This window comes from Bactrocera tryoni, chromosome 2 (genome assembly GCF_016617805.1).
Source record: "Bactrocera tryoni isolate S06 chromosome 2, CSIRO_BtryS06_freeze2, whole genome shotgun sequence".
Lineage (NCBI taxonomy): Eukaryota > Metazoa > Arthropoda > Insecta > Diptera > Tephritidae > Bactrocera > Bactrocera tryoni.
In genome coordinates, this window is record NC_052500.1 from 43,166,322 (window position 1) to 43,238,410 (window position 72,089).

A 72,089-nucleotide genomic window follows, 5' to 3' on the forward strand; every position below is an offset into this window, starting at 1 on the left:
TGGACCACCACCTCGTCGATCTACGGGGCTGAGCAGCATTGTGGCAACGCTGCAACAGCTGCAGCGCCTTCTAGGCTAAACAGTCGTTTAGGGGAGCCTGGATGGCTAAGTGAGCTTCTGAGCCCCCCTATTAATATAACACAGCTACACATCACACATACACACCATACCTTCAACCCACACTACACGCACCATACTCAACATATTGGCATCATGCGCATCATATTTTCCTCCCACACTACACACCCCATTCTCAACACATCGGCATGATGCCCACCGCATCATCATCTACACCATACCTTCATACCACACACGAGGACACCAGAACATAATCAACAAAAGGCACCGACGGACGGCGCCAGCCTCTCTTTTGTTTTCGATCCGAGCGCATATACGTTCATCCGCTTCAACTTTAATTTAAAAAAAAAGGTTCCTTTGAATTTCCAAGGTGATTGCCGGTAATGCTTATTTTAACGAAAAATAATCACGCATATGTGACTCAGAGAATGCTTTTTTACATCCTCTGTGTGACTTTGTATGTTTTTCTTTGAAGCATTTCTCTTTAAGCATTCAAGCATGAATTCAGTCGTTTTACATACATATATTTCTGCCATTGAACGTGCTCATTTCTGCTAAATAGCAGAAAGAATGGTGAATTCCTTACTACAATTCTATCAGCTCTGTTAGCCGCCCAATCGAACCATCATGCAGAATTCAATCTTGTTCAACCAGAGAACTTAAAGCATAGAGAAGGTGCATTTTCGACAGCGAACATTTGTTAGATTTGTAGTAAGGAATTCACCTCACTACCAAAGAATTCATGCTTTGAAATGTTAACATTTTTAACAGTTCTCCCCATACTCAAACAGAGAATATGAAGAGAAATAAATATATGTATTTTCGGCATATGATGATGTGGCATGTATGCCCAAGCAAAGAATATGAAGAGACATAAATATATATATGCATGCCCATGATTACACTCCCAACGAATGTAAAGAATTTCGTTTTGCTTGTTTAAATTTTTGCTTTCAACCCGGGAATCGCTTGTATGTGCAATGTATGTATGCATATACATAAGTATGTATGTATGTATGCTTTTACGTTTTGCCCTCAGCAATTCAATATTGACAAGTAAACATAATTATGATATGAGTTTAATTTTGTATGAATGCATGAATGCATTTCATACAAAATGATATGCATTTCTTGGAATATCACTAAGAAGATTCACTTCTTCCGCGCGTAGGTACTCCACGCACCAGTTTTTTTTTTTGAAATTTTTCGAAATGCCACGAATATCGGTCGGCGTTTTTTTGACCAAAGCATATGCACGAGTACTCACAGGATGCGATGACATATGTACGTGCGGAATTATAGACGGGCGGATTTGTTAGTTACATTCATTTGCAATGCAAAATGGCCATACTATAGATTACGAAATTATTGAACCGTGATCAACTATCAAAATTGTCGCGATGTGAGAGTACTTTTCAAACAACAGCTACAATGTTTGAAGGACTTCATCTTGAAACAATGTATTATATATGGTGCTATTAGATGCTGGATGTACTCTGTTGAGTGGCAAAACAGGGGTTTGCCGCACGCACACATTCTTCTTTGGATGGTGGATGGTGGTTACACCAGATCAAATTGATGAAATCATTTCTGCGGAAATTCCTGATCCAGAATTATACGAAGTGGTGAAAACCAATATAGACCTTGCATATCTGACAATAGATGCATGAAATATTATCTTCGTGCTTTTCTTTCGGAAACCCAAACTGAAAATAATGGATATCCACTATATCGGCGTCGCTCACCAGACGACAATGGCAGAACATTCAGCATTCAATTTATATATTTATATATTATACATTTTTATTATTATTATATTATATTTATATATTATTATATATTTTAGTACCCCAAGCGAACAAAGTAACTTATCTTGGTATTCACCTAGATAGAAAGCTCTCGTGGAGAAAACACATCTCTAGTAACATGTGTTAAGATAAGAGCTGCAAATTTAAATTGGATTTTAAATAAAAACTCCAAACTTAGCCTAGATATAAAGCGGATTTGGATGTATGGCATTCAACTGTGGGGTATGACCTGTGCAACTAATATTGATATAATACAAAGGTTCCAATCGAAAATGCTTCGAACAATCACGGGTTCACCATGGTACATGCGTAATGAAAATATCCATAAAGACCTTGGTATTTTTATGGTAAAGAAAGAAGTAGAAGATAGCAGAATTATATATCTAAACTCCGAGATCGCCCAAACCTTTGGCTAATGCGTTGGTACATTCCTGCTATCAAACACGCATTAAAAGAAGAGATATGCCTGCGTACTTAGGAGCAACGTATCACCAAAACAGCTCAATCACTTGCTTGAGCCTGTATAGTTTTTTTTATTTTTAAATAGATTTAAGATTTTATAACTTATTATTAGGCTTTAAAAAAACAGATCCTATAAATAAAATAATATTGAAAAAAAAAAATGTATAGGAGTGAATATCGAAGTTGACAACACATGGATCGTACCATATTCGCCATTATCCTCAACGTCACATTTAAAACTCATATCAATGTTGAGTATTGCAGTTTAGTGAAATCGATCAAATACGTTTGCAAGTACGTCACCAAAGAAAGCATAATGTCAGTTATTGGTCTTGAACGAGATGAAATCAGCAAATATCAAATGGGTCTATACGTGTACTGGCAATGAAGCGTTTTGTAAGATATTTACTTTTGCAATTCATGAACGTTTTCCGACTGTTGTGAATCTGGTAGTTCATTTGGAGAAGGCCAAAGAGTGTATTTCAACCCAGATAATACAGTACAGCCAGCGGAAACACATTCCTCTATTCGGAAATGCCTTGATATTATACATGGAATGTATCGTCGAAGAAATGGTTACGCAGAAAGCAAGGCCAAGTAGTAGATGAGCATCCAGGTGTGTTCTCAACTAATGCAATAGGACTAATTTATACAAACCCGAAAAACGCCGATTGCTTCTACCTTCGGTTGCTGATTAATGTACGTGGTTCAACTTCATTTGAGTCATTGCGTATTGTGAATGGTACTGTGTGTGCAACTTTTTGAGAAGCATGCCAGCAATTGCTATTGCTGGAACATGATAATCGCTGGAATCAAACGATGGACGATGCGATAGCTACTTCGTATGCCACTGAAGTTCGCACTTTTTTCGCGAAGATCATTTCGACATATCAGCCTTCAAATCCACGTCAATTATGGGATACGAGCAAAAATGACATTGCCGCGACTTTTACGCCAGGGTGGGGAAAGTAAATATCTTAGGCACAACGGTCGGTAAATTCAGACTCCATGATGAACCATACCCAAATGGGTTGAGGCTGATCGATTTGGCCGGGGACCGATATAAAGTTATTTGAATTACTAGATTCCCGTAAAGGAAAATTCATCAAGCTACCTGACTTTCTCGGGATCGAAACGTCACCAGCCAGATCGATCATGTTGTGATTGGCGTAAGAAGCGTCTCCAGTGTTTAAGATGTGCGTACGCTCCGAGGTCTTAACATTCCCACGACAGCCGGTTCTACGCACCGGAATTGACTCAGATTTCATCCGACCAAGGGCTGTTTTTTCGGCGATCTGACCCTGTTTGGATCGGTGAGTGTTAATTTGTGTTTGTCATCATTGGAGCAATGCTTTGCAGCAGGGTTGCTCCGTATCCTCCTGACTCGTGCTGGCATTGAGTCCAACCCAGGCCCGGAGGAATTTTTCTGCTGCGTTTGCGCAAAAAGGCTCCATCCAAACTCCACCTCAGTCAGGTGTAATACAGGCAATGGATGGAGCCATCTTAAGACCTGCTCAGGCTTTAAGACTCTCAGGGAGTGGACCACGAGTTACGTGGCCTCATGTTGCCTACGCAATACTGCGACACTAGCCTCTACGGCTGTGCAATCTGCACATAGTTCGCGCGCTGCGCCGCTACTCACCCCGAGCGGCCAACAAAGGACCTCCACGGTCCCCTGGAGCTCAAACAGGCAACATAGCTCCCACTCTGCCTTGTCCCCCTCCGAACTTTCATCCCTTCCTCGCACAGTCTGTTCCGTGTGTCAGACCGTCATACGTCGGAACGTTACATCAGTTAAGTGCAATTCCTGCACTGGCTAGTGTCACTTCCCGGCGTGTTCCGGCCTGTGCACCACACGTGAGTGGAGTGAGTCGTACGTTGCCCCATGTTGTAAATGTATAATAATATGTAATATGTAAAAATGAGTTCTACGAGAGGAAAAAAATGTATACGCCCGGTATTGGATCGACAAGGGTATTTTTTTGAAGCGCTGCCGAACGCCACCCACTTAAAAAGGAGTTCAACTCAAAAATAATTTGGTACACTCCGGTGTTTGTCCGAGCAGGGTTATTTTTTTTGAAGCGCGGCCGAACGCCGCCCATGCAAAAAGCGAGATCAACGCGAAAAAAATCTGATACACCCCGATGTTTGACCGACCAGGGTTATGGTTTTTATAGGATGTTGATTCTCGTATTTGGGGTATAATCTGTTTATTTTACTTCTTTTAAATATTTTACAAATGATGTCGATAAGGTAACACTGATTATTTGACAGTTTGTAATTCATTTGTTATTCTTAAATAATCAATTCAACAATGAGTTAAATGTATAATAAAAGCTATTTTTACACTATATTATATAAAATAAATACATATGTACAAATGAATTAGTGATGTGTTAGTGTATATAAAAGTGAAAAAATATAAGTACAAAACTATTTTTATATATAGAAAATATGCAATTAAAATATTGCTAATTTTAAACTTTAAACGCGAATATCTCGAAACTGTAAGCTTTCTGCGGCTATAACTATATATATTCTTGATCTGGAGAATCTGCTCTATCCGACCAAATCCATTTTATCCCCGAAATCCTGGGACGGTATACTAAATTTTTCCCCACAATAGACCGTAGGTCGCAGTGCAATATCGTAACCTTTAGTATATATCTATCTCATGGACGACATCTTCTGATGAGTCAGATTTAAACATGTTCGAGAAAAAGGTTTTGCGGAAGATTTATGATTCTTCGCGCATTGGCAACGGCGAATATTTCATTCGATGGAACGATGAGTATGAGATATACGACGACATTGATATAATTCAGCTAATTAAAAGACAGCGGCTACTTACAAAAGTACGCCAGTCGTTTCTTCTTTTCACAATTTGGCGCGAATTCGAGGTACCTAGCGGCGGGTACTGCGTTGAATACTTTCAGATCTGAAGCGTTCTAATCCATTCGGACGACATCACCTAGCCAGAGTAGCCGCTGTCTTTTAATTAGCTGAATTATATCAATGTCGTCGTATATCTCATACAGTTCATCATTCCACTGAATGCAATATTCGCCGTTGCCAATGCGCGAAGGATCATAAATCTTCCGAAAAATATTTTTCTCGAAAACTCGTAACGGCGACTCATCAGTTGTTGACATCGTCCAAGCCTCTGCATCATATAACAGGACGGGAATTGTGGGCGACTTATAGAGTTTGGCTTTTGTTCTTGGAGAGAGGACTTTACTTTTCAAATGCCTACTCAGTCGGAAGTAGCACCTGTTGGCAAGAGTTATCTTGCGTTGGATTTCCAGGCTGACATTGTTGGCAGTGTTGATGCTGGTTCCCAAATATACGAAACTATCTACAACTTCAAAGTTATGACTGTCAACAGTGACATAGACGTGCGTGCGTATCGTTGTGATATTTTTCAGAGTGTTTTTTCGATTTCCTTTTGTGCGGTTATTTGTTTACGCGATTAGTTGGCACCGTTATTGCCTGGCGCGTGTGCGTAGCGGTTCGGTGGAATTGTTGGTGCGATCGCGAGTAGTGAGGATCGGTGACCGCGAGTGTTTTTGTGCGGTTACACATTTTTGTGCAATTTTGTGCATTTTTGTGTGCCACATCGTCGCTATTCGGAGTAATACAGCGGTAAGTAATTTAATTATTACTACTGTACATACGAACAACGTGGTCATCCACGTTGTTGTTATTGGCGGAAGCTTCGCACGGTTTCAGTGTAGCTCCGTGTTGTTGGCACTCTTGCTGACTAGACTGCCTGTCAGTAGTTCTGTGCCGAGCATCTGGCGGTAGTTGGTTTGGTGTCAGAAGAGTCTGGACAGGATTGCCCAAAGGGTGCAAGCGTCTGTCCAGCGTTGGAGATTGCGACTCCTGTAAGGGCCAACGGTCGAAACAGCGTTACCTTTTAGCCCACGGTGCGATTCGGTACAGCGCCACATCGGTCGACTCCGGACCGTTACGGGGACTTGTCCGGCCGTCGGCCAATTGAGTGGCCTTAATCCGACTACTGGTTGGGGTTGTGGGCTGTGCCACCGCGAGCACGCCATAATCGACCGCTTGGGTGGTCGCTGTTATTGAGCGGGCCCTTGCGTGGGTTGCACTTTTCAGCGCGTTCAGACGCACGCACCTGGAGAGCAGCTGCTCCAGAGTCTTTCTGTCCGTGAACCTTCTACGCTAGTGGTACGCCAGCGGATCAGTCTGACTGAAGGGTAAGTTGGGAAGCGAGATGCCTCGAGAACGGAAGAGGAAGACGAAGGTCCTCGCTGGAAGCGGAGAATCTGCCGCTTCCACAGTCGTCGAGGTGGAAGCGACGGGAACGACGGTAAGGTCTCCACCGCGGAGTTAAGCGCGTTTGGGGACGCCGCGTCATGATGGCGGAAGCGAGGGAGGGAGCGGGAGTGCCAACGTGGCCTCCGCTGAGAAGGCGGTTACGCGTGCTGGGTCGCCGCGTAACGTACGGGGTATCGAGGGAGGGAGCGGGTGTTGTGGTGGGAGTGCCATCGTGGCCACCACCGAGAAAGTGATTGCGCGTATGGGGTCGTCACGCAATGACGGAGGGAGCGGTAGTGGGAGCGTGGCCCATCCGGCTAGTACTGTGGGCAAAAGAGGCGTCGCGAAGGAGGGCGCTATGAAAGCGGGCACTCGTGTCTCGAGTGGGAATAAAAAAGCAATGTGGGTTCTTTCTAGGGAGCTGTGGTTGTTGGGGGTGGGGCAGTCAGCCATGTTGCGGCTGCCAAGCTAATAACGGGGGAGCTTAACGATCTGGTATTCGATACCAGAAATTTCGATGCTGGGACCACTAAGGTGCTGATGGAGCTTGCCTCAAAGTATGAGGCGCTCCTCATGACGGTTATAACCGAGAATGTCCACCTTCGCGGTCAGGTAGATGCCGCAGCCTGTGGAGACCTGGTCGGTCGTGGTCAGGAGTAAGGGGCCCGCAACTTCCTCTAAGGAAGTTATTAATAAAGTGGTCAAGGAGGTGGGACCCTCACTTGGTGTGAGGATCCACGAAGTGCAACCAATCAAGGGTGGAGGGGCGGTTAGTCGCACTCCCTCTGTTCTTGAGAGAGAGAGAGTGGCGAGTAACAAAAAATTCGGAGAGATGGGGTTGGACGTCTCTGTCAACCGGAAATTGGGTCGTCGGGTGGTGGTCCAGGGGGTCCATACGGAGATCCCCCATGAGGAATTCATGGAGGAACTACTCCGGCTGAACCTCAAGGATTTCAGCCCTGCGTCCCAGAGGACTGACGTGAGGATGGTCAGTCGTCCATGGAAGGTGACCGCTGACGGTAGCACCAACGTCGTCCTGGTGGGTACGGACAAGTTGATGTCCGCCCTCTTGGAGAAAGGTCAGTGCTACATAAAAAGGTTCTTCTTCCCGGTGCGACCGGATAGCCCCGTCGCTGGCTGCTTCCGTTGCATGGGATTTGATCATCGGGATCATGATGATGTCAGCTGTCTGCCCTATATATTGTGGCATTATTGAGCGTGCCCTCGGCAGACACTGATGGGGGGGTTTATTCAGCTCAACTGTCAGGGCTCTTTTGCCGTAATGTGCGAGTTGGGGGGTTGCATGGTAGAGGGTGGGTGCAGTATTGCTCTACTCCAGGAGCCCCACGCCACCAATGGTGTGGTTCAGGGTCTTCCTGGGGGTTTTAAGGTCTTCACTGACCTTAGAGATAACGCTGCAATAGTTGTGAATAATCCACGCTACGATTGCGTAGTTGTGGATTCTTCACAACTGGGTATATGTGTAGCTGTAGAAGGGGAGTTCGGTAGGATGATTTTTGCTAGTACAAATTTATTGTAAATATAGCGAGCCCCTAGAGCCCTACCTGGGCTACATGGATAAGCTGCTACTACTTGCGAGTAGCAGTCCATTTATCCTAGGGCTGGATGCGAATGCCTCGTCCTCGATGTGGCTTAGTAAGGTATCCCGGCATTCGTCTGGATACCAAAGCCACAGTCGAGGCGAGGCATTAAGCGAATGGGTGGTGGCTAAAAGCCTCCACATTTTGAATGAGCCGAAAGAATGGTATACGTTCGATGGGCCTGAGGGTGTCATTGACGTGACGCTTATGAATGAGGCAGCAAGTAGGGCTTTTAGCGTTAGATGGGAGGTTAAGGGAGGGTGGGGATTGAGTGACCATAATTTGATTCAAATATGGTTACCCTTCAATCCCCTCCCTTGCCTTATGAGAGTCCATTGCGGCGATAGGGTACCACTGGTACTGACTGGAACCAATATGGACTCTCGGTTAGGGAAGCGGTATCCGGTATACCGCTTAGTGAATTTGAGGAGTTGGGGGTTGACGAGCAGATTGCTCGTCTCTATGAGGTTGTTTGGGGGGTTAATGATAGGGTTTTTCGAAGGTATGATTGTTCTAAAGTTAGTAAAATTAAATGGTGGACCCGTGAGCTAACCTTGAATGGGAGGACTGTCGGGCGATTGAGGCGAAAATTTCAACGCGCCCGACGGTCCAATTCTGATAGGCTGTCCCAGCTTAGGTACGAATTTAGTTGTGCGGATAGGGAATACAAAGAGATGTTGGTGAAAATCAAGGAAGAGGAGTGGAGGAGCTTTGTTAGGGAAAATAGAAACGACCCCCGGGGTCAGGTCTATAGGATCTGCCGGGGTCGTAGGAGGGAGGATGTCACCTCTATTCGCGTCGGTGACACCTTGTTATCGCCGTGGAGAGAGTGTGCGGGGGTTCTGCTAGGTGCGTTCTTTCCTAGGTCGGAGGTGCAGGTAGCTCAAGCATAAGAGGTGCCTGTCCCCCCATTAGATGATGGGGTGTTGGGGTACGCCTTTGGACTGGTTAGGTTCAAACGGTCCCCAGGTTTTGATGGGTTGAACGGAGAGGTATGTAAAAGCTTATGGAAGTTCATTCCGGAATACGTGGAGGCCATTTATGATAAGTGCGTCTGGGAGGGATACTTTCCACGCGAGTGGAAAAGTGCTAGGGTTGTTCCTTTCCTGAAGTTCCCTGATAAGGTCAGGAGCGATCCCCGATCTTATCGGGGCATCAGTCTCCTTCCAGTACTTGGAAAAGTGCTGGAAAGAGTCATGGTGGAACGGCTTCAGGAGCTAACGCGGGGTATGTGGTCGGATAGACAGTTTGGGTTCAGGAAAGGACGCAGTATAGAGGATGCGTGGTTCTATGTCCAGAATGTCGTTAGGGAGAATGTCAGCAAGTATGTCCTCGGCATATTTGTTTAATTCAAGGGGGCGTTTGACTACCTAAGCTGGGATCGAGTGGTGCAACGGCTGGAGGAGCTTGGCTGTCCGGAAATTACTCTTTGGCGGAGTTATTTTTCGGACAGAAAGGCCTCTCTTGTTGGCATGAATGGGAGTGTGGAGATTGGAGTGGTTCGTGGCTGCCCGCAGGGTTCCATCTGTGGTCCATACATTTGGAACCTTATGATGGACACTCTGCTTGGGCAGCTCGAGCCACTATGTAAGTGTTGTGCGTATGCGGACGACCTTCTTCTTATGGTTGAAAGTCGCTCGAGGTCTGAATTAGAGCGGGCGGGAGAAGATCTCTTAGAGATTGTTAATTCTTGGGGTTTAGGTGTGGGGGTGGACATATCGAGGGAAAAAAGGGTGACAATGCTGCTTAAGGGCAGATTGTCACCGATTGTCCATGTGAATGGGGTCAGCATCAGATATGTGACACAAGTCAAATATCTGGGACTGACCATGAGTGAAAGGATGTGTTTTACTCCACACTTGGCGAATGTGAAGGAGCGACTGCAGGCAACTGTAGGAAAAATATGACGGATTTTGAGGAGCGATTGGGGTCTCGGACGTCGTGCTGTCCGCACCATATATCGTGGGTTGTTTGTGGCCTGTGCCACTTATGGAGCCCCTGTATGGTGGGAGACAGCCACGACTGTCCGGCGGTCTCAAAAACTCCTCTCAATCCAGCGTTGCATGTTTGCCTGTATGTCGCACCGTCTCAACGAATGCGATGCAAGTCTTGTTAGGTGCTCCCCCTCTTGACCTGATTGTCATACAGCGTGCTGTTGCATTCAGGTTAAGAAGTGGCTTGAGTGTGTCATTGCTGCGGAATGACTGGATTTCCGACGATGATGTGGAGAGGGAGGGATATCTAGGGAGCAAGAGGCTCCTAGATGATAGGATCAGGTGTAGGTGGCAAAAACGTTGGGACAATAGTCCTAACGGCCGAGTGACGTACGAGTACATTCGGGACGTGGGGTTCGTTGAAGATAACCCAGATTTCAGATTATGTCTGAGTCTGGGTTTCCTGCTTACGGGGCATGGGCCTCTGAATGCATTTTTGCATCAGAGTCACCTTTCGGATACGTCGGGGTGTTTTTGTGGGGCAGGGTCGGAAAATTGGTCGCATTTGATTGCGGAGTGCCCGATGTACTCGGACATTAGGGATTTGGGTGGTATGGGGATTAGCTGGACTGATGGACAATTAGATGTTAGTGGTGTGATCTCAACTAGTCGGAATACCGAACAGTTAGGGTCGTTTGCGCGTGAACTATTTAAGCGGCGAAGGCGGTTAGCTGGAAGTTAGGGTTAGTTTCTGTATGATTGGTATGTGTAAGTGATTTGTGTATGGGGTCCAACCCCTGCCCACCAGTCCAGAGCCGTATGGAAGCTCAACTGGTAGTAGTTTCGGCTACGAGGTCTGACCGGAGACTTAATTCTGGTACCACGGGGAGCAAGAGCCCTTGGAGGTAACTCCAACCTGCTCATGCGGACTGGCCCCTCGGGGAATATCGTGGTGGTTGTGGTTAAAACCCAAATCGCGGGAAGAACTGACTTTGTCAGTTGAATGATGAGTTGCATTGCAACCGGGTGCCAGACCCAAAGCACGGCAGAGGTTTTAGATGGGCCTCGAACCCTACCAAGGTGGTTAGTGTGTCCATTCCACACTGCCAATTGGTACTGAAAATGCTTAGCATTCTCAGGGCGCTGATCAACGCATTGATTTGATCCGCTGTGCTTTTGAGCGCCGTGGAGTAAGGCTGTCGTCAGCAGGTGCCCACGTAAAACACTCCGGACGTTGTCAAAAGCGACGTGAGAACCAAGACGCGAGTGCGAAGACTCTTTGTTTGACGACAAGAGATATTTTTCTTGTCCTGGTTTACTGCCAGACCCATTAGCTTTGCTTCTTTGTCCAGTATGGAGAAAGCAGAACTAACGGCGCGGGTGTTGAGGCCGTTGACATCAATATCATCGGCATACGACAGCAGCTATACACTCTTATAAAAGATTGTACCTGCTCGATTCTGTTCTGCAGCTCGAATTATTTTCTCTAGCAGCAGGTTGAAGAAGTCGCACGATAGGGAGTCGCCCTGCCTGAAACCTCGTTTGGTATCGAACAGCTCGGAGAGGTCCTTCCCAATCCTGACGGAGCTTTTGATGTTGCTCAACGTCAGTTTACACAACCGTATTAGTTTTGCGGGGATACCAAATTCAGACATCGCGGCATAAAGGCAGCCCCTTATCGCGCTGTCGAAAGTAGCTTTGAAATCGACAAAGAGGTGATGTGTGTCTATTCTCTTTTAACGGGTCTTTTCCAAGATTTGGCGCATAGTGAGTATCTGGTCGGTTGTTGATTTGCCAGGTCTAAAGCCACACTGATAAAGGGCCATCCATAAATTATGTCACACGAATTTAAGGGCATAATTTCATAGTGACGGTACTTTGTAAGAACTAAATATCTATAAAGAATTTAGTCCATACAACCCATAAAGGCACACCCTATTGTTCACAATACAACGGGAAAACCACGCAACTTTTAGAAACACAAGAAGATTGAGAAACCAGACATGCAGATGAAGTGACACCCGTTACCATGACAGCAATTTCCTTGGGCGCCGACATTAGAACGCAAGAGAAAATTTTGTAAATTTAATTAAAATTATAATATAAAAAAAAAATAAAGTACGATTCGCAGAAGAGCCCCAATGTTTACAAATTTAATGTAACGAACCCTGGACACGACGAGTATACCTCAGCAACTTATACGTGTAAAAAGCAGGGGCAGTAAAAAGCTTCCTTACAACTTAAGTATTAAAAAACAAAAACGGGTTTTCCTTTTTGTGGATTGGGCAGAGCACACTTAAATTTCAATCGTTGGGCATGCTTTCGTCCGACCATATTTTACAAAGAAGCTGATGCATGATCTTTATCAGTTCTTCGCCGCCAAGTTTGATTTTAGTAATTAGCTTAAGTAAATATGATTTTAATGTAATATAAAAAATACTAAATTTTATTTAAAGGAATTGAATTTGTTAGAAGTAACAAATCGAGGTAGCAGATATGCTTATTACTGCTAACATGATTATACGTTAAAGGTAACAAACTGCTAACAATAACACTAACTAAAAAAAACCGTAACAAATCTTTATAATTTAAATAGAAATTGTAAATTCTATTTAAAATTTACCTTCCTCAACAATTTAACGTCAAAATATGTATATAAGTAAAATGACAGCTAGCACAGGGTTGCAATTATATTTTTACGTGTAATTGCACGGAAGTAAACATGGGTTTTGGTCTAACATATTTTATAGCCCTTGCAATAATATTCTGCGTGTGTTTGTTGTTGTGCCGTTGCATTAGGTGGAAAAAATCGGCAATTCCTGCATCGTGCAAGGGTTTTGCAAGAGCAAGTGAATCTTCCTATCCTGTTAGAACAAGACAGCATGCCGTATATGCCATTAGTTAGAGCGAGAAAATCATTTAACAACAAATGGCGATGTGTTTCTTTTTTCCCACTTTCTGACCAATACTAGCAAATAAGCGGATTTTCTTACTCGTGAAAGATTGCACGATGACACAAAATGCAAAGATCCTATACCGAAATATCCAAGACCAAGAGAGCACCCATTACAGAATCTAGTGATATATGAACGGACGAAGTTAAAAGAGTAAACCCATTGCAGAATCTAGTGATATATGAACGGCTGATTCGGTCAATTTATTGAGAAAGACGATTGTGAATTGGCGCACCTTCTGTATTCATTCTTAACAAAAAAATGTAACAAATCTATATAATTTAAGTAGAACAAGAGAATATAGTTCAACGTTTGCAAAAGTGAACAATAATAAGTCGCTTACCCGCTTGCTAACGGAAACCCTTATTGCTAGGTATGCTTTCACTTCAAATAGGCTCGTACATATATCGATTTCTGAAACATTGCATGTGGATAAATTGTCGATATATTTGATCGATATTCCATATAACATGTTAAACACTTTTGGTTTGTAGAAGTCACATTACGGCAAAGTTTCTAACACATAAATGAATATGAACGAAAGTATGAAGTTGTTTGAAGAAATAGTAGGAAGCAAGTTTCTTAATTTATTCGTGGATTCATTAGAAGAGTATTCTGACATTGACCTTAAGGTATTTAAGTATGTGTGTTAAAAGCGTTGTTAATCTGTGATTGTTATTTTGTTGATAGTATAAATTATACATTTTAACACTCTTAACAAAAGGCCAATAATGGTATGAAGCCAGTTTCATAATTTGTTTGTAGATTCATTGGAAAAATATTCCCACATCGATTTTAAAATATTTTAAGCAAATGTGTTGAAACAATGGTTAATCTTAGGTTACGTTGTATTTCATTGTTAAATGGGCAGCGACTTAGAATAGCACCCCCCGGGGTTAAAATGGGAATGGGAAGAATATATATATTTAGTATATAGTTGCCGCTGACTTATGGTTTTTGAGATATTTGTATTTAAAGTTCAAAAAATCAACTATTTAAAATGCGTCTTTCTCCGATTTATAATGCATTTTACACTTATATTGTTAACTTTAATATCCACTAGCACTTCACTAATTCGTTTCTAATCATTTATTTAATAATAAATAGTGCAAAAATAACTTTAATTCCTTATCAAACTTTAGCAAAAATCCATTTATTCATAAAATAAGAAAATTGTTGTAAACAATCAAAACATTAGTGTTACCATATGTTGTAACGGAATAAAGATAAGAAAAAAGAAAGATTCTGGGGTCATAACTAAATTCATTATCGTGTGATGAGTAATGTAAAACCTTTCAGAATTCTCATTATCTTTATAAATCCCGGTGCTGGATCGGCCAGGGTTATTTTTTTTTGAGGCGCGGCCGAAGGCTCCCCACCAAAAAAGGAGTTCAACGCAAAAGAACTGAGCAAGCCCAGGTGTTGGTCCGACCGAGGGTTATGTTTTTGAAGGGCGGCCGAAGGCCTCCAATGCTTAAAGGAATTGTATGCGGAAAACTAATGTGTTATATATTTCCTGTCATTGGGGTATTATTTGTATTCTTTATTTCATTTAGTTCTTCTCTAAAACATGAACGTAAGGTAGCACTGATTATTAGTTAGAATGCAACCCTATGTTATTGTGTGAACACAAATAATTGAACAAAAGTTAAATGTTGGATAAATGTTACTTTTGCACTATTTAATATAAAATAAATGTTTAGAAAGGAATTAGTGAAGTGTTAGTGGATATAAAAGTTAAAAATATAACTATAAAATTCATTGTAAATGGGAGAAACACGCATTTTAAATAGTTGAATTTTTGAACTTTGAATGCAAATATTTCAAAAGCATAAGTCAGCGGCAGCTATATGTATATATATTCGTAATCTGGAGGACCTCCTCTATCCGTAAGGATAGATCTAAAATTTACCCGTCAAATGTATTTTGTTAATAGTTTTGTCTGTTACCCAAAATGTGATATTTGTTCTTTATTTCTTTTGATTCGTTTGCAAAATATGTAGATATGGTATCACTGATTATTTGTGAGTATGCTACCTTTTGTTATTATCTGAGTAAATAGAATTGAACGGAAAGTTACCTCAAAATACATAAGTCAGTAGAAGTTTGATTTATATTCTTAATCTGGAGAACCTCCTCTATCAGTCCATACTCTTTGCTCTTCTAAAACGTACATACTCAATATTTTTAATCAGTTTTTGGCACAATTCCGATTTCTTTGGCGCCGCGATTTGAAGGTACCGTTGGAAAGAGGAAGTCCTCCTGATTAAAAAATATATAGGGTTATAGGTACCGCAAACGCTTAGTTTACGAGATATTCGACCTTAAAGTTCAAAAATTGCCAAAATTCGAACATTTCAACAAGCTATTTTACCACATTAAACACACTTTACTCACATTTTTCATTTCAAATTAATTAAATTAAACTATAAACTTTTAAATAAATCCACATTTTACACAGTCTTTTTACCCAAGAAATCTTTATTTTAAAAATTACATTTTACACTCGTAGTGAACATCATGTGTGTGCTAAAAATTACGACGAAAAATTACGCTGCCATGTGATAATAAGGAAATTCGCTGAAATGCCTTTTTTCCCAAATATTCCTCTATCCATTCATGTGGATGTGTTCTTTATTTAATTTAATAAAGAAATAAGTAATATTATATAGTAATATTATATAATAATATCATATAATAATATTATATGATAATATTATATAATAATATTATATGATAATATTATATATGTATATTGTCACCTAATATATAAAAAAAGTATTACAAAAATAAATGGAAAGCGCTGACAGATATAATAACCAAAATTTAACCATTTTATAACGAAACCTCAAATTTTGCTTCAATATCAGTGCAAGATAACCAAAAAATATAACCACTTTATAACGAAACTCAATATGTTTTTTTTATTTTAACGCATAAAGGAGTACTATGCGAAAATACTTCAGTCACCCCGGGTATTCGCTCGACCAGGGCTATTTTTTAAAGCGCGGCCGAAGGCCACCAACGCAGAAAGGAGTACCACGCGAAAGTATTTCAGTCACATAAATCACATATTACACATATACATATGTACAAAGAATTTTTTTATAGTTAATATAGAAAAAAGAATCACGCGAAAAAGCAAACAAAGAAAAATTGTTAAAAATCCTACATAGTTGCTGTTTAAGATGTGGCAAGGCTTGTTTTCCTCATAATTGTAAACAATCTAACCTTTTCAACGATGAGTGTGCTAAGTGATTTTTCAATTAATAAATTTAGGTAAAATATACCAAAATAAAAGTGAAATGTGAACTTATTTCAATGTTTAGAGTGTATATTTAAATATACAGAGTGAAAAACGTGAAAAAATTCAGTGAAACATAGAGAAATACCATGTGTTATTAGTGCAAATGTTTGAACTTTTAATCGTGAATATTTTAAAAAATAAAAGTTATTTTTATATTATTTTTGGATATTCCTCCTCTGGAGAAGCTCCCCTATCCGCACATACCCCATTTATACGGAAATTCGGTTTTTTACCCCTCCGCCAAAGTAATCGGGATCGTGCCCAGTTTTTTTTATATAAACTTCATAAATTCAGCAATTTTAATTATGAATAAGTCTTCAAAAAGATGTCCATTACTTTTTCAGTATACAGTTATGTGAAAAATAATAAGGACAGAGATGCATAAAAACGAGACAAGAATAAAATTGAAGTAGATCATTAAAATTTCCGTCAGTTAACGGCATTTTTTAACACTCCTTATTTATAAAAAAACAGATTCTGTTACACAAATACAAAGTGTTTGCACTCATTTCGTAAATAGCCATTTTGTTCTTAACAAACCTCGCAAGCAGTTGTGCGATTTAATAAGGACAGTGTGCTTTTTAAAAACAATAACGAAAATCGTTTTACTAAAACGTGTTTTCTGCAGAGAGAAGGCAAAAATAATTCTTTTAGTTTTAATATAAATCAATTAAAATCCTGTTTTTCTTTTGATTGCATCGATATGTGAAAGGATAAGTACTGCGATCCGAAAACTCGAGAACATATTAAATATTTATTGAAACAATGAAATTTGTACAGAAAAGTAGCGAATTTACTGAATGCTTCCAAAACACTGGTTGGACAAGCAGTAAAATGGGTTCCCCAGATTGAAACACGCGGCAGGAAGTCAAAATTAGCATTGTTTGTCAAAAAAATATAGAGTGTTGTGTTAAGAAAAATCCATTTATTTCGTCAAAGCTTATAAAATATGATCATCAGCTAACCGCAAAGTACTTATAAAGGAAAATCTGAAGAGCCGAAGCACGAGAAAAGGGCCTATGTTGACCGTACAACAAAGGCTTAAGTGTGCTGAAGGATATGTCCTTTGGCCTAAATAACAAACGTAACATTTTCGGGCTTGAGGAAACAAAAGTCAACTTATTTAATTCTGATTGAGGCATTCATTATGTAAAAATACCGAATAATGCAGCCCATAACCCTATGTATACGATAAAGACCGTTAAACATGTTGGCGGAAACATTATGGTTTGGGGATCGTTTTCATACAATTGTCTGGGCTAACTGCATAGGATAAAGGGAACTATGAAGGCAACCGATTGTGTGGCAATACTATAAGAATTTATGCTATAGAACGCTGAAGATAATATGCCACTTAGGTGGATATTTATGCAGGACAACGAGAAAAAAACACGGCTAAGTATACAAAAGATTGGTTTAGGGTCAATAAAGGAGTGGCCACTCTAGTCCACCGATCTAATATCCATTAAAAATTTGTTGAATACAGTGAAAGAGTCGTTCAGAAAAAAGTGCCCAAGTAATAATGAAGAGCTTTTTCAACTTTTCAAAATTCTTCGAATGCAATTTCGGGTTTCGTCTGCCTAAATCTGGTTGATTTTATGCCGAAGCGGTGTCGATAAGTTCTAAACAACCATCGATTTTCAACAAAATATTAAACTACTTAGAAATTTATATTATCACAATTGAATGAAAACCAGTTACTTTTTTATATAATATGAGGGGTATTCTCTTGCTCTTGCAAAACCCGGTGCACGGTGCAAGAATTGCAGATTTACAACGGCACAACAACAAACACACGCAGAAAAATATTTGCAAGGGCTGTAAAATATGTCAGACCAAAACCTATGTATATTTGCGTGCAATGTCACGCAAAAATATAATTGCAACCCTTTTGTAGTTGCCATTTTACATAAAGACATATTACGTCGTTAAATTGTTGAGAAAGGTAAGTTTTAAACAGATTTTAAAATTTCTTTTTAATTTCTAAAGAATTTTTACAGTTTTCCACAAATATGAACAGCGAAGTTGCGCCCTCGGCGAAGAGGAAAAGGCAGCAGCCAAACAAGAAGTGGAAGGAGAGTGAGGTGCACTCTATAATAGAGTTTTTAATGGAAGAGGCGGAAGTTGAGGTGAGTTGATACGTTTTTTTTTTAAATTTTTTATTTAATTCGGTTTTCTATTATTTCAGGCTCCAACTGCGCAATTGTTTTATAAACGATTTTTACATAACTCGCAGTTGGATGTCTCATGAGATCTGGTGCTGTGGAAGGTCCGACATTTGAAGGCGCAGTACCGTAAAGCCAATGACTGGCTCGCGTCAACGGGTGCAGGACTACAAGATGAAGCAGGCGGCAGAACTATCGAAGGTTAGTATTATACAGATATTTTAAATTTATTGTAAATAAAACATTTTTTTTACTAATTTAAGCAAAAATTGCTAAAATGTGTCCATACTACGTCCAGCTGAGGGAAATATTTGAAAAGCGGTTGCCGGCCACGCCACCGTTACTGGTTGAAAGCAACCTTCCTTCGCCTCAGTTATGTCCGGTTAGTCCTGCACCAGAATTCGAAGCAGAATTCCTGGAAGAATGTGTACCTGCTGCGCCATCAAATGCCGCATCTCCGATCGCACCGGTATCAACATGAAAACGGTCAATTCGTCCTCCGAAATCATCCGTTGGACAATTGGCGGCTATCCAAGCAGAAAAAATTGCTATGGAAGCGAAAAAACTAGAGTTTGATAAATATAATTCGAGGAGGAAAACAAAGTTCAAGAAAAAAAGTTAGACATTGAGTCAAAAAAATTAGACATAGAGTTGAAAAAAATAGAAACTGAGGTAAAATTCAAAATGTTAGAATTAGAAATGAAAGAAAGATTGGCTATGTATGAAATTGAAAAAAATATGAAAATAAAAACAATTAAATATACTAAATAACATTTGTATTTATTTATGATTATTCATGGCAGTTAGATTATTTCTTTAGGTTTCGTAAGTATGAACTTATATAAATAGTTATATCAAAAATAGAGTTGGTATACCTAATACCAGTAGTATAACATACATATATTACTAATTAACGTTTTATTGATCACCAAACATTATTGTGTACAAAGATATGCGCTTGGCTTTTGCCTCAGTTATTCGGCGGCCATTTTTATGTGAAGGAAATTCATCTGATTCTTCGTCGTTATCGACAACTATACTGTCTACGAATTCAATATCGTTAGAAGTAGCTCTGAAGATGTTAAACAATAATCCAGTTGGAACATGACTTTGTTCGTCCTGAATATGTGTTCTTAATTCTTTGAGGCTGCCAAAGCGTTCTTTTAGAATCCCAAAGCAATGCTCAATCCTCACGCGATATCTGCTATGACGCAAGTTGAATGCATTACGCTTTGAATAGTCCATTTGTTGTGAATTTGTTCGAAATGGCGTGATAGGAGTGGTCTGCAATGGATAAGCAGAATCTCCTGCTAGCCATTGAGAAGAAGAAAATAGTGAGCCTTCCTGAGTGGAGAGAGCACTAGTACGAAACATGCGAGCATCGTGTACACTACCAAAGTGTCCCACTACTACATGCCGAATCCTTAGCTGTTAATCACATACAACTTGTGCCTTTATGGAATAGATTCGGCTTTTTGAAAAATAAGCCGAATGGTTAACAACTGGTGCTTCTGCAAGTTTCAATTCAGTACCATCAATATACCCTATGCAATGCGGCAACTCATTGTACGTTGTTTTAACAATATTTTGTCTTTCATTGGTATCTGGCCAAGTGATATATCTAGATTTTAACTCCAAAATTGACGAAAATACTCTCTTTGTAATCTTGTAAAGCGATTCACCATCTACTACACCAAACAGTGTAGCTACTTTCCGAATCGCCGCACTTTCACCCGATGAACCCAAACGATATAAGGTTATAGCTAACTGCATTTCTACTGAAAATTGCCTAATGGATTGAGCGTTGTTAAACTGTTCACTTCACAAAAGTTTTGCATAATAGTCATTCACAATAAATTCACCGAATCAGCCGTTCATATATCACTAGATTCTGCAATGGGTGCTCTCGTGCTCTTGTATATTTCGGTATAGTATTTTTGCAATCTGCAATATTGCAAGAGCAAGAGAATACCCCTATGGTATTTTTATAGTAAACTACGAAGTGTCCTTATTTTATTCACATGTTAACATCGCAAAATTGAAAACAAATGCAAATAAAATACAAGTGTTTGCAAAAAAAAAATGGGTAAAATTGAAAAAAAAAACTTATTTTTAGTTTGTTCTCAATTAATTTGATTAGTTAATTGCCGTTGATTCCCCCACATTTCAAGATAATCTTTAATTTCATTAACTGCATACCACTGCCCTTATTATTTTTCACATAACTGTATGGTTTTAGCAATCTGAAACTCATGTTGCATAATTGTGATCAGATTACGGTATATGTATTTGAACAAGGCGGCTGAAAATGTAGTTCTGATAATGTAACAGCCAATTTTGGGCAATGTTTGTTTAGTCGATTCCGCTCCGGTCATTTTTTTGTCAAAGACGCAGTTCTGGAAGACCAATTGTAGAAAGCATGTAATTTAAGCACTGTTTCTATTGGCCAGGAGCTAAATCCGTAAAGTATCATTAAAATAAGTTAAGTTTGGTTAAAATGTCGATGCGGAGCCAATAATGATTCCTCTTGGGCACCTGAGAACGTTAGTATATAGTGATACTTTAATACTCCTAAGTATTGATCATGAATAGACAAAGCATAAATTTGATAAGGCGGTTATATCAATTTTGACTATCTCACCATGGTTCCATCCTGACATAATCGGGACAAAGGTTCCCTCCCTTATAAATTCCTCGGCTTTGGAGTTTTCATTCCGCTATATTCAGACATCTGAACGACTACAATAATGAAGTTGGTCGATGTTATCGGTTGTGGGGACAGACAGTGTTTGACTTACTCTGAGCACACAGTAAGAGAGCTCAGTGCTAGAATCCTCCCTCTCCCTCTGTTTTGGAGTGAAAGCTGGATACAAAAAGAAGGTCAATATATGGATGCCATAGCAGTTAACCAAAAAAAAAAGTCAGGTCATGGTAAATAGGGCACGATTCCGATTACTTTGGCGGAGGGGTAAAAACACCGAAATTCCGTATAAATGGGGGTATGTACGGATAGGGGAGCTTCTCCAGAGGAGGAATATCCAAAAATAATGTAAAAATTACTAATATTTTTTAAAATATTCACGATTAAAAGTTCAAAAATTTGCACTAAGAAAACATGTTATTTCTTTATGTTTCACAAAATTTTTTCACATTTTTTACTTTGTATATTTAAATACACACTCTAAGCTTTGAAATAAGCTTACATTTTACTTTTATTTTGCTATATTTTACCTAAATTTATTAATTTAAAAATCACTTCGCACACCCATCGTTGAAAACGTTAGATTGTTTACAATTATGAGGCCTTGCCACATCTTAAACAGTAAATATGTAGGATTTTTAACAATTTTTCTTTGTTTGTTTTATCGTGTGATTCTTTTTTGTGTAATACGTAATTTATGTGACTGAAGTACTTTCGCGAAGTACTCCTTTCTGCGTTGGCGGCCTTTGGCCGCTCTTTAAAAAAAATAACCCTGGTCGAGCGAATACCCGGGGTGACTGAAGTACTTTCGCGTAGTACTCCTTTCTGCGTTGGCGGCCTTTGGCCGGGCTCTAAAAAAATAACCCTGGCCGAGCGAATACCCGGAGTGACTGAAGTACTTTCGCGTAGTACTTCTTTCTGCGTTGGCGGCCTTCGGCCGCGCTCCAAAAAAATAACCCTGGCCGAGCGAATATCCGGGGTGACTGAAGTACTTTCGCGTAGTACTCCTTTCTGCGTTGGCGGCCTTCGGCCGGACTCTCAGACAATAACCCTGGCCGAGTGAATACCCGGGGTGACTGAAGTAATAGCGCGTAGTACTCCTTTCTGCGTTGGCGGCCTTCGGCCGCGCTGTAAAAAAATAACCCTGGCCAAGCGAATACCCGGGGTGACTGAAGTACTATCACGTAGTACTCCTAACTAAAAATAACTTTGGCTGAGCGAATACCCGGGGTGACTGAAGTACTTTTGAGTAGTACTCCTTTCTGCGTTGGCGGCCTTCGGCCGCGCTCTAAAAAAATAACCCTGGCAGAGCGAATACCCGGGGTGACGGAAGTACTATCGCGTAGTACTCCTTTCTGCGTTGGCGGCCTTCGGCCGCGCTCTAAAAAAATAACTCTGGCCGAGCAAATACCCGGGGTGACTGAAGTACTTTCGCGTTGTACTCCTTTCTGCGTTGGGGGCCTTCGGCCGGGCTCTCAGACAATAACCCTGGCCGAGCGAATACCCGGGGTGACTGAAGTAATATCGCGTAGTACTCTTTTCTGCGTTGGCGGCCTTCGGCCGAGCGAATACTGAAGTACTTTCGCGTAAGACTCCTTTCTGCGTTAAAAATAAAAAAATATATTGACTTTTTGTTATAAAGTGGTGAAAGTGGTTATATTCTTTGGTTATTGTGCACTCATATTCAAACAAAATTTAAGTTTTCGGTATAAAATTGATAAATTTTGATTATTATTTCTGTCAGCGATTTCCATTTATTTTTTATGATACATTGGTTTGTATATTAGGTGATGATATATATATTATATTTAAAATATGAGTTTGAGTGCATAATAACCAAAAAATATAACTACTTTATATCCAAAACTCAAATTTTGTTTCCATATGAGTGCATGATAACCGTAAAATATAACCACTTTATATCCAAAACTCATATTTTAAATATAATAGTATATATATCTTCACCTAAAATACAAACCAATGTATCATAAAAAATAAATGGAAATCGCTGATAGATATAAAAACCAAAAAAAATTTACTTTATCATAAAATTATTATTGGTTATATTTTACGGTTATCATGACTTCATATTGAAACAAAATTTGAGTTTTCGTACTGTACTGTAACCTTACACTTTATTACGTAACATTATTATATAATATTACTTATACATATGTATGTATATATAATATTATCATATAATATCACTAATACATGTATATAATATTACTTATTTGCTTAATAAATTTAAAAAAGAAAGTATCCATATGCATGAATAGAGGAATTTTTGCGAAAAAGAGGAATTTCAGCGAATTGCCTTGTCATCACATGTCAGCGCTCCATTTCTTCATAATTTTTGGTAAACAAATGAGGTTCAAACGAGTGTAAAATGTAATTTTTAAAATAGAGATTTTTTAAATAAAAAACCTGCTAAAAGTGTAAAATGTGGATTTATTCAAAAGATTATAGTGCAATTTAATTAATTTGAAGAGAAAAATGTGAATAAAGTGGGTTTAACGTGGTAAATAGCTTCTTGAAATGTTCGAATTTTGCGAATTTTTGAACTTTAAGGTCGAATATCTCGTAAACTAAGCGTTTGCGGTACCTATAACCCTGTATATTTTTTAATCAGGAGGACTCGGGAAGAAATCGGAAAATAAATAGGGCAGGGGCTTACAAGAATTGTGTCATTAAATTACCTTCAAAGTATCTTAAAGTTATCGAATAAAATAGTGAATATTATTCGCCCAATATGCAATATAATGATTTACGGTTTAACCGAATGACCGAACCGAATGAATGTTGAATCTGTTAATGTATTGTTCAATTAATCAAACTCAGCCCTACCCTACCTGTAGTTGACTTCAACTTTGTTGCTTGTTATTGATCCTTTTATTTAAAAAACAGGTTGCCTTGGAAAAAGTCGTATGTTCCTCTATGCGAAATTCTGGAAATTATTCATTAGTGCTTCGGTTACTAAATGGGATCTACAATGAAAAGACGAATAAAAAAACTTGCCTTTGGACTTCAATACTTTTAAAGCTATATGTGTCATGCAAAGAGAGTCGGGATGCCACCCAACTACTTGCAATTCTTGGTATATTTTATAATTTGATTGGTGTAAATTAAGTTTTGATCAAAACATTTTTTTCTAGGCGTACTTGCTAAGTCGGCTTACACTTCAGAGGAATCTCGCAAAATTTTTGGTTGCAATTACGTCAAGAATATTCTTGAAATAATAAGTCAAAATTGTTACACTCCTGCAAATAATTTGGCGGTTCTTCGTATTATGGTTATTCTGTTACAATTTTACCCTGAATATAGTGTTCAAAGTAGTGGCATAGTTAAAGATTTTGTGTCTCAATTTATGGATTCCCCCAATCATAATGTAATGGAAAGTGCTGCTAAATGTTATCATCATCTGCTTTCTATATCGAAATATGGTTCGAATAGAATAGCAGTGAAGGATCTTTGGAAGACGTATCAAGAAGGACTCTTAGATATGTTACAAACGTTGTCGGACTCATTTTTAGGAGTATTAAATTATCCAGTGATTGAACCTATTAATTGCGAACCTTTGAATATTCCCATGTTGCAACTTTGTGATGATCCAATAAAAAGAATTTCACAAGTTTTCATACGCTTTAAAAATGTGGCGGTATATTTTATTGTGACATTACGGTAAATTAATGAGTTACTTAATTTTTAAATAATTGACTTAATTATTCTTTTTAAAAAGGGAACCATTTTTAAGTGAAAAACCTGTCAACACAAACAAAATCTTTGGAATTATAAAAGGTGCCTTGAACGTTGTTCATTTATTCACAAACAGAAAAAAAACAATTATTGGTATGATGCGTAATCTACTCCTACCTGAATTTTATTTCATTCTGTTACAAATTTTGAAGGCTTTAATGATAACGTAAGCAGAAATGAAATTATAGTAATGCTATACTTAATTGTGTATATATTTTTAGATTGAAAAGCAATTTAAGGAAGAACTATAAACAAATATGGATGATTTTGGGAGATATGCTTAAACTTAGTACACATACAATCGTAATTGAACAAAAAAAAACTTATATGTAAGTTAAACTTTTACATTTAGCAATAACTGATATTAAATAAATTTTTTTTAGGCGTTTAAATGGGAAAATATACGATGTCATTACTTTATGGTGCAAAATTGTTAATCAAGGTAGTCGAAGTGATTTATTGATTAACTTAATGCTGAAGGATATGCAAGATATATCCTCTACTTTATCGAAGGTAGGTGTACAAAATGTTAATCAGATGGAAATAAATTCAAGCTTACCCTGCACAATCTCATTCTGGTTTATAGAGGTTTCTAACTAATCCCAGTTTCTCGCTAATGCAGGTACATGGGTAGGGTTTCTCTTACAGAGGTATGCAGCAAAAACAAGTCACAGCAAGTACGAATGTAGTAAATATGTATGTAATGTGATATGCATAATATGCACAGATATATTATGTACATATATATTTTTAATATTGTGTATATGTTACGTTCATTAGATTTCACCATATACATAAGTAGGTATCAAGATGCTTACGAAAACAAAACAAAAATAATGGTAGGAAGTTCCACGATAGTTAAAAATGAGTCATAAAATAGCAGATGTTAAATTTTTAATTTGTTTTTGTTAAAGTTTATAATTTAAATGTAGAAACGTTTTTGTTCGGAAGAATCGTTTATTCAGAAAGAAAAATAAATTTTCTTTATAAGACAAATCACAAGAAATATACAATGATTAGAATATAATAATTACAACAAGTAGTTTGTGTTGCAAGTACTTTCAACACTCTTCCTCAACACAATATTAACTGCAACAGTAACAGCCCAAATATGTTTATGTATTATTCTAATCCCAAAAGTTTAACAAATTTATGATGATTACATTTTTCTAAGTTTTTCGCTGCTGCGGACATCGCCATGTATTCCGCTTCTGTACTGCTGAGTGCAACTGTGTTTTGTTTCTTAGATTGCCAAGAGAATACGCTACCTGCCAAAAAGAAAGCATATCCCGTATAAGACTTTCTGTCCGTAGCGTCGCTACCCCAATCAGCATCTGCATAGCCTTCAATCGACTTTCCTGTCTTTAAATAATGCAATTTATAATCACATGTTTTATTTAAATATCGTAATATATGTTTGGCTCCTGTCTCGTGTTCGATGTGTGGATCTTTATTACGCTGTGATAATTTAGAAACAGCGTGTAAAATATCGGGTCTTGTTAAAATTGCTAAATACATAAGCGAACCAATAAGTGACTGATATTTCGTTTGATCAACTTTCTTGCAATTTTCGTTGTTGCATTTAACTTGAAATTTAGGTTCAAGTGGAGTTAAAACTGGCCTACAATTAATCATATCATATTGCTTTAAAAGTTCATTGATATAATTAGATTGGCTAACTGTAATTGCTCCAGTTTCCCCTTTGCGCTGAAATGTCATTCCTAAAAAGTGTTTCAGTGGTCCTTTATCAATTACTTTAAATTCATTTCCAATTTTCTTCTTGGTTTCAATTAAATCCGCTTTATTGGTTGATGCAAGCATAATGTCATCAACATAAACAGCGATTATATTAAAACACCCATTTGAATGTTTCGTGTAAACGCAAGGTTCACTTAGACATGACGAAAAACCAATTTTCTTCAAAATGAAATCGAGTTTTGAATTCCATTCTCTTCCTGATTGTTTGAGTCCATATAACGACTTGTGAAGTTTAAGGACACGATTTGGGAAAATTTTATCTGCAAAATACTCTGGTTGTTTCATGTAAACTGTGTCATGAAGTTCCCCATTTAAATAAGCTGTTGCAACGTCCATTTGATGTAAATGCATTTGGTGCTCTACTGCTAATGCAATTATCATCCTAAGAGTTTCGTAGCGTACCACTGGTGAAAAAGTTTCTTTGTAGTTTATACCGTATTGCTGACTACAACCCTTTGCTACTAGCCTTGCCTTAAAACGTTCAATATTACCATCAATATCTCGCTTCACAGAAAAAACCCTTTTACATCCGACAACTTTTTGACATGAAGGTAATTCTTCCAGCGTCCATGTGTTATTGTCTATCAACGCATCATATTCAACTTGCATGGCTTTCTTCCATTCTGCAGAATATTCGCTGAGTAATGCTTCTCCAACAGTTTCAGGTATCTTTATGCTGTTATTTATTTATTCATTGAATTCAATATATTATGTTGATTTCTAGGACGACCAACCCTGCCAGTTCGGATTATTGTTGGTCTTCCTCTTCCTCTTGTATTAGATTTCTCATTATTTATCATAATAATAGGATCTACTTCAACTTTATCATCTTTTGCTATCGAAATATTGCTGGTATCTACTTGCTCTCCTCCTCCAGCGAGATTCTCTATGCACTCTGTGTCAGTTACTGATTCGTCTTTATTTGTTTTGAGTATTAATTCGCTCACGTCTACCTTATCACTGACTTCATTAATTTTCTGAGAATTTTCAATGAATATAACATCTCTACCTATGATGAATTTGCGTGTTATTGGGTCATATAAACGATATGCCTTGGCCTTTTCTGCATATCCAACCATAATATATTCTTTACCTTTAGGTCGAAACTTATGAATCTCTTTCTTATTTAGAGCAATAGCTAATGATCCAAAAGTTTTTAGAAAATGAACCATTGGTTTTCTTCCTAACCAAATTTCGTAAGGAGTTTTATTTACTAGAATCTTTGTTGGCGATCTATTGCGTAGAAATACAGCGGTAGAAATTGCCTCTGCCCAAAAACTTTCATCCATACTTGTATGAACTAACATGCATCGCGCCATTTCAACTAAAGTGCGATTTGCGCGCTCAGCTACACCATTTTGTTGAGGTGTATATGGTACAGTAAGTTCACGCTTAATACCGTACAAATTTAAGTAATTGTCGAAATCTTTATTTAAAAATTCACCCCCATTGTCGCTGCGAATAGCTTTTATTCTTTTCCCAGTTTGGCATTCCACCATAGCTTTAAAGTGTTTAAATTTTTGTAAAACTTCTCCCTTAGTTTTAAGGAAATATACGAACATGTACCTCGATTTGTCATCGATAAAGGTTAGAAAATATTTTGAACCACCAATTGATGTTTTATTAATTGGACCGCAAACGTCCGTATGAATTAACTCAAGAAGATCTTTAGATACTGAGTTGGACATACTTGGAAATGGTTTCGTACATATTTTGCTTTTCATGCACGTAATACATTCATTGTATTGTGAAATATTAAAAGCTTTCATACCATGTACTAACTCTCTGTTAGACAATTCATGTAGACTTTTAAAATTCAAATGACCATACCTGTTATGCCATTTCATTACTTCATTAGCGTTAGAATAAAAACATGAATTCGGTGTTTTCCCAAAAATGAACAAATTATTGCGTTTGTGCGCCTTCAGTAAATTTTTTCCTGCAGCATTTTTGATAACGCAAAATTTCTTATTAAACAAAATTGTACACCCTATGCTCGAAGCCTTTCCAACAGATATAAAATTTGATTGAAGATCTGGGACGTACAGAACATTCCTCATGATAACATCTTCGTTTCCTGATCGTAGGATCACAGTCCCAATACCTTGCGCTTCGATAAAATGTTCACCCGCTAAACTCACCTTTTCAGTATGATTCTGAAACGTATGAAACAAACTGCGCTCACAACACATATGTGATGTCGCTCCACTGTCCACGCACCATGTCCAAAGGTTAAATTCTTGTACACCAGATGTTGCAAGTACACTTCCAATAGCATTCTGAGTTTGCTGCCTAGGTGCTCTGCATTGTGCAGCCAGATGACCTCTATTTCCACAATTATAGCATTTAACGTTAGATTGCTTCGTTACCGAATTTGAAGTATATCCTTTACGTGTATTTTTGTTAAGATTTTTGTGCGCACTTACATTTTTCCTGAAGTTCGACCTTGCCGAAAACGCCTGTTGATTCTCGATATTTTCAACATTTGCATCCTTCTCCTGACGACGTTCACCTTCTTCAAGTAATTTAATTTTCAATGCATTTAATGACGGTAAATTATCACGCGTTTCTATTGCAACCACGAAATTTTCATATGACTGCGGTAAACTTGATAGCAGAATAATGACTAACATTTCCTCTGGAACTACTATACCAATTTCAGCCATTTTTTCAATGATATCAGAGAACTGCTTTATGTGCTCCGACACATTTTCGCCCTCAGACAAACTAAGGTACAGAATTTTCTTGAAAAACGTAATTTTACGAGCTGGTCCACTTGGCTGGTAGATCTCTTGTAATTTCCTCCAGGCCTCTATTGAAGTAGTGCAGTGTCTTATATGATTTAACTGCGATGGTTTGACACAAAGCGTAATGCTCGCAAGCGCCTTCTCATCTTTTGCGTCGAACGCGGCTGATTCTTCTAGCGTTGCATTTTCGTTCTTCACATGCTTACCAGATACGATTCCCCATAAATCGGCATGAATTAGAACACTTTTCATGTGGACTGACCACGACGAATAATTTGTGTCATCGAGCTTATCAATGGAAAACAATCCAGAAGTAGCCATTGTTAGTTGCAAAAATTATTTTCTTTAATTCACTTTTAAGTTGCGATGCCTAAATTTTCTTTTACTAAACGTTTGACTGGTTACGAATCTCGGTTATGCCTTTCTTAAGTCTCATAATCTGTTAAAGTTTATAATTTAAATGTAGAAACGTTTTTGTTCGGAAGAATCGTTTATTCAGAAAGAAAAATAAATTTTCTTTATAAGACAAATCACAAGAAATATACAATGATTAGAATATAATAATTACAACAAGTAGTTTGTGTTGCAAGTACTTTCAACAGTTTTGTCATTTCTATATGTGTGTATCTTTTATGTAAGTATCAGAGAGCTGCAACGAGTATGATTAAATCCGTACAAACAGTCGTGCCAAAAACACAATCAAATCAAATCAGTTCATCATTGACAACATCGTAAACTGATTTTATGCAACATGAATAATCTATTCTTCGGCAATCACGATAGAGTAAACGGTATGGCTAATTTCGGTTCAAATCGTATAATGTCAGTTCATAGCGTTGCGACGATTGCTTGAATCGATGTGAAGCTGCGGGTAATACTATGTTCGGACCAACATTGAAAACATTTTGAAAACACATTTGTATGTTGTGGAATCTAAGTCGTTCCAACCGACAATGTGTGCTTTCGATGAGTTTTCACTTAGAACTATCAATAGCGGCATTCTCTTGCTCTTGCAAGATTGCACGATGACACAAAATACAAAAGCCTATATAGAAATATGGAAGGCCAAGAGAGCACCAATTGCAGAATCTAGTGATATATGACGACACGAAAATAAACATGGGTTTTGGTCTGACATATTTTACAGCCATTGCAAATGATTTTCTGCGTGTGTTTGTTGTTGTGCCGTTGCACCAAGAGCAAAATTCTGCAATTTCTGCACCGTGCAAGGTTTTGCAAGAGCAAGAGAATCCCCTAATATGACAACATCAACCGCTGTATTTGTATATGGAATGTAAACAAATATCAAGTGACAATTTAGGGCCGGCAAAATATGTCTTCCAAAAACATCGATTAAGCTAGAGCAGGTCGCGATTATAATGAGTGGAATGTAAATTTTCAAGTAGTTTCCAGCGAAAACTGTTTTTTCGTTTGACAGATTTTACATGGACGAAAACAGAAGTTTTCGTGCGAAAACCAGTTTTTCCCACGAAAACATGTTTTCGTTGTCGGTCCGAACATAGTATAAATTACGAGAACAGCAAATATTCTGCTGGATTGATTTGATCATGTTTGGCAAAAAATGTATCAGCTTTGAACTTGTGCGCATGTTACAAAGTTTCGAATCGTAAGAAATGGAAATTCCATCGGGTATACATACATGTGTCGATGGAATTTCCATTATATATATAACATATGTATAAAATTACATGGAATAAAAATCATTTTTTTGTGGTGGTTATTCTGCGGAGGTTATTATATGTGCACGCGATGGCTGCCAGTTGGGATGGTAAACTCGATTCGGATTCTATTCGAGAATCGAGTTTTCTCGTAAAATAATCGATTTTTCGAATGTCAAGAATCGATTCTTAATCGACTTCGACTACTGAAGATCGATTCCGAAAAATCGATTATTTTACGAGAAAACTCGATTCTCGAGTAGAATCCGAATCGAGTTTACCATCCCAACTGGCAGCCATCGCGTGCACATATAATAACCTCCGCAGAATAACCACCACAAAAACAAATGATTTTTTTGCATGTTATTTATATGGAAAATAGAAAATTTGAAAGAGGCACCTGTTATTATTAATATTAAGAGCTCATCTTTTGAGTGACTTTCTTTTTCACATTTTCGAAAGCTTTTAGCCTTTTTTTTCAGTTGAAATAAAAGGTTGCCTCAGAATGACACACCCTAATGTACATACATATGTATGTATTTGGAATAGAAAAGAAGTGCACGAGTAAATCAGTGTATAGGGGATAATATACAAACCGAACGCTGTCAAACGTTTCAATCATTGAAATGTGAGTATGAATCATTTACGTGTATTTTCTGCTATAAGCTGATCGCTAGTGATTCAAAGTTGTTCTCTATCGATATTAGGTATCGTGTACCTGAATCGAACTGACAGAATCAGACAGAGTAACGGATCAATACTCGATTATGAGCAAAACTTTATTACTCGTTGCAGTCCTCTGGTGTGTATGTATTTTTTTGTAGCTATATCCAGTTCTCACTTACCCAGGTTTGACTGTATACTATATATACTCTATATACTATACTCATGTTGAACAGGAGTTTCTTGAACCTATGCCTGTAAAGTGTTTGCAAATTGTCCTGCTCATATACTCCTTGAGGAGCAGTTTCATCAGCCAGTTCGTTACCGGATTCAGATAATTAAAGGGGGTAGATCTGATTTATATAATCTTAGAACCTGTTGGCACATGGTATAATACACTGGATCTACAATTTGCATGGTTAACAGGAACAATAAATTACTCGTGCAAAAATAAAAAAATAATCCGTACATAAACAGAAAAACGTGAAAATTTACATGGGCAGAGATTTTGCGCACTTTCTTATTGTGAAATACAATACTTAAAAACTAAAATAATTCAAAATACTTAGTTTCTTATAATAAATACACAATGTACTATATGGTTCAGTTTACAGTCTTAAGTCGAAATTGACTTTGACAAGTATTTAGCGCACTTTAGAATATCTATAAAGCAAAATAAATATTATTAACAAGGTGCGTGAAATTCTTTGACATTATATTTACCCTGGTTAATACTTTGTGGAATAACCGTTAGTCCTAATCACCACTTCATAGCTGGGTGACAAGCTCTGTAATTAACCTTTGGCATCTGTCCAAAAGAATAGAGTTCCGTGCTTCCTCTACTCCTGCGCAAAACTCGCGCAATTTGTAAATTTTCTTTGCCCAATTTTAGCTTTGACTTCATTCCACAAGTTTTGATCGGGACCTTGCGCTGACCATCCCGCAAGTGGAAGTTTTCCTTGCGTAAGCCAGATTTTTTTTTATTTTGTAATATGTCTACGCCAGTAAAGAAGGAGAATATGTTAGGGATCGTTATTGTGCATAAAAATTTGCTGAATATAGGGCTTCCTTTCGTTAGTATATTAAGATATGCAAATTTATCCACATTCTCTTATATCTTTAGTAGTGGTCCAACACTACGCCTTGAAAACGACCCCCAAACTTTTAAATTTTCTCGACGGTGTTTTTGGTATATCTTAAACAGACTTCTTGTTTTTTCTCTTGATGTACAAATGTTTTTCCATCAGGACCAATGTGGTTTATTGCGGTTTTTTCCGTAGAAAGTATGTTTCCCAGAAATTTTAATATTTCGATCTGTGATTATGAGCGAATGCCAAACGTACTTTTATATTCTTTTTCGACAGTATTGGTTTCTTAATGGAAAAAAAAATAATTTTTTTGTGGTGGTTATTGTGCGGAGGTTATTATATGTGCACGTGATGGCTGCCAGTAGGGATGATAAACTCGATTCCGATTCCACTCGAGAATCGAGTTTTCTCGTAAAATAATCGATTTTTCGGAATCGATCTTCAGTAGTCGAAGCCGATTTAGAATCGATTCTTGACTTGACATTCGAAAAATCGATTATTTTACGAGAAAACTCGATTCTCGAGTAGAATCGGAATCGAGTTTACCATCCCTACTGGCAGCCATATAATAACCTCCGCAGAATAACCACCACAAAAAAATGATTTTTTTTCCATGTAATTTATATGGAAAATAGAAAATTTGAAAGAGGCACCTCTTAATATTAATATTAAGAGCTCATCTTTTGAGTGACTTTCTTTTTCACATTTTCGAAAGTTTTTAGCCTGTTTTACAGTTGAAAAAAAGGTTGCCTCAGAATGACACACCCTAGCGTATATGCTTCCAACCTGTTTTTACAGAGTATTATAGTATAGTTCACCTAACGGTTGTACGTATCACCTAAAACTAAGATATAAGGTTAAATACACTTGTGCTTACATTATTAAGCCACATAAACGTTATGGTGTGCAAATTCATAAATGTTGAATTTGATTGATAAATCGAAGAAAAAGTTTCAAAAATTTAAAAGAAATTACATAAACTTTATTGTATTCATATTGTTTTCAAACTAAGTTTTAATGTAAAAGCAAAATTTAGTTTTCTTCTTCATTGATATGCATTTTTCGTGCTCATATAATTAAGCCATCTGCAAAAATAAACTGCCAGAAGAAGTTCAAAAGTTCAAAAAAAACTTGTCTTATTTAGGCTAATATTTTTTTTAAATCTCTTTTGCAAAATTACTTCCCTGTAGCGTTGGCTCATTGTACCAGTGCCAACATGATTTGCATAACATTTTCATGTTTGAATTATTCAATTAATTCAAATATTATGACAGAAAATAGCAAAAAAGAAAAAAAAAAACAACAAACATATGCGGGAGCTGTAGCACATGAAAATTTTCATTAGCTCTGCTGTGCTACCGCTCCCAATTTTTTGCTACCGCTACGCCAGAGCATAGCGCAGAATTTAATTTTTTGCTCCCGCTCCAGCTATAGTTTTTTACCTAACAAAACTCGGAGCAGAGTAGAGCACATACTTTACATTGTTATGCTAAGGCTATGCTGTGGCTCCCGACAAAGTGAGAGCGGTAGGAAGAGTAAAATGAAATGCTACGAGAGTAGCGTAGTTTTTCAAACGCTGGTTTAGAGTAATTTTCTCCATTCTTCCTTTAAAATTTCCCACAATGTGGCCTTATTTGACGGTTTTCTCACCGCAACTGCCCTTTTAATAATTCCTTATAGATTCTCTATAGGGTTTAAATCCGGGCTTTGAGCAGGCTACTCATTACACTTGATGCGGTTCATCGCAAGCCAGTCCTTAACGTGCTTTGAGTCGTTATCCTGGATGGAAGATCCAAGCTAGTGGTAAATCATTGGCGTAATTTCCCTTTAAATGTTTTGCTAAAATGTCTTTACATACTGCCAGTCATTGTGCCCTATACTTGTACAAGTGGTTCTACTCCGCATGAAGTAAAACACCCCCATACTAACTGATGATCCACCATGTTTGACAGCTTTTTTAGTATACCGTGGGTTCAGTTCTTGTAGCGGTGGTCGCCTGACATAGGCTCTACCATTATTTCCAAAGACATTAAATTTGGATTCATCATTTCATTCCATAAAATCTCAGAATTTTTAATCTTTTTGTTGGTCCTTTCTCACAAACGCTAGCTTTCGCTTGATGTTGTTCTTTGTACCGATCGGGTTGCTTCGTGCGATTCGCTCATTTAAGGAATTTTCCTGTCGTCTATGGAGGACTGTTTGTGCTGATACCCGTACACCAGGCTTATATTCCATTTGGGCTTTAATTTCGCTCGACGTCTAAAAAGGATCCACCTTATTCATCCGTACTCTCTGCTTGGCGTCGTTAGGAGTTGTCTTTCTAGGTTTTTTACGGGGCAGACTTTCAAAAGACATATATTTTTATAAAATATTGTAAAGCATTCTTAACTTTCCCTAGAAAATGTTAAGTATTCCACTACTTTCGCAATATTTTTGAACTTTTGGTAACATTTCTGTATACCTCTTCTTTCACATGGAACTGAACTCTCGTGCTTATTCCATTGTTTAGAGAACTTTCAAAAAACTCGTTTAAATTTCATGGAAGCAATAAACTTTTCACTTTTTTAATCATTTTTGTTACACAGATCGTGATTGCAAAGCTTTCGTTACACTGGCTTCATTATATGAGTACACCCAACTAGATCACCTGCGATTTTATTTTAATTTTTTTCGCCAAACACGATACTTATTTTTTTTAATATGATTTTAGTAACTTCCAAACATATAACGGAACTTTTTTCCATACCGTTATACAAATTCAAAGCTAATTCGATGAATTTATTTTCTGAAACGTAATTTAGTTTGCAGTGGCTTAATTATGTGAGCATAAGTGTGCCCAAAAAATAAGGTGACATTTGAATTTAAACTGCGCGCGTCGAAGGATTTCGAGAATTATTTTTTTTTAGGTTGGTAGTACTGTCAGTCACATTTATGTCAAATTTCATGTCAAAATATTCATTCGTGTTTGAGATACGTGTCGTTTTGTGAGCTGCTAAAAGTGAGTTTTTCGTTTTTTTTGCGATGTCGAAAGTTGTTGAGCAAAGAATTTGCATTAAATTTTGTTTACGGAATCAATTTTCTGCTGCGGATACGTTGAGGATGGTGTAGAAAGCCTTTGGTGATGAGGCTATGTCTAAAAAAAATGTTTACAAGTGGTATAGTGAGTTCCAAGCCGGCCGTAAACGTGTCGAAGACGAAGAGCGTCCAGGGCGACCATCAAAGTCAACCGACGAAGCTCACGTTCAACAAATCAAAGATTTGGTGTTGAAAAACCGGCGATTAACAATTAGAGACCTTGCTGATGAAGTTGGCATATCGAAATGCTCAGCCACTACCATTTTGAAGGATGTTTTAGGCCTCAAGCTTTTTTTGGAAAAAAGGCGTCGCGTTGAAGTGTGTGAAACGATGCTTTCCGACTACCAGGGTGTCATGAAACGCATTATAACTGGCGATGAGAATTGGATCTATGCTTACGACCCCGAAACAACCGATCAATCGAGCGAATATCGTGCCAAAAGAGAGCCGAGACCAAAAAAATCGCGCCAAAGTCGCTCAAAAATCAATGTCATGTTGACTGTTTTCTTCGATTATCGTGGTGTTGTGCATTATGAATTCCTTCCAACCGGTCAAACAGTCAACAAGGAATATTATTTGAACGTTATGCGTCGTTTGCGTAACGCTATCCGCCTAAAAAGGCAAAAGGAATTGTGGAAAGACAATTCTTGGTTTTTACACCATTTCGTCAAAAACTCAACCCATATCGTTCCGCAACCACCGTATTCACCTCATCTGGCGCCGTGCGACTTCTGGCTGTTCACCAAGCTCAAAAGACCGCTCCGGGGACACAGTTTTTATACGATAGATGAGATTCAAGCCGCAGCGAAGACGGAACTGAAGGCCATCCCGGAAAGTGACTACAACCAGTGTTTCGAAGATTGGAAAATCCGTTGGCATAAGTGCATTGCATCGGGAGGGGATTACTTTTAAGGGGATGAAATTGATTTGGAAGTATAAATAAAGAATTTTCAAAATAAATACAATGTCACCTTATTTTTTAGGCACAGTAGTACTAGGTGCGTTAGAATCTGCTATCTTTATCGATTGTCCAGTGAGATTTCATGACATTTCATCTATTGGAAGTAAAGTTATTGGGTTTTAAGTGTCAGTATGTTTGTGTTATCGAATTCAAAAATCAGCCGAAATCATCATTGAAATTCATCGAAATTGAATTGAACATCTCCATAACATCGATTTATCGCATTTTGACCAAACATTTGGGCTTAACCGACGTGTTTGGTCCCAATATTGCGAAGATGAAAGTTAGCTTTTGTTGCACGATAATGCGCCGTCTCATCGATCGACGCTTGTGATCGATTATTTGACCTAAAATCACATTTTAACCATTAACCACTCCACGTATTCTCCTGATATTGCACCGTGCGACTTCTTTTTCGGAAAATTGCATTTATCCATAAAAGGAAAGCGTTATGCAGACGTAGAGGCCATTCAAAAGGCTTGCACCGGCATACTGGCGACGAGCTAAAACACTCGTTCGACATATTTTTGGACCGTGCAAAAAGCTGTATTGAAGTAGAAGGAGACTATTTTGAATAAAATAAATTAATTTTGCCGAAAAAACCATTTGTTTTGTTTTTTTAATGTCCTGTTTACTTTGTAAAGCACTTTGTATATATGGGCAGGACGACGAGAAAATTTGAAATCCGGGTGACTGTTTGTCCGTCCGTCCATCCGTGCAAGCTGTAACTTGAGTAAGATTTGAGATATCTTGATGAAACTTGGTATGCGGGTTTTCTAGAACTAAAAAAAATTACGAGTTCGTAGATAGTAGATGGCCACGTCCACAAATCGGCATTAAACTATAACGATAAAGTGTCATAACAAAGCACTAAATTAAAATATTAAACTGTAATTTTATACAGGGGAACGTGTGGAAAAATAATTTCGAAAAAGTGGGCGTGTCCCCGCCCTCTAATAAGCTTAATGTACATGTCTTCTAAACTACTAAAGCAACAACCAAAATTGCCTAGCGCAAATATTATAAAACTCCGCCTACTTTCAATATAACTACTAAAAGCGCAATAAATCAATAACTAATTACACCAGAGAAAATTAATTTTTCCTCCGAGATGGTGTGAGAAGGCTTTATGGGAGCCGGTGTGAAAATTGGACTATGAACGTGGCACCGTCCACTCTTTTGTGAAATCACATATCTCGGGACTCGATCGACCGATGTCGAGTAAATTTAGTACGCTGCATTCCTCTCATATTCCTATATCACAGTGTGAAAATGGGCCAAATCGGTCTACAACCACGCCTACTTCCGTTATATGGGAAGTTTTAAATTCCACTTGATTCTCTCACTTTCCATTACATAACATAAAAAGTAAACGTTATAACGGGATGCAATTTCGCACGAATAATTTCTTTAAAGTATGCCACCTTATGATCGAAAACATTCCAAATCAAAGAAAAACTGTTCAAGTACTTAGATACCGAATATTTGGCCCTAGTATCTATAGTTGAATGTGTGAGATATACAATTGAAATTAAGGGAGAAATTTTGAGCATAAATTAGATACAATTGGGTGAAAACCCCATATATTTATTACCAGAATTTTCGAATATCCGGTTTGCTCCATATGAATGCTGATTGTATATGAGGTACCTTGATGTAACCTAGGGAACATTGTTTCAGTATGTGGCATGATAAATATTAGTTAAGGGGGGAGCCTACTTTAGAGGCTTTAAAAAATCGATTTTTAGAAAATTTTTTTTGGAAGGATTAATTGATTTAAGCGTAATGTCTAGGGTTTATAGTTATGTATTTAAACATCATACGAAAATTTTTTGGATACGAAATCTTTGATATTCTGACTTTGGGTTGCACTTGCCCGATGCATCTCGCATGTGCATTTGTCGGACGGCAGGCAGGATGCACGTTGCAATTTCTATCGAAAACAAAAAATTTAAAGAGATTCATATTTGTTAATAACTTATCTTCTAGTTTAACTAAGAAAATTCCAAACAAAGTGTAAAATTGGACAATTTTTTAAAAATTGAAAATAAGTGCTTTTTGACCAAAAAAATTTACTTTATGTTGTTTAAAAATATGTTCAAACTTGACTTTTCTTAGTTTTTTTCCTCTGGTTGATGTTTTACATCTTAAGGTATTTCCCTGACTTTGAGTCTTGCAAGTATAAAATGTTTGATAGAACCCGAACTTAGCCCTTCTTTACTTGTTGATATATCGATCTGAAATTTTGCACACACCATTTTCTCTTCAGAAACTGATCAATAGACCGAATCGCCGATGTCGGACCACTGAACAATCAAAATCAAAGAATTGAAAGGATATATTCCCGTATTGGCAAGTATTATTACAGTACAATATGTTTAGCTGTTTAATTATCTGTGAAATCCTCAATGCAGAAATGGTTGGAAATATTAATTCAACTGGAACTAGTTCTAATCAGAATGAAACAAAACTTTGGTGCTATAGAGTAAAAATGCTATAAATAAAATCAACTAAGTCGAATTGTAAACTGTGTACTATGTTTCCTCGATATTCGCCGTGGCCAATGCTCAAAGGACCATAAATCTTTCGCAGAACTTTTCTCTCGAAAACTCGTAAAGTCGACTCATCAAATGTTGTCATTGTCCATGCTGATGCACAATATAACAGGACGCTAATAGTGAGAGGACTTTACTTCTCAATTGTCTACTCACTCCGAAGTAGTACCTGTTGGCAAGAGATATTCTGCGTTGGATTTCAAAGCTAACGTTATTGTTGATGCTGGTTCCAAGATAGGCGAAATTATCTACGACTTCGAAGTTATGACTGTCTATAGTGACGTGTATGCCTAGTCGCGAGTGCGACGACTGTTTGCTTGACGACAGGAGATATTTCGTCTTGCCCTCGTTCACCACTAGAACGTGCAGAACTAACGGCACGGTTCTTTAGGCCAATGATATCAATATCATCGGTGTACGTCAGCTGCTGTACACTCTTATAGAAGATGGTACCTTCTCTGTACCTCTAGTTTTGCAGCTCGAATTATTTTCTCCAGAAGTTGTCTAAAACCTCGTTTGGAATCGAACGGCTCGGAGAGGTCCTTCCCGGTCCTGACGGAGCTTTTAGTATTGTTAAACGTCGTATTAGTTTTGCGGGGACACCAAAATTAGACATCGCGGCATAAAGGCAGCTCCTTTTCGTGCTGTCGAAAGCAGCTTTGAAATCGACGAAGAGGTGGTACGGTCGATTCTCTTTTCACGGGTCTTTTCTAAAATTTGGTGCATGGTGAATATTTGGTCAGTTTTCATTTGCCAGGTCTAAAGCCACACTGATAAGGTCCAATCAGTTTAATCAACTATGGGTACCGGGTCTAAAAATTCACCAAAAAGTTTGCGATGCCACGCCCATCGTCCAGTTTTCACATCGATTCCCATAAAGCTGTCTCATACTATCTTGGTGGTAAAATTTAATGTCTCTGGCGTATTTAGTTATTGACTTATGGCCCTTTTAGTAGTTTTTAACAGTACCGTTGTATGGGGAGTAAGCGGGGTTATCTTCCGATTTCATCCATTTTCACACTGTCGGTAGAAGTTCTCATAAGATTTGTACTCAGCAAATTTGGTGGTTGTAACTTAAGTGATTTAGGTAGTGGTTTAGTGGTATTACAGCTTTATATCTTAATTTAGTGCGCATTATGGCACTTTATATGTTTTCGGTTAATGGCAATTTGTGGGCGTGGCAGTGGTCCGATTATGTCCATCTACAAACGCTCCTAAGGAGCCCACATACCCAGTTTCATCAAGATATCTCAATTATTACTCAAGTTACAGCTTGCACGAACGGATGGACAGACAGACAGTCAACCGATTTTCAACTTTTTTCGTTATCCTGATCATTTCTATATATAACCCTATCTCGTTTAGTTTTAGGGGATACGAACAGCTGTTTTCTAGTAATGTTGAAGAAAACGCGTTTAAAGTATGAAATGCACTTCCAAGCACTCTGACGCCTTTTCAAATTTGAATGTAACTTCGAAAATATTTACCCGAACGATATGAAATTTTCTGTGTGTATTCTTAATTATGTATATGTGGATTAAGAAAAATCGATTTTTTTTTTAATTATAACTGCATATGACCCATTAAATACGATTGTTGGCAGATTTTGAGAGGTCTTTGTGTTTGAAAACATGAAGTAAATATAAAATAAAGTATGAGAAAAGAATTTCAAAATTTAAATCTTTTTTTTCTATGAATTTCTATAAAATTTGGTCTTGTATAAACAAACCGGATGTTACAAATTGTTGTGGTATAGTCATACTTTAAAAAGGCTTAAAATTTCCTTCAGAATGTTTGCCTGTGAAAAAACAATTCAAATCATAGTAAAATAATAAATATATTTTTTCCAGATATTAAACAGTAAAATCTGTTCTTCAGGAACTGATTTGGAGACCATTGTTCAAGAACTTATTTGTTCCAAACAAAAATGCATATTCCAAGTTCTAAATTCATCTCCAAATAATGTTAAATATGATATCACCAAGGTATTTTCTTTCTGATAATACAATCTTCGATTTTTATTATTAAAACTTTTTAATTTTTTTTAGACTATTGTGGCAAATGTTTTAACTGCTTTTAGTGGGATGTATGATCTATCACTGAATAAATATAATTATGAATGTCGGACTGATTTTGTTTCAACTCTATTCTCGATGTTTACAGCAAATATTTATTTAGATCCATCAACAGCTGAAATTTTTGTCAACACATTACGACATATACCTTTAACAGACCAAAGGATTGAAGATCATACTAAATGTGCTTTAATGATGCTACATTTGGAAAGCTGCATACACCCTCAAAAGAATAATATAAAATCTTCGATTGAGATTGATCTAGGAATTGGTTTTCCAATGCTAGAAGATGTCTCAATAAAATCGAATTATGAAGATATTAATAAGATGAGTGTAAAATCTACAAGAGATATAACGCAACCAGGTATGTTTAGAAATTTGTACATACATTACATTACATTAATTTAGTAAATTGTTTTTTTATTTTTTATTTTTTTTCCTTCTACCAACATGTTAACCGTGGTATTTTATTGCTCACCATCATAGCAACTAGTCTGCAAAAATCTTCGAATGTTTCGGAAGAAGATGAGGTGTTGCTTTATTCGGTTATAATACCTTGGGTTTGAACAGTTAAATATAATATTTAAGCAAAAAACCAAGAAAAAATGTTCGCAATAGCCATGTCAGATATTTAAAAAATTGCTAGAAAATATGTTTACAAGTATTTCGCAGCCCCTATTATTCCCTATATAATATTTTCCGACTTTCCACATGTGTTATACTTTATTAAAAGCAAATGGAGAATTTATGTTAAAAATTTTGTGGTTTAACGCTGAATATGAATGTAATTGGTTGAAACCTTATATCCCTAATATAATGAATTCCGACCCGCTGGTCGGACAATCACATCAACTCATTATAATAAACTAGCGGGTACGCGTTGCTGAGTAATTTTCAAAATCCTTAAATGATGACATTTAAGACAATGAAAGCATTCTTAATTTTTAACAATATATGTATAGTATTTAATGATAAACCCATTTTCCACTAAAGATTATGTAAGCCATCACATTATTCTGGTTATATCTAGATAATTTAGAAGCACAATTTGAATATACCTATGTATACGTTCTCATTTTCATCAGTAATAACTGTTGCATTTTTGAACGCTAGTGTAACCCGATTACCAGTTATAATTGAAATAATTAACTTCTTAATTTCAGGAATAATTTCAATCAATAAATTTTTTTGTGTAGTATGCAAAAATTGCCTGCCGGTAAAATGCATTATCCTCTATTATACCAACCCTGTATCTAGCGATTGATTATTTCTGAGGGTAGATCAGTTTACAATTGTACTCGCATATTTATGGTCAATTGAACTGTTTCAACACTTCACAATAAGAACGGTTACTTAAACATTAATCGCTAATATCATTTTCTTAATATAAGCCAAAAATGGCCGATCTGTCGGTAGTTCCCAGACAGTACTAAAGCAGCACCACCGAAACTTGTTGTTGCTGTAGCGGCAGAATTCTACCGAGTTGACAGTCCTTGGCCGGATAAAAATCCGTGTCCGTTCCGATTACGTAGACCCGACTGTCGTGGGTAAACTTCATAGTTGCCGCTTAAATATTCCATAGCTCTGTGCAATGGTTCGAGAATATTTGTGAGCCATTATACACTCATCTCAAATTGTGATTGAGCTTTTTTTTCCACGCTACTACACTAAATGATTCTTATGATTTCTCCAAGCTCGCCCCGAAGCGTAAACGTCCTTCTGATGAAGTAATACATAGTTCTTCTGTACAGAAGAGTACTTCTACAATTGAACTTATGGGTGGTGTTCTATTTGCCGTAAATTATTCTATTGCTTGTGAAGATGTCCTCGGTCCTGGTAACGGCTCTTTTGAATTTAAATGTAGTTTATGTTAATAGTTGCTTTATTTATTTAACATTGTCTTACAGTCATTTACAAAGAAAAACGACACTTATAAAATAAGTTTTCTGTTTTAATAAGTAAGTGAATCGTAACAATTTCCGAAGTTAGTGTATGGCTTGATTTTAACAACTTTTAACGGTAAGTGTACGTTATCATGCTTACTTTTTTGTTGTTACTCGTTTCAATCGGAGAGTAACCAAATTTGATTGGACAATGAAATAGTTATTTGTACAAATATTCATTATTAAATAGCAATCGTGCAAAAAATACGCTGTTTTAACTATAACTATAAAAGAAAATTAACATATACTCAAAATGGGCAGAAATGTGCATTGTAATATCGAAAAACGGAGAATATTATTTGATCTTCACAAAAAAGTCAAAAATCCAACTCAGATTGCTGAAATTATGAGTTGTTCGAGGAAAATGGTATACAACGCCCTCAATTTTGTTAAAAGTGATCTCAATTTGCTCAAAAATAAAAAACTCCGCTAAGCTCCTGGGCGTAAAACAACGGAACTTGTTGATAGAGCCATCATCAAAAAAATCAAGGCTGTTTCTAAAGTGTGAAGAGCTGGTTCACTGCAGAAAGTATTGACGTCCTGAGCTGGTCAACCCAAAGTCCCGATGAACGTTAAGATAAAGATTGCTAAGAAAGAATTCAAAAATGCGGAAGAACTTTGGACTGGAATCAAGGAGGTATGGTACGCTTGCCCCGACGATGTCAAGCATTTTTGAAAAATTATGGACACACACCAAGATACTAACGTTGTAAGTGCATAAACGTGCAAAACCAGCCTAACGTATTTCTATGTCCAGACCTAAAATCGCAATGGGAAATTTAATAATTTTTTTAAAGAACTATTTAATAAAGCTTAATCATTTTTTGTAAATAACTCCCTTATTTGCTAATGAAAAAATAAAATTTGTTCTCTGTTTATATCGAAAATATAATATAATTTATTACATTCTCAAAGTGTGCTATTTCTCGGTCCAGGACTGTATATACCTCCAAAATTAGACTTTTTCGTATATATGGACCATGCTTATTAAATATAAAGTGCGAAATCGATGACAAATAATTCAGATTAAATCATTGTCTAGGGTGATTTCAATTTACCATGTGCCTCAAGGAAAGCTACTGGTGATTATGTTGTACCGAATTGCAATCGGTCATCATTTTTGGAAAATAAGTCGTTAGGTTTTAAGGAACACAAGCATACGGATGTTATATACACATTTTAGCAAAGCTTGCGATAAATTGAATCTGTCGACTCTCGGACATAAACTTGATATTCTGGGCTTTAAACCAATATTTCTTCAAAGCGTATCTTCTGATCTTTATAATAGAATACAACGAGTGATATTTGAAGATAGTCTTTCAATTAATGTCTCTTCAAGTATTCCTCAAGATAGTCATCTTGGCACGATTCTGTTCTTGTTGTTTATTAACGATATCTCTTCTTCAATGCTCAAATATTTTATTATATGCCAACGATGTAAAGCTTTTTAAATCATATACTTCAAATGATGAAAGGGGTTTTTTTGCAAATAGACTTAAAAATTTTGTTTGCTTTGTGTGATAGAAAAGATTTGCTATTGAATCTCGTCGAATTCTCGTAGATCTGAGTTCCGTTCTCCTTATGTAATAAAATACTATTTACTAGAGCAAGTTTTAACTTTTTTGGGAGCTATTATGGACGGACCATAAACTTAATTCTAGTCTTCATATTGATACATTAGTCTTAAAAGCAAAAGATATTCTCAGTTTTGTTAAACATTGGCCTAAAGAATTTAGAGTTCCAAATGTTACTAAAACACTTTTTACAACTTTGGTTAGACCTAAGTATGTAATGGAACCAAATTCATTCTGACAAGTTAGAGTAGGTTCAAAAACAATTTTTACTTTTCGCTTTAGGGCATTTTCGATGGGATTCTAAGTTAAGTCTTCCTCCATAAACTAGCTGTTTAAAATTTATAAATCTACCTAGATTTAAGAGCCATAGAGAACTGTTTAGTGTTATATTCTTAGAAAAAATCCTGAATGGAACAGTTAGCAGTTCCTTTCTCCTGTCTGAAGTTCAATTTAATATTCCGGTTCGATTTTCAAAGCTGTTTAAACCCTTACTGTTAAAATCTTGTATATCTCTTTACTTTAGGAGCTATTCCATCGCATATGTCATGATTTTAGATTCCATTCCTGCATATTTGATTTATCTGTTTCACTTTTCGTAATTAAAAAGACCATATTGCTTTCTCTCAATAAATAAAATCGTAAGAATTGTTTATAATTTAAATGTTGCTTACAAATTACAAAAAAAAAAAAATAAAAAAACTCTTGCATTTTCGCATTTTGACTGAACATTTGGGCTTACGAAAGGTGTGTGCACGGTTTGTTCCGCACAAAATGACTGACGACCAAAAACATTCGAAGGACATCATTGTGACCGATTATTTGACCAAAAATCACATTTTAACCATTTACCACTCCCCGTATTCACCTGGTATGGCACCGTGCGGCTTCTTCCTTTTCGGAAAAATGTAGAGAGAGAATTCAAAAGGCTTACACCGGCATACTGGCGGCCATACCGGCCAACGAGCTAAAACACTTGTTCCACATGCTTTTGAACCGTGCAAATAGCTGTATTTAAGTAAAAGGAGACTATTTTGCCGAAAAAACTATTTGTTCTGTTTTTTGTAAGTCCTGTTTACTTTGGAACGCACCTTGTAGTAGCAATATTTTGTTTTTCGAGAACATTTCAATGTTTCAATGTTTTCTGAAGTACAATATATTCCTATAACAATTGTTATATATTTATGCAAATTAAAATTCCACACTAAAATCAATAACTTTCTTGTACAACACTCGATTTTCAAATGAGAAATGTTTAATAATAGCCAGGTGTGAACTTCTTTTGAACAGCTGCAAAATGCAACTTATCAAAAAAAATCGTCAGCAACAATATACCACTTAAGCATGATAACCATGTCCCGTTATCATGCTTAAGTGGTATATTATACTTACAAGGTCTGTCGCAAAAGAAACAGAACTTTTTAAATATAACTGTTTCTGGTGGCGCCACCTATTGGTGGGTATATGAAATAAAAAGTTTGATCTCTTGTTGACTTTTCGTAGAAATTTTAAGACATTTGGTTAACTACAATCAATGTTATCGATCAAAAAGTGACAGCAGCTTTTGGTCATCGGTCGTAAAATGCAAAGAGCAAATATTAAATTTTGTTTTAAACTTGGGACGTTTGGAAACGTTTTGGAACGTTTACTGAAACATTTCAAATGATGAAAAAAGTTTATGGTGATCAGTGCCTATCCTGTAGTAATGTGCATGAGTGGTTTAAGGGATTCCAAGAAGGTCGTGAGGACCTCTGTGACGATCAGAAGTCAAAAATAAAGACAATGCTGATTTGTTTTTACGATTCCGAGGGTATTGTACACCGAGAATTCGTCCCACCTGGCCAAACGATTAATGCTGTGTTTTACCTTGGTGTTATGAAGCGTCTTTTGTCACGCATTCGTCGTGCTCGACCACAATACCGTGAGGCAGGGTCCTGGCGCCTGTAGCACGATAATGCGCCGTGTCATCCGTCGACGCTTGTCACTGATTTTTTCACAAAAAACTCCATATTAACCATTAATCACTCACCTGATCTGGCAACCTGTGATTTTTACCTATTTGGAAAACTTCATTTGCCTGAAGGACACTGGTTTCAGGACATTTTAGCTATCCAAAAGGCGACGACCGATATTCTCAAACGGATTCCGAAAAATGACCTTAAACACCCATTTGAAATGCTATTTGACCGGGCTAAACGCTGTATCGAAGCACAACGAAATTAATTTGAAAAAAAACCTTGTACAACATACAAGTATAACGACTTTCATTAGTTCAGAGTTTCTTACTAATACGTGGTTCGCTTGATTTTTATGCAGTCTCTTTCCGTACGTCTCTTGTTAATTGTGAGTCCCAGATGGTTTGGACTGGTGCTTGTTGGTAGCAACTGTGGGCCAATTTCGGGCCTGAGAGTATACACCACTTTTATGGAATTTTGGTATTAATGTTTCATTTGGTGAGACTCGGTTCTATAGCGATCAATCTGACGTAGAACGTTTGATTATTTGAATTTTTATAAATTATAAAAAAGATTTTAAGTCGTATATTTAAAAAAAGAAAAGAAATTTGTTTTTTGTAAATGTGAGCCAAATTATGCAAAACAAAGCTTTGCGGCATTGCAGATAAAAGTTATACCGCTTTAATAAGGTATCCGCCTTATCTCTTGCTTCAATTCAATTCGATAGCTTTGTTGGTTAACAAGGAACCGCGTGCCCACCCGTGGTCATTTTTTTTCTGTACCGGTGGACCGCATGCTGACGAAGGGTTGTGCTTTAGTTGACAAGTTGGTTTGTTTGTTTTTGTTTTATTGATTGTGTAGAGAAACACCGAACTCGTGTGCACAGTCAAACACTTATATATAATAATACAAAACTTTATTGTGAATATAAGAAAAATGTTACACTTATTCAACTTTACTGGGTGTTCTCAAATATTTCGTTTATGTTGCTCACTCGCTGACGGTTGCTCGTTGACTGTGTCTTTGGTTGCTGCCACTTGCTTTATTTTATTTGACACTTGATGGGCAACAGAGTTGCCATCGCTTACAGTCGGCTTTCCTGACCCAATGTGGCGCCCTCGCCCGTGCTCACATCTTCGTTGTCTATGTCGTCTGGATCATCTGGTGGTAACATGCACCAAGTTTTAAGTTGATCTGATGCAAATACGGCTTTGTAGTGACGTTGCGTTCGCTCGGCATGAGGTAAGTCTTCAATTACATAACGATCATTTGGCAGGACTTTGGTGATGATGAATGGTCCTCTGAATCGTGGTTCTAGTTTACGTGATGTACCGGAGCTTATTGGTTCGTTTGTAGTCAATACGAGATCACCTTCGTTGTACGTCTTCGGTTGATTATGCTTTGCGTCATAAAGCTTCTTGGCTTGTGCTCTTACGTCGTTTATTCGTTGAGCTGTGTCGACTCGTAGTTGCTGTAGGTCGGTGTCGTTTATCAGGTCAACATCATCGTCTTGAAGTGCCTGGATAGGTTGATTCTGCAGGATGTCTCGAGGCACGTACCCATAAAGTAGTCGGAATGGTGTACAACCTGTGGTTTTATTCGGGATGGTATTAATGCTCCATTGTATTTGACGTAATTTGTCGTCCCATCGTCTTTCGTCATCAGTAGAAGGTAGTAGCATGGATAGGATGACGCGGTTTGCTCGTTCAGCGTGTCCGTTAGCGCGTGGCGTCCGCACTGCGTTGAGAATATGTTTGACGTTGTTTTCATCGCAAAACTTTTGGAACGCTTTTGAAGTGAAGGCCGTTCCTCGGTCGGATATGATACGTTCAGGCATTCCTAGATAGCTCGTGATCTCAAGCAATACCGGAATTACATGGCTTGTTGCGGTACTCTTGACTGCTCGTAGGATTGTGAATTTGGTAAATGAATCTACAATCACCAACACATGCTCGTTGCGTTTTGAACTTTTTGGGAACGGACCCAAATGATCAATGTGTATTGTCGTGAACGGTATTGGCTTAACGTTGTCGTAGTGATATCGACCCTCACGTCGTCCGCCAGGGGTTTTATTTAAAGCACAACCCACACATGAGTTGATGTAGCTCTTTACGTAATTGCGCATTCGAGGAAACCAGAAGAGATTGAGAATTCGTTTCATTGTTTTGTCAACGCTCATATGACCTGCCTTATCGTGGCATTCGTGCAGTATTTGGAACCTTAATTGCTTTGGAACAACCCATAGTAGTTTGTTGTCGTGCTTTCGATATAGGCGTCCCAGTTCAACAACGTAGTGGGGATATTCTGGCTTCACCTCATTCTGTATTTCGTTAACGATGTTTCTTATTTTCTCGTCTTGTAGCTGAACACTAAACAACCAATCTGCCTGGTCGATAATCATCTTGGAAATTTTGAGATCAGCGGCATCTATTTCGTGTGCATCTTCATAAGGTGCACGGCTCAACGCACCGACATGGGCCATACGAGCTCCTGGTCGATGTTGAAGTTCAATGTCGAATTCTTGGATTCTCAACCACCATCGGGCAATGCGTGGTATAAGCTCTCGCTTTTCCATCGTTGTTCGTAAAGCGTTGCAATCGGTAATAACTTTGATCTTCTTTCCGTATACGTAGTATTTGAATCTTTCCAATGATTCCACAATCGCTAATGCTTCGAGTTCATAGCTATGGAAACGTTTTTCGTTGTCTGTAGTAGAGCGACTAAAATATGAGATCGGGTGCAGTTGTCCATTCTCGACTTGCAACAAAACGCTTGCAAGGCCGATAGAGCTTGCGTCTGTATGTAGTTCGTGTTCGGCTTCGATGCGGTAGTTGACCATGGTTGGTTTCGATGATAATGCGGTTTTGAGTTCGTTGAATGCTGACTCTTGCTGTAGTCCCCATGCGAATGCGGTGTTGTTGCGTAGCAATTTGCGTAATGGTTCAGAAATAATGGAATAACCAGCGACGAATTTTCGGAAGTAGCCACTGAGACCTAAGAATTTTCGTACTTCAGTGACATTTCTCGGCTGTGGAAAATTTAGGATAGCGTTGGTTTTGACGTTGCCCGGACTCATGCCTTCAGGAGATAGCTGATGTCCCAAAAACGTTATTGTTTGCGTGAACAACTCACATTTGTTGACGTTCAATGTGAGTCCGCAGGTACGTAGTACTTGGAGTATACGAGAAAGCTTTGTATACATTTCGTCGAAAGAATTGCTGCTGATTAGGATGTTATCCATATAATGCAGCATGTCGCCCGTCTCCACCCGTCTTTGGATTTCTGCCATGAGTTTATTAAACACAGCTGGTGCATTCTTTAAACCAAACGGCATGCGTTTGAACTCATATAGACCGTCCGTCGTGATAAAAGCGGTGAATTTCCTACTATCGGGTGCCATTTTGATCTGATAGTACCCACTATTCAAATCGAGTGACGAAAAGTATCGGAAACGTTTCGCTTCGTGTAGCCGTTCTTCAATATTCGGGACTGGAAAATTCTCTTTCTTTGTTACCTTATTAATTCGTCGATAATCGATACATAACCGATCACTTCCATTCTGCTTTTTGACTAAGACCACGGGACTTGCGTATTCGGATGTCGATTTCGTGATAATATCACGCTCAAGCAACTCCTCAACCATCCTGTTGACAATATCACGCTTCGGTTCTGGGATACGATAAGGCGCTTGAAATATGGTGCGATTGCTCTCAAGTTCGATGCTAGCTTGAACTACGTCAGTTTTGCCAATATCTTTCAGCCCACTGGAGAAAACATCGGCATAGCTTGCCAGAAGACTTTGTATCTTATTTCGTTCTGCTTCATTGCTGAAATTGGACATTAATTTGGAAAAATTGCTCTCAGTTAGTACCGTTGTCTGTACTGCTCGTCTGCTTCCGAATATTGTGCGACCATTTTCAATTTTCAGCGTAGTGTTTGCATTGATGATAGCATCTTGACCTATTAAAACGTCTTGTTCTAGTAACTCGTCATTAGCGATGTAGGCTTGCGTCTCGATGTTGATTCCGTCGATGGTGATGTCTATGGTAATAGCCTCCGTGAACGTACGCACCCCTCCGCAAATGCCTTTTACTTGTAAGCAGCATTTTACGGCTTTATCGTCGATGCGCTTGGCTACTGACCTACGAATGATGCTGCATTGGCTGCCCGTGTCGATGAATGCGATATACGGTTGCGCTTTTATGTAAACTAACTTCTTGAAACATTCGTCAAGGTTGATTGCACCAAGTCGTCGTAACGTTACTGTCGTCTTCTCACAATTTCCTCCGTTTGGATGAACTTTGTGACACGTTGTACAGCAATGTCGTTTCTGCGGCAATGGACATTTGTTGGCGAAATGTCCAGGTACGTTGCAATTGTAACATTTCAATTGTGCTTTAAATTCACCATTTTGTTTCGTTGACTCAGCATATTTTTCGTTATTGTTGTCTCGCTTACTTGGTTGATGTACTTGTGGCTTACTTAGCCCTCCGCGATTAATGAAATAGTCCTCGATGGCGTCTCTCATCTGCTTCATTGTTGTAAACTTCATTGCTGCAATGCTTTGTTGGAGTTCTCTATGTTTTAACTCAGCTCTTGCATAACGTATAATGGCTGCCTCACTCAGTTTGTAACGTATACCTAGTGCCGCCACTCGAAAACAATATTCTTTTACGATTTCTTTTGGCTTCCTCGTTGCATTGGCCATCACGAAATGAATTTCTGCCTCGTCTCGATCTGAACCAAATTCGTGTCGTAACGCATCAGCAAAATTTTCCCAAGTTGTGTGTAATGTGGGTGATGCATCCAACCACATACGTGCAACTCCTTTTAAACGTGTGTAAATAGCTAACAATAAAAATTTCTCGTCCCATCTATATGCTTCCACTACTCGATCGACTCTATCAATAAATTGCTCTACCGTAATGCTTGCGTTATTCGTTGGATCAAATTCCGGCAGGGTATTTGCAATTTCTTTAACTGACGCGTGTCGCATATTCCCGTTCGTTGAAATATTCCCGTTCGCAGAAATATCACCGTTGCTTTGAATGTTAGTTGCCACCGTGCTGTCGTCGTTCGTTGAAATAGCGTCAGTGGCGTGACTCTGAACGCCTGCGCCGCCGTTGACTGCGACTGCGCTATCGTTGCTATTTGCGTTTTGTACCGTTTGTACCTCTTTCATGCTAACTGTACCAGTCCCGTTGTTTTGCGCTTGTAGCAGCTGCGCCATCATCTCGCGTAACTGCTTCATCTCCAACTCCAACAACTGGTCTCGCGTGCCAGTCGTCGCTAATTGCCTTTCCCGTAGCAACCCCTTCAGTTGTTCCACCTTCAGATCACTGATCTTCACCATCGTATCGTTTTTACGTATCGTGTATATATATCTGCCGGTGCCTATAGCCCTTCACCAACGTACATACATATACTTACTATGTTTGTAGACGTGTATGGGTTTATCATCCCACTTCTGAACTGTAGAGAAACACCGAACTCGTGTGCACAGTCAAACACTTATATATAATAATACAAAACTTTATTGTGAATATAAGAAAAATGTTACACTTATTCAACTTTACTGGGTGTTCTCAAATATTTCGTTTATGTTGCTCACTCGCTGACGGTTGCTCGTTGACTGTGTCTTTGGTTGCTGCCACTTGCTTTATTTTATTTGACACTTGATGGGCAACAGAGTTGCCATCGCTTACAATTGTTTACTTAGTTTTATTGATTTTTTGTGATTGAGGTGACTTTGTGATATTTATTTTTGATAAACCATTTTTTGTTGTTTTTTTTTTCTTTTTTTTTGTGACCACCGGTGGTCACATTGTCCCATAATGAAAATCCACCAATGTCCACAGGTGGTCACATTGTCCCAAATCGTCTAAACATAAATGTCCACCGGTGGTACACGCGGGGCTCAAAGTGTTAATGGAAAGTCAAGAAAATAATATTCACAACAATTTATTATTTTATTTATTAAATTGCTTCTCAGTTTTGCTATACTTTAGCTAAAGGTTTATAAATGAACTAAATAGTTATGTCTGATGATTAAAAAAAACATAAGAAGTATGTATCAATCGATGCGGTAAAAAAACATATTATCGAGAATCCTTTATTATGTTATAAGTCTCAGAGCCAGTAGATGGCAGGGTGTATGTATTTTACCAAAGGTAATATTTTGAGTAAATCTAACATACTTGAGTTGGAGGTTACTAAGCCCAACGAAGGTAGCTATGACGTCGACGCTGAGGTAATATGTAGGGGTATGTATGTCAAAATGAACGCTTTGCTGTGTCGCTTGGCAATGTGTAAAAAGATGAGAATGACCCAACGTTGTGCTTCGCTTTACTTCATTTCGCTTTGATGTGAACGTACTCATGCAGAAGCATACCAGGTTGTTCAATAAGTTTTATCGCTCGATAATAGAGGGGGTTGCTATGTACTAGCCCAATTTTTTTTTGTTTTGTTGGTACACTCTTCATATGAACGTATATGAAGTTTCATTTCAATCTGTCAATTCATTCGTTGTTTACAAGCCATTTATTGTCGCCGTGTCACAGTATTTTTTTACATTGGAAAAAAATTGAATATGGTGTAGTGATAAAATTCTTATTTTTGGAAGATTTAGCACCAAAAGAAATACACGAACGAATGTTAAAAGTGTAAATGATTGTTCACCTAAAATTAAAACTAGAAAAATGGGTTGCTGAATTTAAACGTGGTCGTACAAGCCTTGAAGACGATTCACGTGAAGGACGTCCAAAAAGGACATCAACACCAGAAATCAAAGCCAAAACACAGGATATTATTTTGGAAGATCGTCGATTGACTGAGAGAGATGTAGTAGAGGCTCCACATATCTCATTAGGCCATATTTTAAGTGAAATATTGGGTTTAGAAAGCTGTGTGCACAATGGCTGCCGCATGCCCTAATAATAGAACAAAAACACATTCGAATGCGACTTCCTCAGCAACATTTGGTGCGTTTTAAACACGATAAAGTGGATTTTGTACGTCGATTCATCACTATGGATGAGACTTGGGTCTATCACCATTTCACCATTCCAGATACAAATATATGAATCAGCCATAAAAGTTTTCTTGCATACATACTTAAAAAGTACAAATATTTCTAATATATGTAAATGTTAAACATATTCGTTACTTACATTTGTACTATATCTTGCATTAATACAATTATGCCTGTTGCTAATAAACTTAAATTTTTCTTTTGCATATTTAATTATAGAAACTCAACGATCAGAAGCAATGAATAAAATCAGTAAGAATGATACACCTTCCACAAGATGTTTAGCTGAAACTAACTCGGGAGCTGAGAATAAAATTCATTCAGATCATATTTCAGCCGATGACCAATTGGTTGCAAACATTTTTACAACTTTTGTGGATGATTTATATTAAATAAAATCGTTTTAGTAATAGTAGTGCTTCAGTCGTATATTTCAGTAAAATTTATTGTATGTACAAAAAATATACCTGTTGTACAAATATTACACAAAAGTAAATTGAACTTTTTTCTAACGGATTATCCAAGTAGAGGCACTTTTTTCTGTATTAAACTGTCATGTTATATTTGTTCAGTTTTGTTTGGCATTTCATCATGGAAAGACTTACGCCTGAACAACGTTTATGAACTGTAAAGAATGTTTTTCGCTCGCTTCCCTCAACTTATGGTCAACATAATCGGCTTACTGAGCGTACTATTCGCAACACTATCACCCAACCTGAGACCCAACATTCATTATTGGATAATATACGACCGAACAGACCACGTCCACCACTCAGTGAAGAAAATAGAGCTTCCGTAGCTGGTAGTGTACACGAAGACCATGGAGAGTCGATTCGGAGCCGTTCGCAGCAACTGGGACTGATGTATGAAACGACTTGGTGTATTTTACGTCGAGATCTTAAATTGAAAGCGTACAGCTTGTGCCAAAACTGAAGTCGCTAGACCATCCCAAGCGACATTCCTTCGTTCTATGGGCTTTCGAAAAGTTCCAAGAAGATCCGACGTTTGCGAGCCAAACTTTGTTCAGCGATGAAGTCCATTTTTGGGTCAATGGGTATGTAAACGATCAAAACTGCCGAAGAGCAAGAGATTCAAGAGTTGTCATTTCATCCAGAGAAAACAACGTTTTGGTGTTGTTTGTGAGATGATAAAATCGTCGGTGAGCAGACAATATCACGTTTTGGGCCGGTCGATTGACTACCAAGATCGCGTTATATCACACCGTTAGTCTAAAGTCTATGAGAAAAATCCCGAAAAACATCACGCGTATCATTCGCCAGTTCCCAGACGAAATGTTCGAACGAGTCATCCAAAATTGGACTCAACTGATGGAACATCGTAAAAAAATGCCAAAAAATGTTATTTCCATTCCCATTAAATTTGAACTTTCTATGTTTTGTCTTTTAAAAAGTAGGGATTATCGAATTTATTTCCAATGCAAAAGTTAAGTTATTTAGGTTCCCTTTTATTATATATTTATGTGGGAAGCGATGACAGGACACACTAATGACGTACGCACCACACTTACCAAATGCAACACTGACAATAGGGACGACCAACCTGACATAAGCAGAGTCATCAAACAGTCATTGCCCGCGAAGCACGCACATATCGGACGGAAAGTTTGTAATAAGAAAACTTATAAACTTTGAAATAATAAAAGAGTTTATTCAATTAACAAGTGCGTTTGTTTAATTGGCGATTCCACAAGTATATGTACATACCAGGATTGCCTTTTATATTACGGGATTGGAAAAAATAAATAAATATCAATCATCGAAAATAACCATTGTTTTTCAAAATATTGGCAAATTCCGTTTAAGTACCATATGATACTTACGTTCTGTTTGTTAAAAATAACCATTAAAAATATAATGATGTAATAATTTATAATAATTTAATTAATAAAAACGAAAATATGCAGTTCTTTAACAATATTATACATTAAATAACAACAAAGTATAAAATGTAACAAAATTTTGCATCATACGCAATGCAGTAAGAGATCATATTGGGTCTAATTACACTGTGGAACATTTTTGGGATTATTGTCTGGGGGGTGAGAAATTCCAAGTCAGGGTGATGGTACTAGGTCAGTATAGTAAAACCCTCAAAGGGTTTGGCGTTCGTATGTGTCAGTTGTTTTTTATGCCCTTTTAAATTTTTTCCTTATCTTGATGTTGTAATATTTTGGCAAAAACGTAGTTTTTTTTTATGGTAAACTACGTTTTTGCCAAAATGGTACAACTAAGCGAAAAAACATCAAGATAAGGAAAAAATTTAAAAGGTTATAAAAAAAACTAATACATACGAACGCCAAACTCTTTGAGGGTTTTACTATACTGACCAAGTACCATCACCCTGACTTGGAATTTCTCACCCCCCAGATTAGCTGTTGTACTGTGTTATTGAATCCGTTGCGATAGAAAATCTTGACAATTCGATCGAAAATTATTATATTGAAACCGTAAGTTTTCGATGCAGTTGAACTTACTTGACGACTCGATAAAATACATTCCGTGGCTATCAGATGGTGATAATTTCGAAATCATTGAAACCGCAAAATCGAAAATATTTGTCGAAATCTATCCGTTGATCAGTGAACTGCGTAAGTTGGCAAAAATTGAGCATTTATAAGTATTTATGTAAAAAAAATACCTGAGAACGCATTAAATTATGTTTTAAATGTATAATTTAGAGAGAAGAAACAAAAACACACCAACAAAAATCAACCAACAAATTCAAATCACTCATATCCCATATGTGGGAATCATGACTACTGCGGGGATACTTAGCACAAACGTATCATATTTGCATATTATATACTTATATGTATATATATAATACTGAGTGAAAAGTTAATTATGAAAAAGCCTAACCACCATAACATTCAGACCTGAGAATCCTTTGCGGTTAAAATACAGATGTTTATCTCTTGACGGTGCCATTATCTTTACGTGAGTTCCATCAACTGCCATTACTCGTACCACACCATGAATTTTTGATTTTCCAAAAAAATATGTTTTGGCGGTCAAATCAATGGAAATCAGCCTTGAACATAGCCTGTACTCAAGAATGTTGAGTACTTCATCTAATACAACACAAAATGTCGATTGGGCCATATTTATATTGAAGTCCTTTCCAATATAATGTTGACAACTACTGTGGCTAAGAAACGTAGACATGCAGCAAGTTTATTTTTTTGGAGACAGAGAACATTGCCTTTTTTCATTTCCAAATTCAATTTCGCATTCCCCCAAAATGTATATAAATGCCCTTTTGTTGATCCGAAAATTTTTGATGAAACTACTTACATATGTGCATACATAAATATGTACATATGTAAATAAAATGTTGTTTTTTTTTAGCTTAAATAATTCAACTCACTTATAGTCATCCATTTCCAAAACGTCTTTTGAAATATTCCTCAAATTTCAGCGCTCACGACAAACGTTTTCGTCTTTCCGCAACGAATTCGATTTCAATGCGGATTCAATAATTAGACCCATTGTTTACTAATTAAATTTCGATTAACACAAGGACACATGCATGTGTTTAAATATATATAGTAAATAACATGAATGGTTTTGAAAGAATAATTTTTATGTACATATTTTTCATGAAACTCACAATTGTATGGTACATAAAAGAGTGGTACTTAAAGAGTGATTTCTATGCATTTTTAAAAATGGGTGAGATGCAAGACACAGGCGGATAAGAGAGAATTGACTCTTTACTGTTATGCTTAAAATGTACGTAATCGATTACCCCAGCTCCCATATACTACATATACTAATTTTCATTAGTTCAAAATTTCGTATTAATTCGAGGTTCTCTTAATTTTTATGTAGTCTCTTTCTGTACGTCTCTTGTTAATTGTGAGTCCCAGATGGTTTGAACTGGTGTTTGTTAGTAGCAACTGTGAGCCGATTTCGTACCACTTTTATGGAATTTTGGTATTAATGTGGTATTAATGCCAATGTTTCGTTTGGTGAGTCAGAATCCTAGAGCGATCAATTACGTTTGTACTTTCCTGGAGGGGGCAATAGGATTGCCAATCGAGTATGCAGTGTCATCCGCACTGGTAATGTGGATTTAGACTTAATTACTATCTTGAGCACCACCAGCGCATATGAATCTCAAATCCGACTCACCATCACGAACCTGACGAAGCACGTTTGATTATTTTGGATTTGTATAAATTATATAATTGATTTTAAGTGTTATATTTTAAAAATACAAAAAAAAGAAATTTTTTATTAAATTTGAACCACTCAAAATAGTAAAAGTGAAAGGCTAAATTATATAAAACAAAGCTTGGCTGCATTGAAGATAAAAGTTATACCACTTTAATAAGGTATCCGCATAATATCTTGCTTCAATCCAACTCAATAACTTCGTTGTTGTTTTACTTACAAATTTTTTAACAAGAGAGCAGATGCGAGCAGAGAAATGGACAATCGAAGGCAGCTTAAGTAAATGTTCTTAATAATGATCATTAATAAAAATTTAAGAGAATGTGCAACAAGCATTTAGGAGTAGTGAACAATCTCCAATTAACAAGAAACCGTTTTTAAATGAAAAGTCAAGGAAATAATATTCACAACTAGTTCTTATTTTATTATCGACGACAACATGGATAACCTTTACCATCCTAATGAGGATTGATAAACCGTTACAACAACAACAACAACGTTTTGGACCGGTCGATTGACCACCAAGATCGGGTTATATCACACCGTTAGACTTTTTCATGTGAGGATATGTAAGGTCTAAAGTTTATGCCGACAATCCCGAAAAACATCACGCTTGTCATTCTCCAGTTACCAGTCGAAATGCTCAAAGGAGTCATCCAAAATTGGACTCTACAGGTGAAGTATCTTCAAAAAATAAATGCCAAAAGTTTTGTCTTTAAAAAAAGGGAATCTCGAAATTATTTCCAATGCAAGGTGAAGTTATTTAGGTTCACTTTTATTATATATTTATATGTTCATACGAGGGTTGGTTTTTATATTTCGGGATTGGAAAACACAAACAATTATTAATCATTGAAAACGACTTCATTGTTTTTTCAAGTGTGACTTTGTTTATAATTTTAAAAGTGTTAATTTATTCGTCAAAATCAACGTCGTCCACCTCAAAGTAATCATGATGCCTTCACGGCCTAACAACTCCCTGGACGACTTTGGCTTTGGACCGGTTTTTGAGAAACTTTTTATTGGATTTGGTAGAACCCTGGGCTGGTGGTGGCGGCATTCTGACACCTGAGTATGATGAGGTGACACTCATCAGAAATGGTTGATAGGCTAATGTCGCAACTGCCTCCGTCCCGTTAAAACCCTGGCAGGCCTCAGAGTACGTTCCTCTCCCGTCGTCGTTAAGTTGGCGTGGTAGGTGTATGTTGAGATGACTCCTTCTTTGCGCTGGTCGGCTCTGAACGTATTGCCTCATTAGGGCGTACGTCAACCCTCGCCTTGGCCTCGTCATCGAGATAACCTTGGGACAAGGCGACTACCTTTCCGGGGGACGGATAGCAGCTCTGAATGGGGACCCTTTTTGCATGGACAATTTAAATAACAATAACAGGAAACCAGCAGGACAGAACCGGCGGTTAAGCGGCAGAGGTCGCATGAGGGAGAAACCTCCCTTGTTAAGAAACCGCGAACAGGAAAGGCGCCAACCTTTAGCGAAATCGCTAAAGGCGCTGGGGCCATAGTACTGGGGGTGCTCGACCGTAGTAGGGAGGACGGTGCCATCTCTCATGATGAATGGAAGAGGGTAGCGGCGGCTATCTCATCGGTCATCCTGAGGGTGGTCAAGGAAAACCCGGGGCCACCCCCGAAATGTGTGAGTGCCAGTTGGCACCAGGGGCTGCACAGCTCACAAGTTGTGCTGACGAGAGATCGGCAATCTTATACAAGAAGGAAGTCTCTCGGGTGGGGGAGGTTTGAAAGGGAGCCAGACTGGAGGCCGTGACCAAAGAGGATCTTCCTCTTCGTCCTAGGGCTCGCGTTTGGCTGCCGGCCGAACCTTCCACTCCGAGTGAGATTGAGGAAATCCTCAGATAATGTAATCCCTCACTTACCGTATTGGCAAGCGCTGATAATGCTAAACACGGAATCCATCGGTCCTCTCAGCAAAACAAAGTGAGCCATAAGCTATGGTTTTGAGATGGTAGTGCTGAAAGTACTTTCATCGGATGCCAGAGCTGATGGCCCCCAAGCTGCGGTGGCTGCGGTGGATGTAACAAAGGGTACTGACGGTCAAACGACCGTGGAAATCGATGCGACAGAGGGCGCCGACGGTCAAATGACCGTGGAAGTCCATCCGAATCTCTCGGATGTGGCGAGTGTTGGGGGCGGTTCGTCGATTGGCGACTCCGTCTTCAGCCTCGAACAACTGTTTTAGGACGTTCGGGTCGATCACGACTTGGGCGCTGAAATAGCGCTCCTGTAGGAAAGTCTGAAGGATGAAATTCCTCCAGATTAACCTCCAGCATGCGAAGGCGGCCTCCGCCTATCTATTGCTCTGTGTGGACAAAGACGGAGCTGATGTCTCTGGCTTATCTCCGCATACATGCCACACGATGATGTGGTGGAGCCACCTCCCTTACTGCTGAGGAGGACCTTAGCCGAAGCGTCTAAGACTGGCACTGGCGTCATCATCGGTTCCGACGCTAACTCGCGGCACCGGATCTGGGAAGCTCAGATACTAACAGTAGAGGTGAGTCGCTTTTTGATTTCATTATTGGCGAAGATCTTCGCATTTGTAATAGAGGAAACTCTCCTACTTTTGTGACCGCAGGCAGGAAGGAGGTCCTTGACCTCACCCTAACCTCACAAGCGATTGCCTTGCTGATCTCGAACTGGAGGGTCCTCGACGATCACTCCTTTTCGGATCACAGGTACATCGAGTTTAGTCTAGTCGGAGAAGGTCCGCCCAGGAAATCTTTCAGGAACCCTAGGAACACGGACTGGGAAGGTTACCGCAGGAGACTTCGGCAAACTCTCCCACGCGCACCGGGGGTGGACTCGTTGGCCACTACCGATGTGGTGGAGGAGTGGGTTGAAGTCTTTAGCTCGGCGTGCAAGGCTGCGCTGGAGAGGTCTTGTCCACTGAGATCGCCGAAGGGCAAAGAGAAACCTCTATGGTGGACTACGGAGCTCTCGGATATCAGGGCGTCTTGTAGACGGCTTTTCAACAAGGCCCGCAGAAGTGGGTTATCTGATGACTGGGTGTTCAGATTTCTGAACAGTTCTTAACGGCTACAATTGTAAATGGGATAAATCTGTATAGAAACGGATCTCATATGTCAAATATTTGTATGCATTATCGCTAACACATAAAAATACAGTCATAAATATAAATATGTACAAATACCCATTTCGGGTATTTTTTATGTTACATGGTATAGGGTTGTTTTCAAGTGCACATGCACATTTGTATTCAATTGCCTAAATACATATCTTAAGTCAATATGTTATCTTAAGTAAATATCTTTGTCGTTAATTGTTGAGTGCATACGTATTGCACATAAATGCATACGTGCCTCATATAAATGTATTATATGTATCTCTATGCGTTGTTTATGTATTGCTTTGTACTGCCTCAACACTGGCGAAGATAAGCCTGTTCAATATATTTGAACAGGCATATTGATTAGAGACTGCAATATTTAATGCACTCAATGTAAAGGAACGGAAATGATCCTAAACTATTAAAAGATAAGAAATAGTGTGTATGCCGTTGAGAACACTTATGTTTAAGATATGTGTACATACTTCAGTATGTACAATAGATTAGTATTAAGATTGGTGTATGTACTCTGCATGTGGTGCATACACAAATTAGGATAAGAAATTTTATAAATAAAGTAGCTCTGGGCAACCAGAGCTGAGTACATTTTTAAATCCGAACCAAACGCGTCTCATTTTATTCATTGGTGACCCCGTAGTTTTTTAAAAACACGCGAGTGAAAGTGAAATATTCTGTAAAAAAAAATATAATAATATATAAAAAAAAAAGTTCTCAAAATCTTACAGTGAAAGTGTGTTTGTGAGAAAGTGTGTTAAAAAAAGCGTGTTAAAAAAAAAATTAATATATGTATATTTTTATTATATATATTATAATAATATTAAAAAAGAAAAATTTTACCAAATTTACAGCAACACATTCCACATTCATATTTGAACAAGGTAAGAGCATCTTTCATTTTTTTTTTTTATAATTCATATACAATTGTTTATTTTATTTTTGGGAAAATGGAGAACCAAATAAAATTAGCAGAAGAACTGCAAAAACTTCATTTTAAGTCCATGAGTATGGATATAAATGAAGATTTAATAAATTTGGAAAAACTCCACGCCAAGTTAAGCGAATTGATCGCTATTATTAAAGAAAATAGTGCTCCCAGGAAAATGGAATGCCTTCCAAATCCTGGTTTAGTTCGCAGGCTTCAATTCTTATTAACAGAATTAGAAAAGAATATTGAAGACTGCGAATTAAACGAAATAGTCTCTCTAGACAGTATAGAGAGACTTATAGAAAAAACTCGTGATACTGTGCTTGAATTTATTAGCCAGCACGAAAATGATGAGTTAACGAGTAAATTCTATGATTTAAGAAATAGATTTTACAAACTTAAATTAAAATCCATTAGCAAAAAAAATGCTACTAATTTTACGCTGCCTCAAGTAGACATTCCCATCTTTTCAGGAGACTACGCTCAGTGACAAACTTTTAAAGAATTGCTTGAGCAACTCGTAGTATCTCAAAATGTTTCAGACACATATAAAATGAGTATTTTAAAAACAAAATTAAGAGGATCGGCTGCAAGTTGTATTGCAAATTTGCCTTCAACCTCGACAAATTTTTCAGTTGCCTGGAACCTTCTTAATGAAAAATTTACGAATAGAAGGTTACTCGCAAATACCTATTTTAAACAAATTTTAGATGCACCAGTAGTGACTGAGACTGCTTTTAGTGTACGAAATTTTCAAGAAAAAATTTCTGAAAGTACACAAGCATTGGAAAGCCTCAGTTTGTCTGCAGATAATTTGCTACAAGCTTTATTAAATTATACGCTTGTGCAAAAATTAGACAACAATTTAAGACTTAGGTATGAAAATTCCCTTAAAAATCCTAAGGAAATACCTACCTTAAATTCACTACAGATGTTTCTGAATGCACTAGAAGCAGCACAAGTTTCAAAAATATCACCAAAATTTCAAAATGCAGAATTTAAATGCATAATGGGATGTAATAATTCACACAATATATTTTATTGTTATAAATTTAAAGCTCTGTCTACTCAAGACAAATGGTGTTGGATTCACTGCCCGCTTTACTTACCACTTGTGCGCTTTAGGTGTTTGAAAATAAAACTGGTATATTTCGGTTTTACAATATAAAGGGCACACTCGATTGGTTGAATTTATTTTTTCTTTTATAATATTAATTCACGCAATATAGTTTTTCACAATATGAGTTGAACACTCGATTAGTGGGGGTTTCTTTTTCTTTAACAAATTTTTATATTTCACGATGGGACGCTGCGTAGCGGTGGCGGGAAAGCGTAGTTGATGCCAAGGCGATCGAATCTTAACTGAACTGTGTAGAGCCTGACCCTTTTCCTGCTGAGTAGTGTGGTGTGAGTTGGAGTGTGTGGATCCTGGGTTCTCGCGTGTGGGTGGTGTTGATGTGGAGTGTGGTGGTGTCGAGGTGAGTGTGGTGAGTGTGCGTGTTAGTGATGGGTGTAAGTGTGGTGTGGGGCAGGCGACTAAGGCTCATTTAGCCATCCCGGCCCCCCTAGGCGAATATTTCAGCCTAGAATGCTTTGAAGCTGCTGGAGTGTGGCTACGACGCTGCTAAGGCCTGAGGCGCGGCGTGGACGCGGGCGTGGACGCGGGCGTGGTTGCTGGCGTCGTGTTGATGCCCCATTGTGTGGCCGTCGGGCATGGGATGATGATGGCCCACTTGTTCGACGGGGCCGCGCCTCCCGGCGTACTGGAGGTCGTCGTATTGCGCCGCGGTTGCGGCCGGAAGGTTGTTGACGGGTGTCATTCCGAGTGAGTCGGTGCAACATGGTGTGATGCGGCCGCATACAAATTTGGCACAGATTGCCCGAAGTACACTCATGCGTTTGGTGGACAGGAGTCAGGCAGTTCAGACAATGGCCGTGCGCCTGCACGACCAACTGGCGTTGTTGAGGTGGCAATCCCTTAAAAATGACGCATTGTGGCAGCCGGTGGGGTCGACGACATAGGGGACATCTACGGCGTTGTGGGTCGGCGACCAGCGCGGGTGTTGACGGCAATGCTACCCTTCCATTCCGAGGCGCCGTTGGGGTGGTTGTTCGGGGCGCTGCAACTGGGGCAGCCGCAACTGGGGCAGCCACTTGGCGTGGCACATTGGCAGCCGAACGAGTGATTGGTGTCGGGGCTGCTGGCATGTCTGCATCCATATTGACCTGTTTGAAAGAGTGTAATTTCAATTAGGATTTGGTTGCATATAAGACATATGAGCATGGCTGCCACGTTATGCGGCATGAGTGGGTCGTTAGATTAATCGACTACATTTGTTATTGATTTTAAATATATATGTATATATGTATTTATATAAATTTTTATTTTATTTTGTTTTTATCTTCGGTTCATTTTAGCGGTTTGTCGGTTTGCGGTTCGCGGTTATCGGCGATCGGTAAGAAGCATAGCTTGACGAGCGGTCTTGTTAACTTTCCGGATTGCGTACGGAGATCGACTACGCGAATATGACCGTCGGAGCCTGGATAAAGCTTCTCTATGCGGCCTAGCCGCCATTCGGTAGGTGGCAGGCAATCGTCGTGAATCAGGACACAATCTCCAACTTTTGGCGCATTTTCTGTATTTTTCCAACGATACCTCTTGTGGAGGTCCTTTATATAGTCTTCTTTCCATCGGCTACTGAAATTATGATGGAGAATTTTAATTCTTTCCCATCTATTTAATAAGGATAGCGACTCCACGCCTGGCTCAGGTGTGGCCAGAATGGGTGCTCCTTTTAGAAAATGCCCTGGAGTTAGGGCTGTGAATTCGGAGGGATCTTGTGATAGTGCTGTGAGCGGCCGTGAGTTGAGAACGGCTTCAATTTTAGCTAATAATGTCGTGAATTCTTCATAATTAAATTTATAGCTGCCGGCTAGCTTCTTGAAATGAGATTTGAAGCTCTTTACAGCTGATTCCCATAAACCACCCATACGAGGAGCGCTTGGAGGTATAAATTGCCAATTGATACCTTGAGGGGCGTACTTTTGTACGATATCAGGAGACACTTGTTTTAAGAAATCCACAAACTATTTTTCTGTGGCTCGTTGGGCTCCTATGAATGTTTTGCCATTATCGCTCATGATTTTGGAGGGGAAGCCACGTCGAGCGACGAAGCGAGCAAATGCCGCGAGAAAAGCCTCCGTCGTCAGATTAGTACACAGCTCAAGGTGTACTGCCTTTGTCGTGAAACATACAAAGACAGCCACATAGCCTTTCATGAGAGTGGGAGATCTTAGCATGGACGCCTTTATTTGAAAAGGCCCAGCAAAATCGACACCGGTAGTCGTGAAAGGCAGAGCGAAATTGCAGCGTTCAGGTGGAAGTGCTGCCATAATCTGAGTTCGCATTTTTTGCTTATGCATAGTGCAGATCTTGCACATGAAAATGCATTTCTTGATCTGGGGCTTAAGACGGGGAATATAATACTCTTGGCGTACCATATGTTGCATGAGGCGCTGCTCTGCGTGCAACATTAATATATGGATGTAATTCAGAAATAAGGTGGCAAAAAGAGACTTCTCAGGTATTATGATATGGTGGCGTTCGTTGTAAGTCAGGCTTGAATTAGCGAGCCGACCATTGGCACGAAGCAGACCTTTCGTGTCAAGAAATGGGTTTAGTACTAAGAGTGAGCTCTTTTTGTCAATTGGCTTCGATTCTCTTAGTAACGATATGTCGCGACTGAAGTAGCGCGTTTGCGTTGAGGCGATAAGCGCGACCTTTGCTTTTTGTAAGTCCTGGTGCGTCAATGTATCGCAATGGGTGTAAGTTACTCCTTTAACTTTAAGTTTAAGTTGCTCTATGAATTTGAGCATATATGCGACAACTCTGAAGGCTCGGGGGAACGATGAAAATCGTTCAAGGATTTCATTATCATCCACTACTGTATGATAGGTGTCGATTTTTCGACTTTCTGGAGCGATTATGTTGCGCATTGTCGATTGTGGCCAAGAATCTGTGGATTCAGTTAACCATCGGGGGCCATTCCACCAGAGCGTGTTGGTGGCAAGATCCAGGGGTTTGCACCCTCTTGTACCTAGATCAGCAGGATTGTCGGCACTGGCTACGTGTCGCCATGTGGCTGCTCCTACTAGGTCAAGAATTTGAGACGTTCGATTAGAAATATATGTTTTCCACGAGTGTGGTGGCTTTTCTAACCAGGCTAGAACGATTTCGGAATCGGACCATAGATATAATTTGCATTTGGTCATGTTCATGTGGGTCTGCACTATGGAAACCAGCTTGGCTAGTAGCAGAGCGCCACAAAGTTCAAGTCGTGGTAGACTTATCGTTTTTAGGGGCGCAACTTTTGCTTTTGCCACTAGTAGGTGGCTTGTGGTTGCGGTGTCGCTTTGTGCGCACACATAGATCGTGGCACAATATGCCTTTCAGAGGCGTCGCAGAAGCCGTGTAGTTCCACTTTGTATTCGGGGGAATAGTTTACCCACCGTGGAATTTGTATCTTTGAAATGTCTTTTAGGTTATTAGCAAACTGGGACCACTTTTCTAAGCGAAGAGGTTTCACTTGTTCGTCCCAGTCTGTTCCGTCTAGCCATAATTCTTGAATCAGGATTTTCGCTTGTATCATAATTGGCGCAAGCCATCCTGCGGGGTCAAAAAGTTTTACCATTGAGAATAAAATTTGCCTCTTTGTTATGGCGGATAATGCGGTTATGGACTCTGTCGTGTATGAGAACTGGTCCGATATCGCATTCCATTGGATGCCCAGTGTTTTTGTTATACTTTTCTTTTCAAAAATAAGGAAATTAGTATCCAATTTGTTATCGTTTGGTATATTTTTTAAGATACTTGGGTGATTAGCTGTGATCTTTTTTAGAGGAAACCTTGCGGAGTTGAGGGCCTTTATCACTTGTGATAAGAACTCGTATGCTTGTGAGAGGCTGTGGCTCCCAGACAGGATGTCGTCTACATACGTATGTGTTTTTAAGACTTGTGTTGCCAGAGGAAACTCTGACTTTGTGTCTTCTGCCAGTTCGTGGAGTGTACGAATGGCGAGGTATGGGGCACAGTTTACGCCAAAGGTAACTGTTTTTAATTTAAAGTCGCTTATTGGACTATTGGGAGATTTTCGAAAAATAATTCGTTGAAAATCTTGATCATAATTATGTACCATTATTTGTCGATACATTTTTTCGACATCCCCATTGAAAACGTATTTGTATATACGCCAATTTAATATGAGGAGCATCAATTCTGGTTGGAGTGTGGGTCCCGTAAATAGAATATCATTTAGGGAATTCCCCGAGCTAGTGGATCTCGAGGCATTAAAGACAACTCTAACCTTTGTGGTTTTTTTGTCAGGCTTTACTACTGCATGATGTGGCAAGTAGAAAGAGTAATATTTACCTCTTATGATTTTTTCACATGGGCTTACTTCCTCCATGTGGTCTAAATGGAGGTATTCTTCTAAGACCCCATCATAATGTTGTTTGAGTTCACCTTTTCTAAGCAGGTTTTTTTCCATACTTAGAAACTGCTGTATTGCAGAGGTGCGAGAGTGACCTATGGTGAGTGTATCTGGAAATTGTTGTTTAAATGGTAGTCGTACGACATACCGACCATTTCCTGATCTAGTAGTTGTGGCTTTGTAAAAGTCTTCACAATACTGATCTTCTGGCGTTGTAATTGAAATGGGGGGGAGTTCTTCTAACTCCCAAAATTTCCTTAATTGTGAATTAAGAAATTCATTGGATATTTCTTCCACTTGAGTTGTCATGGTGGTAACTGATTCTGTCCCTAGTCCACTTAGTATCCAACCGAATATAGTATTTTGTGCTAGAAGGGTGTTTGAAATTTTTTCAACCCCTTCTAGAATAATTTGAGGTATAAGGTCGCTGCCTAATAGAAGATCTATTTGAGCGGGGGTGTTGCAGTTAGGATCTGCTAGCTTTAGGTGTGTAACCTTTTGCCAATGCTTGCTATTTATATGATAGCTTGGAAGCATGTTCGTAAGTTGCGGTAAGACTATAGCTTCTGCTTGAATGCGCTTATCCGCTTGGGGGGAAATCAGGGTAATGGGGCAGATTTTATTTGAGTTTTGTACTACTCCTTCGCCCATTCCCGTAATTTCATAATTGGCTTGTTTTGGTGGTAGTTTTAGCCTATTTTGTGCCCTAGACGCTATGAATGATCGTTGTGATCCTTTGTCTATTAGGGCTCTCAATTTGAAAAGTTCTCCTCGGTGTTCTATGGAGATAACTGCTGTGGGTAGTAGTACCCTACTTTGATTCTCGCTGTGAAGCGTTTGTGTTTTTAAAGCCTTTGAGCAGCATGGTGTCTCTTGGCAAATTTCGGGGAGTTGCGGTTGCAACTAAACCCGTGGCTCTTTTAGAGAAAGCGCTACTTTGGGGTGTGCTGGGAAAGTTATTGAAATGCAACATTGAATGATGCCTCTTGTGGCAATATACGCAATTGAATTTGCTTTCGCAATTATTGAGATTATGTGAGTGGGACAAGCAGTTTTTACAGAGTCTTCTTGCTCTGACAAAGTTGTTCCTTTCATTGATGTTTAGTTTTTTAAACTTTTCGCAAGCTTTCAGCTTGTGCCCTCCTTTACACAGTTCGCATGTGGTTGGTTTTATTGTTCGGATGTGAACGATTGATTTTTAAAGAAGCTTCTGTTTAAATTGTGGTTGTTATTAGCTTGGGGTCAAATAAAACTTCGATTTAGGTCGTGTTGAACGTTTTTGGTTCTGACCGTTTTTTTATCTACCCTTTCTGCAATTTCGTATTGGGTAGTTAAGAAATCTTTCATCTGCTGCCACGTTGGGCATTTTTTTCGTGATGAGAGCGATTGCTTCCACAGAAGCAAAGATTTTTCCGGTAATGCCGCGGAGCATATATTTACCAGTATGGGGTCCTAATTGTGTGTGGGAATATTCTGTGTCGCTAGAACCGACAAGCAATTTGAAACAGTGGATTGAAGTTTTATAAATTCTTCACTTGTTTCTTTCTGAATTTTTGGTAAATTCATTAATATTGTGACTTGTTTGTCGACTAATATTCTTTCGTTCTCGTAGCGAGCTTTTAAAGCTTCCCAAGCATAATTGAAATTTTCGTCATTAAGAGTGAACTGTTTTACTATTGCTCCTGCTTGGCCTTTTGTTTTGTATCGGAGGTGATACAATTTTTGCGCTTGAGATAATTTAGGATGGTTTATGTACACGGCCGTAAACATGTCCCGGAAGGACGGCCATTGCTCATAACCTCCATGAAATATTTCTGTATCGCATGCTGGCACTTTAAGGTGAATGCCGGAACTCGCCTCTTGGCTTTGAATTGGAGGCAGCTCTACTCTCGGTTGTGGAGTAGGTGCAATTGCTTTAATTAATCTCAATTGATCAGAGATCATAGCTCTCGTTTCCTCGTACTGGTCTATACAGTTTTCGTATTTGGAGCAAGCCGAGGATTTAAAATTTTCCGGAAGATCTGATTCGTCAGATTCTAGAATTGCGTCATACGCAGCTTGGAGACGTGTCCAGAAATTGCCTAGATTTTCTTTTTTGATTTTTTAGTACCGATTCAGAATTGTCCTGAATCGGTGAAGATGAAAATCGAGTGCAGTATCGAATTAAACTGTCACTCTCGGCGATAAACTTAGTATATGAAATGTCTTTAATTTTTTTTTTGCTTTGTAGCACCTTGCTTTGAGCGTGTAGGCTTCAGCAGGTGTACATGGGCTCTTTTCTTCAGAAATCATTTTTTGTACTTTTAGATATTGAATCGATTTAGATTCCTTAGAATCTCCGTTCATTTAGATAATAGGTAAAAATTTAAAATATGAGACAGAAAAAACTTCTCTCAGTGTATTTATGGTGTTAATAAATACGTTTGAATCTTTAAGATACGCGGTTTGTATGGTTGTTGTATACACAAGTATCTAATAACGAACGAGTGTTTCGTTTTCCTTATTATAAAATTGTATTTTTGTTGTATCCGCAAGGTAGGAACCAACGAACGAGTGTTTCGTTTTCCTTATTATAAGATAGTATTTTTGTTGTATCCGTATACGCAATGGCGGAACTAACGAGCGAGTGTTTCGTTTTCGTTATCCCTAATAGTTGTGCTATTAGTATATTTTGTTTTCTTTCTTTTTTGTTTATTGCTTCGTATTTCTAATAGTTGTGCTATTAGTTTGTTCTTGTTTTTTCGATTTTATTTATTGCTTCGCACTCGTTCGTTTATAATTGCGTATACGGGGGATAATAAGTAAAGAAAAAAGGGTTAATGACCTTTGTATATAAAGATTTTTTCCGTTTGCAATCCTGCTTGCTTGTGCTTTAGCAAGAACATGGTATTGCTTGAAATATGCCGATTTGGCCTTTGGATATATAATATAAAATTAAATGTTAATATGCCGTATATATTTGTAAAATTTTTTATTTTTTTTTGTTTTAATTGACAGAATGTAATTTATCCTTATTAAACGGTTGCATTTACCGCACCGATTTTTTTTTTTTTTTATTTTTTTAATTTTTTTTTTTATTTTTTTTCCAAAATATTTAAATTGTAAATGAAGATTTTATTTAATTATGTATCCTATGTACATACGTTATATATCTACATCGGCATAAGCAAATTGTATGCCGTGTATATTATTTTGCGGTACGAATAACGCGGGAAGAAAAAATGGCAAAGTGCAGGTATGCTCTTTTAGCGCAAATGCAAATTTGTGGAAGTTATAACTTTTACTTTGTTGTTACTAGCATATGTGTGTATGCTAATTTATCTTGTTGCCAATTGTGGTAATATATATAATGTATATGTAATGTATATGTATATACGTTGTTAATATTGTGCATATATGTATGGTTGATATTATTCCTTTTATTTTAATTTTCGAAATTGCCTTAGCTTACTTAGCGCAATCCTGCTTATACTGTTTTGAGTATAAGGGGTATTGCCGGAAAATGTTGTCAAGTGAATACTTGAAAATGTTTTTTTTTTTTTTTATGAACTTTGTGTGCTTGTGAACACAAGTGTAAGCATAACTAGGCTTTTAACAGATATGTATATGCCAGTATATATATAATTATATATCATACTATATACTGTTCATACATATATTGTATGTACATATGTAATGCACCAAACTGTTTTCGGTTTCCCGTATATCAACCGTAAGTTCAAACAGTTTGGTAGCAACCGTTTTTTTAGAGTATACAGTTGTTAGAAAAATGAACTGTAACTTTCACCATACATATATGCCACTATATAAAAATTTTATATGAGTAAATGGAGTCGATACACTCACTTTGAGCCGCTTCAAGGGTATTTGAGGGCTTTAGTATGCGGTATTTGAGGGTTTTGGGTTGTTTGCATTTGTCGCTGTCCAAGTTGTATCCTATTTGTTTCCTGTTGCTGCTGATGTTGACGTTGTTAGGGTTGGTCGCTGTATCCCTTTCCTTTTGAGCTCTTCCTGTGGTTGTTTGGTATGTACAGATGTATTTTATTTTCACCAGTAGTAATATTATTTATTATTTTTGTTTGAAATTTATTGCACTTTAGGTTTATTGTTTTCCTTTCTTGTTTGGTTGTAAACTTCGCGCCCGTTTAGAATAAATTAATTTACGCGCCCGGCTTTTTTTTTGTTTAGTTGTTCAGCACAATGTTGTATGT

General features: G+C 38.1%; 2 protein-coding genes across 2 annotated transcripts in view; one reads left to right on the forward strand and one right to left on the reverse strand.

Moving 5' to 3' along the window:
* The first annotated feature begins 13,581 nt into the window (after positions 1–13,581).
* Positions 13,582–42,539, forward strand: LOC120769716. Its single transcript, XM_040096855.1, has 9 exons — positions 13,582–13,750; positions 24,199–24,388; positions 24,447–24,972; positions 25,031–25,213; positions 25,269–25,376; positions 25,431–25,560; positions 41,424–41,558; positions 41,622–42,012; positions 42,135–42,539. The coding sequence occupies exons 1-9, from the start codon at positions 13,646–13,648 to the stop codon at positions 42,212–42,214; spliced, it is 1,848 nt and encodes a 615-aa protein (XP_039952789.1). The 5' UTR covers positions 13,582–13,645; the 3' UTR covers positions 42,215–42,539.
* Positions 42,540–63,967: 21,428 nt separating this feature from the next.
* Positions 63,968–72,089, reverse strand: part of LOC120768706 (MAGUK p55 subfamily member 6) — a 163,254-nt gene continuing 155,132 nt past the window's right edge. Inside the window, exon 11 of the mRNA XM_040095478.1 lies at positions 63,968–64,615. Coding sequence (XP_039951412.1) covers positions 63,968–64,615 — 648 coding nt within the window. The remainder of the gene's footprint in view (positions 64,616–72,089) is intronic.

Coding starts and splice junctions, on each gene's coding strand:
- LOC120769716 (XM_040096855.1), top strand. CDS start 13,646: ATGAATATGAACGAAAGTATGAAGTTGTTTGAAGAAATAGTAGGAAGC. Junction 25,214..25,268: donor TTGAAGGCTTTAATGATAAC/GTAAGCAGAAAT, acceptor ATATATTTTTAG/ATTGAAAAGCAATTTAAGGA. Junction 25,561..41,423: donor TATCCTCTACTTTATCGAAG/GTAGGTGTACAA, acceptor TATTTTTTCCAG/ATATTAAACAGTAAAATCTG.